The sequence below is a fragment of the Puntigrus tetrazona genome, chromosome 3 (genome assembly GCF_018831695.1).
Source record: "Puntigrus tetrazona isolate hp1 chromosome 3, ASM1883169v1, whole genome shotgun sequence".
NCBI lineage: Eukaryota > Metazoa > Chordata > Actinopteri > Cypriniformes > Cyprinidae > Puntigrus > Puntigrus tetrazona.
In genome coordinates this window covers 25,930,140-25,999,205 of record NC_056701.1, presented here as the reverse complement: position 1 = coordinate 25,999,205, position 69,066 = coordinate 25,930,140, and the positions used below count along the sequence as shown (strand labels likewise).

Sequence of the window (69,066 nt, the reverse complement as noted above, 5' to 3'; positions counted from 1 at the left end):
TTGAGATGACTAGATCATCCTGGATCTTTAAAGGTCAGTTATTTTAAACAGGTTTCTAAGCAGCAGCAACATGGTGATTTAATTCTGTGTGTTTTGTTGTTTGTACCATCTGACACAGTAATTCTGTGGAGGTTTCAGCAGATCACTGAGAGATCAGAGGATGACTGTTCAAGTAAAAATGTTTGCTGACTGCTGTTTTGTGTCTGTCTGTGTACTTGAGCACAACAGATGCTGCTCAAAGTCAAACAGGTGAGGAAAAATCTTATCTGTTACACAGGATGAGGAAGTGCAGAGATTAATACTACTTTTTGAAATTGTTTCTCTGAAGCAGATGAATTTAAAATGTGAACATGTTAGACTGATATTTCGACACCCTGATTTCCAAAAAAGCTGAACTGTTGTCCCTTTGTATAACCACTCCTGGAGGACCAGAGCCCTGCAGATTTTAGATTCAACCCTGCTAAATCCCATACTATGCATGTCTGAAGTGAATTTGATTAGCTGGATCAGGTTTAAATAGGGTTGCATCTTAACTCTGGGTGGCCTGGGCCCTCCAGGAACTGGAGTTTGACAATTCCTGCCTAGTGTCTAGTTGCTGTCTAGTAAAAAGTACTGTCTAAAAGTGACTGAACAGTCATCCTGTTGATGTTCTGAGGACGAAGTGCTGTCATTTTGATTGGTCTTGTGTTTCTAACAGTAAAACCAGGAGCGTATCCACCTGGAGAATCTTGTAGAGGGTTATGTACCAACACTGTTCTGATGATGCCAAGTGTCCGGGAGACTGACAAGTGCTGCAGCAATAGATGTGACGCCACTGCATGCCTTTCATATAGGTATGTTTTATATTGATGGGCTCTGTAGGTCAAATCTGTTAATGCAGAGTGTATATTTCAGGACTGAATGACGGATTAAAGCTGACTATCTCGCCTCTTTACAGTGAAGCAGGTCGTGTCCCAAACCAGGGCTGTTTCACAGAGTGTCCAAGGCTGTCTCAGGATGGTTTGCAGAGCTCCACACTGAAGTGTTGCCCAGCCAGCAGTGTCAAGCTTGTGCCAAATCGCATGAACAAGTGGAGAGGGATAAGACCATACTGACTGAACTGTAACAGCGCCTGATGGTTTCTGTGGTGACCAAATAAATTTGTTCTGTAAATCTCTTCACTCAAAGTTACCCTGCTGACACACAACTGCTGTAACAAAACAAATGTACTGAATATAAATTCAACAATACTTGCTGTCAGCGGGTAAAGTAATTAGTTAGATATGCAGGAGCAAAACCGGTTATTTTAAGGGCAAGTATAGCAAAACATCTTCTAGTCAGGCTTGACTACAGTATTATTAATGCAAAAATGACACTTTAATCATTTCCAGACAACACAAACCCTGACAACTAGTATTTGCAAATGATCAATTTTAACCAAAAGGAATTGTCTAAAGCAAAAAGAAGACCTCAAGCTTTTCTATAGTGGCTGCTCAGGGGACCATTTGATTTATTTTTGCTTCCTTCTGACCAGCTTTTTTGAAGATGCCATTTATTTATTTATTTTTTCCCAGGATCACACCTGCCAAATTGTCTGTGTGCTTGACTGGCCAGAAAACTCTCCAAACTTGAACCTCTTAGAGAATCTATGGGGTATTACCAAGAAGAAAAAGAGAAACAAACTCAATTGAGGCAGTTATTAAAGCAAAAGGAGCCCCCTACCAGGCTTGAGTAGATGTATAGCAATGAACATACTTTCCAGATGGCCAACTCTTTTTTTTTTTTATATAATTAGCCTTTTAGGAAGTACTGTGGCTATGTTGAGATTGGTGGGTTTTTGTTAAATGTGAGCCAAAAATGATCACAATTAAAGAACCAAAGACTCTAAACTGACCCAGTCCATGTGCATTGAATTTATTTAATACAAGTTTCTACAATTTCCAGTATACAGACTAATTCATTGAGAGTGCACCTGTATAAGTAAGGTGAGAAGCTGGATCGGATCTGAAAGTCGCCAAGCATACACACACACCAAAAAAATGAACAAACCTGAATGCCTCGGACTGTACTAATTAAATTAAAGAGAACCCTGGGTATTAGGACTTGCATGGCTTAATATGACATAAATTATGTCCTCATTGAAATATGTAGAAGAAAACCCATAAATAGCTTCTATGTATTGAAAAATTTCACGTTGTTTTGTGACACATTTTGACTGTGGGGGTAATTATTATTCTGATGACATAAATGGTTGCACTTGCAAGCTACCTCGTCAGAATACACAAGTCTAAAAATAAAATACTGATATGACCACAGAAAATGAAAGTTTACATAGGACACAATGGGTATAAGCATAGGCTTAAACCAAAATACTCATACCATTATTACCAGGCCTGGTGTGATCACTGTATTGAGCCTCCATCCAAGCCCAATCAAACACACCTGCAGAAGCTAATCAAGACCTTCATGATTACTAAAAGATACAGTCAGGTGACTTTGATCAGGGTTAGAGATGACTCAGATCATCTCTAGATCTTTTAAAGGCCACAGTTTTAGATACAGGTTTTGCCAGCAGCACCACAAGGTAGATTTAATCCTGTGTTTTGTTGTTTGTAACCATCTGACACAGTAATTCTGTGAGGTTTTCTAGCAGATCACTGAGATCAGAGGAGACGGCTCAAGGTACTGCTTGCTGACTGCTGTTTTGAGGTCTGTCTGTGTACTTGAGCAACAACAGATGCTGCTCAAAGTCAAACAGGTGAGGAAAATCTTATCTTGGTTGGCATTGTGCATGAGGAAGTAGAGATCAATGCCTCGCTATTTCCAATTGTTTCTTTTTAAGAAAGATGAATTTAAAATGAACAAAAGTTGAACTGACATTGCAACACCCCTGATTTCCAAAAGCTGGAACTGTCAGTCCTGTGTCTGGTCGCAATGCCTCCCAGTATATAGTGAAAATGTACTTTATTGAAAGTGGCTGTTCATTTTTGCTTGGTCAAAGACGAGGACAAAATTAATGCAACGGTAATTGGTCTTGCAATTTGTCGTAGGTCAGGATCATGTTAATGCAGAGTGTATATAGGAGGACGCGTTATGGACCAAGATTAAAGCTGACCATCTCATCTCTTACAGTGAAGCCAGGTCAGTGTCCCAAACCAGAGAAGGTTTCACCGTAAGTGTCCAAGGCATGTACTCTATGATGGGCTAGTGTGCTTCCACACTGAAGTGTTGCCCACAGCAGTGCCCAAGCTTGTACTGAACCACATGGGGAAGGGGAAGGGACAAGAAAAAATGACTGGAACTGTTTCAAAGGCCTGATTGCTTCTGTGGTGACAAATTAAAATGGCTCTGTAGAACTCTTGGCTTGTGGTTCATTTCCGAGTCTTAGGCCATGTATTCTAGCAGTTTCATCTTGTGGGCAGTGGTCTTTACTAAGATGCCATGCTTGCCTCTGAACCTGAGTGGGTGCTTGAGCTCAGCATGAGCTGAGCTAAACCACTGTAAAAGCAATTTGTTTCTGGGTTAGCTGACAAGAATGCGATATACTGTAGGATGGGTCTGAGACTGGTCTTGAGTCATATTTCACATTGTGTGCTGTGGAGTTCTTGCGTAAGAGCCCACGATCTTCTACAAAATTGTCAAAGGTGGACATAAATTTTTTTTTTTTTTTTTTTTTTTTTAAAAAGGTCTTGCATTTGTACACCAGCTGTTCCAAAAACTTTGTCCTTAATGCTTTTGATTTCCAAAATGTTAGAACTCTGAGCATTTACTATTGGCTGTTACACCATGTAATCCTGGGACAAAGCCCCACTGAATAATTAAAGGTCATTATACATGCACTTTTGCAAGTTGTTTTTAGTCAGTATAGACATGCATTCTCATTACAAAGATACCAATCCTCCCAGTGTTGATTTGATCTTTAAATGGAGTAATCTGGCTGTGATATCATATGGTTGGAGGCCCCTCCATGATTGTTTGACCATAGTGTTTCAATGCAGACCTGTCTGTATTGAATATTATTCTTTGAAGGGAATATGCCCTGATCAACCTCTTATGTTTTCTAATAGTTAAGCGTGAATCATTTCTCACCACACTGCCTTTATAAACGATTGATGAGTGTAAAGCTGGTCTCTTGCCTGAAAACTTGTTCCTGCTGTTACACATCCTGACCAGACTGTGTCCCTGGTAGGTTTGATCACGCTTTCCTGATTAGAGATGTTCTTGATGTCAAATTTCCAAGGCCTTTGCATTGTAAAAAGTTCTGTACAGTGATGTTTAAAGTATTCTCAAGGTGAACACTGGTTATGTGCCCTTTGGGGCTGGTAGAGTTAGTAGGCAGCGGCGTTTTCACTTTCTGGTATGCTCGATCATAGAGCACTAGTGGCAGCAAATGAGAATGAAACTTCACTGTATCTCTCTTACCAATTGTAATGAGAATTTTTATCAGCGATTCTAAAAGATATAGTAGTTAAGGATCAATAGGCAAGATGATGCACAGGTTTTCCCTCCAATTGCGTGGAAAATGTAAAGTTTTATTAATTGAAATAAAAGGGTAGTACTAATGACAGGAAGACTTCCTGCTGGTTTTACGCTGGGGAAAGAAAAACGTTAAATATCTGGGGGGTCTTTTAGGTGCAAGACAATAGTACAGAATAATTGGGAAGGTTTATTTGAAAAGTTAAAGGACGTCTAGAAAAGTTGAAGTTTTTGTCTCCAGAACTGGATGCATTTTGACTGTTAACAGTTTGGTGGCGCCATCCTTACAGCACAAGTTTGCCAGCCTGTAGACCTTTCTCATGACTGAGTGCTTTTTCATTTTCGTTTTATTGCCTTTTGCTTTAAGGCAACTGAAATTGATGGAGTACTTTGTAGGTTGCGTGTGTTTCTAATCCCCAAAGGCTCTTTTCCTTGTTTTTGTCTAAAAATGCTAAATTACATTGAAATTGTGGCATCTATGGTTTTTTCATATGATGGTAAACATTTGTACAGGTTTTATGTTTTTGCTTATAGCAAAAATGTTTTAAATGGAAAAGTTGATCCTTCCTGGTGATTTTTTTTTTTCCCAACTGGATAAAAGCACAAAACATGAGTGGAGGTTCTTATATTAATCACCATTAACTAAGAGAACAGGGGCCTGGTAATGTGAAAATTCCTTATTGTGTCGTCACAAACTTTTCAGTTTTATAACCAGAGGTTGATTTTACATGTCCTTCTGGCCTAATAGAAGCCACCTTTCATGAACTGGTAGATTGCAACCTCTTTATTTAACCTAAATTGTGGTTTAAGAACTGTACTGAGAGTTTCTTTTGAAAAACAATAGTTATAGGTCAAGCAAAACTTACAGTAAGGCAGATTTTTGCCATTTTCAATACCATTTACAAAGGTTGCAATTTGCACTCAACAGCGTGGTACTAAGAAATGATAAGCTGATCAACAGCATTGGCTGTAGTAGACTCTGTAGGCTCTGGAGACTTGCTCAATCTGGGCAGCTGTGCCTACCAGACCGATCAGCCTGGGGAAAACTCTGCATTTGAGATAGAATATAAATGATGAGGAATCATATTACAGCATTCGATGAGTGTAGAGTCATAACAATGATTCCTGCCCAGCTTGACATAGACTCTAAGGTGTACAGAATGTAAAATGTACATTGGTCAGCAAGTATCAGAAAAAGAGAAAGAAAACGACAATAATAAAAAAAGAAGAAAAGAGAGGAATGAGAGGTGAACTAAACGTGTGAATTATTGTGTGTTTATGCCACATCGTGAATTACTTAGACCAAGTTGGTAAAAAGCATTCACGCTCCCTTCGTCAGAGCTTACAAAGGTTTTTTTTTTTTTTTGAGTTTACAAAAAATAATTCAGGAATTTATGTATTGAATGTACTGGTGTAAAGTTGTGATGTGATATGGTACTCAACGCAATTCATTCATACAGCGTATTTGAAAATCAGAGCATAATTTATTAAAGTTGAAATATCAATGCTATCCATCGAAACTAAAAAACAAGGGTCTAGAAATGTTGGACTGAAAAGAAATGGGGAATGCTGCAAAAGTTCCTTTGATTTCTTAAATTAGAATTGCATTTTTAACGGAGAAATGATGATGGTATTCTGAGACAGAAATAAGCGCCTAATGTTGTGAAACAAAAGCCTTGTCACTCATTTGCCATACTTGTACTGAATATAAATTCAACAATACTGGGTTATTGTAGCGGTGGTAAAGACTGTTAGATATGCAGGAGCTAAACTGCTATTTTATGTGGGCAAGTATAGCAAAACATCTTCTGGTCAGGTTTGACTACAGTATTATTAATGCAAAAATGACACTATAATAATTTCAGACAACACAAACCCTGACAACTAGTATTTGCAAATGATCAATTTTAACCTAAAGGAATTGCTCCAAACGTGAATGAGAGAACTCGAAAGCTTTTCTATAGTGGCTGTCTAGGGACCATTTTATTTATTTTTGCTTCCTTCTGACCAGCTTTTTGAAAGATGCTGATGATTTTTTTTTTTTTTTTTTTCCCAGCAGGATTTTGCCATCTGCCAAATTATCTGTGTGCTTGACTGGCCAGAAAACTCTCTCCAAACTTGAACCTTAGAGAATCTATGGGGCATTGTCAAGAAGAAAAGAGAAACAGACTCAATTGAGGCAGTTATTAAAGCAAAAGGAGCCCTACCAGGTTGAGTAGATGTACAGTAAATGAACATACTTTCCAGATGGCCAACTTTTTTTTTTTTTTTTTTATAATTAGCCTTAGGAAGTACTGTAATATGTTGAGATTGGTGGGTTTTGTTAAATGTGAGCCAAAATGATCACAATTAAAAGAACCAAAGACTTAAACTAATTCAGTCCATGTGCATTGAATTTATTTAATACAAGTTTCACAATTTCAGTATGCTAGACTAATTCATTGAGATGCACCTGTATGTAAGGTGGAGAAGCTGGATCGGGTCTGAAAGTCGCTAAAGTACAGTAGGCACACACCCCAAAAACAAATAAACTGAATCTTGGACTGGGTACTTAAATTAAATTAAAGAGAACCCTGGTATTAGGGACTTGCATGGCTTAATATAACGTGAAATTATGTTCCCTTACTGAAATATGTAGAAGAAAACCCATAAATAGTTTATGCATTAAAAATTCACATTGTTTTACACATTTTGGACTGTGGGGGGTACCTATTATTCTGATGACATAAATGGTTGCACTTGGTAAGCTACTTCTGGAAGTCAGAATACACAAGTCTGAAAATAAAATACTGATATGACTACAGAAAATGAAAGTTTTTTACAGGGATACAATGGGTATAAGCATAGGCTTAAACCAAAATACCATACCATTATTACTTGTAACCTGTGTGATCACTGCATTGAGTTCCATCTGTGCTTCTCCAATCAAACACACCTGCAGAAGCTAATCAAGACCTTCATGATTACTAAAAAGATAGTCAGGTGACTTTGATCAGGGTTAGAGATGACTAGGATCATCCTAGATCTTAAAGGCCACAGTTCTCAAACAGGTTTCTACAGCAGCACCAAGGTAGATTTAACTCTGTGTGTTTTGTTGTTTGTACCATCTGACACAGTAATTCTGTGAGGTTTCTAGCAGATCACTGAGAGATCAGAGGATGACGGTTCAAGTGTACTGCTTGCTGACTGGTTGTTTTGTGTCTGTCTGTGTATTTGAGCACAAATAGATGCTGCTCTCAAAGTCAAACAGGTGAGGAAAATCTTATCTTGGTTATACAGGATGAGGAAGTGCAGAGATTAATGCCTCGGGCTATTTCCAATTGTTTTCTTTTTAAGCAGATGAATTTAAATGAGCAAAAGTTGAACTGATATTGCAACACCCTCGATTTCCAAAAAGCTGAACTGTCATGGTCCCTGGTGTCTCACTCTCGCAATGCTCTAGTGTTCTAGTAAAAAAGTACTGTTTGAAAGTGACTGTTCAGTCTTCCTGTTGATGTTCTGGAGGACACAAGTGCTGTCATTTTGATTGGTCTTTGTGTTTCTAATAGTAAAACCAGGAGCGCTGTCCACCTGGAGAATCTTGTAGGAGGGTTATGTACCAAGACCTGTGCTGTTGATGCTAAGTGTCCTGGCACTGACAAGCACAGCTGCAGCAATGGATGGACGCCACTGTATGCCTCTCATATAGGTATATGTTTTATTGATGGGCTCTGCTTTGCTTGGTCAAAGACTTGATGGTAAAATTAATAAAACGGTAATTGGATTTACAGTTTGCTCTTGCAGGTCAAATGTTGTGACTGCAGCGTGTATACTCAGACTGAATGGACAAATTAAAACTGACTATCTTGTCTCTTACAGTGAAGCCAGGTCGGTGTCCCAAACCAGAGAAGGTTTCACCAAGTGTCCAAGGCTTGTATTTGCTGATGGTCAGTGTGCTTCCACACTGAAGTGTTGCCCAGCCAGCAGTGCCCAAGCATGTGCCGAACCGCATGGGACATGGGAAGGAAGGGGGACAAAATGACTGAACTGTTTCAAAGGCCTGATTGCTTCTGTGGTGACAAAATAAATGGCTCTGGTAGAACTCTCTCTGTTGTGGTTGATTTGCGCTTAGGCCATGTATTCAGCAGTTTTATCCAGTGGGTAGGCTCTTTCTCCTAAGTGCCTTGTTTAACTGAACCTGAGTAGCTTGAGCCCAGCATAAGAGCTGGAGCTAAACTACCATATAAAAGCAATTTGTGTCTGCTTAGTTGCAAGAATGACATACTGTAGGATGGGTCTGAGACTGGTCTTGAATCCTATTTCACACTGTGTGCTGTGGAGTTCTTGCGCTGCAGAGCCTAATGCATTCACAAAATTATCAAAGGTGGACTTTTTTGAACTTGAGCGTTTACTGTTGGATGTTACACTGTGTAACTTGGACAAAGCCCACTGAATCATTAGCAGGGCATTATACATGCACTTTTGCAAGTTGTTTTAGCCAGTATAGTCACATCGCTTCATTGTAAAGATACCAATCCACCCAGTGGTTGTTTTTATCTCTTTAAATGGAGTAATCTGGCTGTGGAATCATCATGGTTGGAGGCCCTCCTATGATTGTTTGACTGGTTAGTGGTTTTGCCTGAAAACTTGTTTCCCCCCTGCTGTTATACATCCTGACCAGACTGTGTCCCTGGTAGGTTTGATCACGCTTTTCCTGATTAGAGATGTTCTTGATGTCAAATTTCAAGGCCTTTGGTATTGTTAAAAGTTCTGTACAGTGATGTTTAAAGTATTCTCAAGGTGAACACTGGTTATGTGCCCTTTTGGGCTGGTGGAGAGTTAGTAGGCAGCATGCTCACTTCTCTGGTATGCTCTATCATAGAGCAATTAGTGGCAGCAAATGAGAAATGAAACTTACGTGTATCTCTTTACCGTAATTGTAATGAGAATTTTTACCAGCGATTCTGATGATATAGTAGTTACGATCAATAGGCAAGATGATGCACAGGTTTTCTCCCAATTGCGTGAAAATGTCAAGTTTTATTAATTGAAATAAAAAGGGGTAGCACTAATGACAGTAAGACTTCCTGCTGGTTTACGCTGGGGAAAGAAAAAACGTTAAATATCTGGGGGTCTTTTAAAGCAAGACAATAGTACAGTAATAATTGGGAAGGTTTATTTGAAAAAGAAGGACGTCTAGAAAAGTTGAAGTTTTTGTCTCCAGAACTGGATGCATTTTGACTGTTAACAGTTTGGTGTGACGCTATCCTTACAGCACAAGTTTGCTCTGTGTAGACCCTCTCATGACTGAGTCTGCTTTTTCATTTTCGCTTTCATTGCCTTTTGCTTTTAAGGCAAACTGAAATTGATGGAGTACTTTGTAGGTTGCGTGTTTCTAATCCTGCAAAGGCTCTTTTCCTTGTTTTTGTCTAAAATGCTAAATTACATTGAAATTGTGGCATCTATGTATATTTTTTCATATGATGGTAAACATTTGTAACAGGTTTTATGTTTTGGTTTATAGCAGAAATGTTTTAAATGGAAAAGTTGATCCTTCCTGGTGATTTTTTCCCAACTGGATAAAAAAGCACAAAACATGAGTGGAGGTTCTTATATTAATCACCATTAACTAAGAGAACAGGGGCTTGCAATGGAAAATTTTTTATTAGGGTGTCGCTACAAACTTTTCAGTTTTATAACCAGAGGTTGATTTTATATGTCCTTTCTCTGGCCTATTAATAGAAGCCACCTTTTCATGAACTGGTAGATTGCAACCTTATTTAACCTAAATCAGGTTTAAGAACTGTACTGAGAGTTTTTTGAAAAAACAATAGTTATAGGTCAACAAAAACTTACAGTAAGGCAGATTTTTTTGCCATTTCCTAATACCATTTTTACAAAGGTTGCAATTTGCACCAACAGCGGTACTAAGAAATGACAAGCTGATCAACAGCATTGGCTGTAGACTTCTGTAGGCTCTGGAGGATTCTGCTCAATCTGGGCAGCTGTGCCCACAGACTGATCAGCCTGGGGGAAAACTCTGCATTTGAGATAATAGAATATAAAATGATGAGGAATCATATTACAGCATCTGGCGAGTGTAGAGTCATAACAATGATTCCTGCCCTAGCTTTGACATAGACTCTGGGTTGGTACAGAATGTAGCAAATGTACATTGGGTCAGCACGGCTCAGAAAAAAGAGAAAGAAACGACAACAATAAAAAAAAAGAAGAAAAGACGAAGAGATAGTGAACCAAACGTAATTATTGTGTGTTTATGCCACATCGTAATTACGAGACCAAGTTGTAAAAAGCATTCACGCCTCCTTTCAGAGCTTACAAAGTTTTTTTTTTTTTTTGAGTTTACAAAAATAATTCAGGAATTTATGTATTGAATGTACTGGTGTAAAGTTGTGATGTGATATGGTACCATGCAATTCATTCACAAAGCGTGATTTGAAAATCAGAGCATAATTTATTAAAGTTGAACATCAATGCTATCCATCTAAACTAAAAACAAGGGTCGTAGAAATGTTGGACTGAAAAGAAATGGGGAATGCTGCAAAAGTCTTGATTTCTTAAATTAGAATTGCACTTTAACGAGAAATGATGGTATTCTGAGACAGAAATAAGCGCGCTCTAATGTTGTGAAACAAAGCCTGTCACCATTTGCCATACTTGTACTTCCTCATGTGGGCAGCGTATGGATGATTTCCAGATCTCAGAGGATTTCTTGTTCTGTCTTAAAATATTCAAGAGAAACTGGCCATCAGGGTCCCACCAGATACATTATGATGGTGTGACTAACCTGCAGTTACGGGAACAAATATACGATACTGATTATTAGGGAATTATTTAATTAAACCGACAGCTCAGTCACAATTCTGTCCTCATTCACCCTCCATCAAGCGCTTTTTTCTGATGAACACAAAGAATATATTTTAAAGACAGTAGACATTCCAAGGTATTTTTTTTTTTTTATCCTCAACGAGGAAGTAAATGGCAAAGTCATTCATCTTCTTTGGGGTAAATGCGACAGAAGTTTCTGCTTTGGGTGAAAAAACATATGTTCTCTCACATTTGGATGTACGATGCTAAACTACATTACTGTACATTACACACTAAACGCTCACAATGTAGCCGTTTGTCCTCATCTTTGGGCCCTGGCTGGTAGTAGACTTGTAGGCTCTGGAGACCTGCTCAATCTGGGCAGCGTGCCTGTCAGACCGATCAGCTTGGGGAAAATTCTGCGCTTGAGACATTGAATAATAGAAATGATCAGGAATCACATTAGCTGCTCAGTGGCTATAGACCAGAGTGATTCCCGCCACCTTTGACATAGGCTGCCAGTGCTTCTCTGGTGTGTCTCTGTCAGATCGATGCTGATCAGAAGTGGTGTTATGTCTGGAATCGCTTTAATTTCATCTGTGACAGAAAAATAACACACTTTAATTGAAAACAGTTCTTTGCACAATTTATAAAAATAAATGCCACTTTATTTTTTTTCTGATTTAATAGTAATTATAATACAGAATATAAGTACATAAAGAATATATAACAAAGAATCATCTATGTATTGTAATTTTATCTAATTACATGTTTTAAATAAGATAATAATAATATCTTTAATATCATAAGATATATGATATATTTTTAAATCAAGGTTTAATCTTATATATATATATATATATATATATATATATACACACACACTATTTTGTATTTAAGAACATCCAGTTAACTCTTAATATAATGACAGTTTCTGTCTATAAAAAGGTTATAAGTAGCTTTATCATAATTACATACTGCTGGATATATTATAATTTATACAAGAAGTTTCAAATATAGTGATGAACAATGGAGGTCTTTAAATCAAAAGGGCTGAGAATCGCTGCTTTTACTTAGATGCCACATTTCCATAGACCAAGGACACTTTAGTATGACTTCTATCTACTATTTTTAAATGTAATAGTAGTTTAAATGTACAATATTTTAAGATCACTGCATAAAATACAAATCGCCTTACAGACGCTTATGGGCTTTAAAAAGAGACGCTTTTCTGCTATCGATCTCATCGACAGCCTCAATCATTTTCTCCAGTTCATCAGGACAGATGTCCGACAGTGTGTGAAACCGAATAGATCAGCAGCCACCGGCCGAGGAAATTCTTTCGCCTTGTGGGTTTATGGTTGTGGTCGACGAGTGAGAAAGGACCTCCGAGCGCCGCTTTTCCCATCGACTTTGTTCGTTTCTCTCTCAATCACTACGGCACCAAAACACAAACAACAGCGCTCAATACGACGAAGCAGCACTAGCAGGAAATGGGAAACTCCAAAGCAGCGCGTGTAGGTTTATCACCATGCCGCTCAGACGATAAATCCATGCGCCCTACTTTGCTCTTTTTTTCTCTTGAAGTATTTCATCCCTAGAAGAAGACCCGCTTCCTCAACGCAAACGTGACAGCAAGAGACTTCCATGTAACTGGCTGTGGGGGAAAGACATGAGCGCATTCAGATGTCTGACTTGAAGTAGACTTAATTAAGCGTAATGATGTTGAAACTTAAACTGAGAAGGCTAGTAAAATGCTGTGTAGGGCTGTGGAACTGCTTACGCCCGCCTCTTCTTGTTGCTGGATTTGTCTCTTTAGACGAGGGTGGCGGGTAAGAGAGGACAGAGGCCGTATACTCAGAAAAGACACACATGGTGCTGCTCTGCACGTCCTGAACTGCTGAAGGAGAAGAAGAAGAAGAATGAATAAAAGGCAGGATTATCTGCACCTTAGTCGATTATAAAACAGTGTGCAATGATAACATATTGAGTGTAAATTACGATTTTAGTTCAAAGCGCTATGTGGATGCCAGCTACTGGGACAATATAAGTCTACACCTAGCCTGATTGATACTTCGCTTGGCGCTTTCAATTACTTCCTTTTTTTTTGTGTGATATGAAAACATTTATTTGAAAGAAAAAGGCAGATCTCGCCAAAAAGACTTTAAAAAGGCCTGTTCTGGCCAACATTCGAAAATAGGTAAAACTGCAAAAAGTTTATTAAGAGCTATAATAGTAATTAACACTGCAAGATTTTTAACAATTCCTGAATTACAGACACACACACTCACTTTGATAACTTTGACTGTTATGTTCAACGCGGTAGTTTTGACAGAAAGAAACGAGATGCATTTCTAGTTTCAACGTTATTTGCCTCTTCAGTCTTTCCTCATTAAAAGAAAAGTGTCATATTTTTTCCAAAGCGACACGCATTTGGTTTCTGTCCACTGAAATGCACACAACCTAATAAATTAGGTTACTCAGTAAATGTTTTAATGTTTTGCTTAATGTTTAATCTCTCTTCACGACAGATTTGAGCCGGGGACCCGGGAGGTTTGTTGTAATTATAGCTTAACACACTAATGGGAATATTACACATTTTATTAGGGGTCATTCAAAATCGTAAGGTCGTCAAAAATGTCGCGAGCCACTGCTTTAAACGATAAAAAGTATACATAGCGGTTAACACATGTGTTATTCAAACTAAGCAGGCAACACTTCGGCCAGACTAGTTACTTCACGGACATGTGTGTCAGTATTCGTGAACGGCTGAATGAATGAATCGCCCGAGCGGTGACCTACCGGTGAGCTGGTGTGTGACAGCGCTGAACCGGACACACCGCAGGGCCGTTGGACATGATGACACGTACTGACATATCGACCTGACTGCCCCACACCTGAAACTCTTTTAAACCGAGGAGTCCTGTTAAACTAAGGGCCCTAAGCTAAGAGCGGCCGTCATGATTCCTCGACGCCGTCGGTTCACGCAAGCTGACGCTGAGGTACAAGAGTCGCATACAAATGACTGACCCCGAATCAGCTGTTCAGACTTTAACAAGCGAACGGAGCGGAGGACAAACCGACACCAACTGATCCGAGGTCTGATTAAAGACAGGAAGTAGACGTCGGATATGACGTAACGTTACCGCGCTTCTTCGCTTCGTATTTTTCGTAAGAGGACGGATGACATCTAGCGCTTAAAACATGAAACAGTAAACGGTTCATTTAAAACAAAAAAACAACTTGAACTGAAACAGTGTAGTTGTTTTAAATAATTCTTTCGCGCGAACTTACAAAAATATTTGTGACCAGCATTTTCACTTTTACAAAATAGTGTAACATTATTAATTAATAGTTTACAGAACAACAACAACAATAATAATAATAATAATAATAATAATTATTATTATTATTCACCTGGGATGAAAAAATATTCATCTAGGATATTTTAGTTTGTCTTTCGTTTGTTTGCCACTAGAGGGTTACGAGAGCTTGGGTTTTAGTAAAGACGTCATATTTGTGCGACACTCGCAGGAACACATGCACCATGCGTTGAAATACAGAGGTGTATGAAGAAACATTTATGCTTTTAATAATAAGTATATTGTTCGCGAGAAGTTGAAAACGTCGTGGGTTGTCATGGCTGGACGCGCGCTGTCGTTTAAATCAAAGTGAGTGTAGTCTTCTTTGATTCTGACTCTTCTTAGTAAGAAAGATGCTTTGAAATGTGCTGAACTTACAGTGACTAGTTGATATGACTGTTCGCTACCTTGACAACTTTATCCTTTCTTTTAGTTACGCAGTCTCCAGCAAAATAGAACCATTCTATAAAGGAGGTAAAGTGCAGGTAAGTTCATAAGTGAGTACTTCACGTAAATAATATTAGCAGGTCCGTGAGTCACAGTGATTACTTGACTCGTTTTGTTTCTCCATCCAGATAAGTCACGACGAGCAGTACATCTTGTGCACATGTGGTCCACGAGTCAACATTTTACAGATCAATACAGGAAAAATCATCCATAGTATCGAGCAGGTCGGTGTCTTACAGTTTTGTTTTATAGGTGTGTTTATACTATGGACAAATTTTTTATTTAGTTTGTTCAAAAACAGTAAACACACAAATCCAAGTAGAAATTTCCCTTTTTTTAAATAAATAAAATTGCAACGTGAATATTTAAATTATTCATCACAGTTTTCTATTTTCGCCAGTTTTTCTTCCATAAAATGTCTTTTCTTTTTAGACTAGTGGAAAGAAAACATCCGAAATACAAAATTAGGAGGTTTATTTCATTACAATTAAAATGTTTGCAAAGGCCGTGGAAATAAAAGGCCATGTACTTTTTAATGCCTGTTACTTAAAGCTAGTAGAATGTCTAAAGCTGACTTAACACGTAATGATAAAACAATGCAATTAGAATTGAAGACATAACAATAAAGTATTTTTTAATGGCTGATTTAAAAAGTGATCAAATCCCAAAATGTTAACAAAGTGAAGCAAAAACTTTAAAGCCTATCAGACATTCAGATTTCTGTTCTGGAAAATGTATGCAAATAAGTGAATTAAGTAGAAATAGACTTGCTTTGGTTTGTATGAAACGGTACAAATGTATTGTGATTAATCAGCTGGAAAGTTAAACATTTTACTGCTTACCTTTTAGTTGCTTGCATTTAAAAAAAGCAATATTTTTTATCATGTATCTCGCCTGGGTCTTAGATAAAAGTAAATCATTAAAATACATAAAAATCTTTTTTTTTTTTTTTAAATAGCGTGTGGTTAAGTGTTGATATTGAGCTTTATTTGTGAGTATTGCGCGATGAAGAGAAAAAGTTTGTCACCGTTGCTTCTCTTGAGCAGGATGATCAGGAGGACATCACCTCGTTCTCTCTGAGTCCCGACGATGAGGTGAGATGAGCTTCCTTTGCCCGTCTGCTGTTTCAGCGTTGATCCACACTGAGGCTGTTTCTGCTGTTGTTCTGCAGGTGCTGGTGACGGCCAGCAGGGCTCTGCTCCTGAAGCAGTGGGACTGGAAGCAGGAGAAGTGCACTCGCTCCTGGAGGGCCATCCACAATGTGCCCGTGTCCAGCATGACCTTGACTCCACCTCCACCCTGCTGGCTACAGGTCAGACACACCACGTCTCTGATGAGGAACTCTAAACAGCTTTGGTGTCACATACATCTTAACAAGGCGAAATATTACACTTCTCTATATATTGATTACTTGATTATTATTGGAATAGTTTATTTATAATATACACACACACATACATATATGTATATGTGTGTGTGTGTGTGTGTGTGTGTATGTATATGTGTATATCTATATGTGTGTGATAGATAGATAGAGAGAGAGATATATATATATATATATATATATATATATATATGTATGTATGTATGTATGTGTGTGTGTGTATATATATATGTATATAAAATATGTATGCATGCTTTAGTATGTTATTCAGTATAAGTGTACTACTTCAATGCATGGCAAAAGCTTATTAAAACATAATGATATAAAAAGTGCATTAAAGTCAAACTTTCAATTAAAAATGATTACAAAGTGCATTTAAAGGATATTAAGAAACGTGGAATTACTATTGTATTTTATAAACATTGTACTGTCTAAAAGAACATTAGTTAAAGTGCTCTTCAGATCAGTGCACGTTCAGCGGGATCAAGCATGATGATTTGTTTGTAGGTGGCTGCGACGGCACCATCAAGCTGTGGGATGTTTTGAAGCAGTACTGCACACACAACCTGAAAGGATCGTCTGGGGTTGTACAGTAAGCACCAAGAAACGTCCACGATTGAATCTCGCTTCTCGTGGTGCCATCTGTAAGAGATGTAACTCCCTCTCTTCCAGTTTGGTTGAGTTTCATCCGACATCAGCAGGCTGCAGCTCTTCTCCTCCTCCGTGGACTGTGGGATCAGGATCTGGGGACCTGCAGAGCAGCAAGTGTATCTGTGTTTGGAGAGCCACTTTAGTGCCGTCACATCCCTGGCCTTCTCCCCGATTTATGAAAACTCTAATTAGGTAAACGGCAGAAACAAAAAAAATTTTTTTACTTGTAATGGTCTAACTACTTACCAGAGTCGCGCTTGTCTTCATTTTCAGTTCGGGCCGAGACAAAAATCTGTTCAGTTTGGGACCTGAAGAAGAAGACCGTCAAGAAGACTGTCCTCGCCTATGAGGTCAGGTTTATCAACTATTATCTGTTTATCATTACCTTTAAAAGACGGATTACTCTGCAGTGTTATTTCACTTGGAGACCTCTTATTTGTCACTGTGCAGGCTGTGGAAGGTGTTGTTCTTCTCCCTGAGAAGGGCGATTACTCTCAGATGGGTGTGAAGGGTGAAGGGTTGCACTTTGTCACAGCTGGCAGTAAAGGTAAATGCTGTAGTTCGAATCAGAATCCAGGTTAATATAAAATCCTTTAATGTAAATTCTAAAAGCAGGACCACTTAGGGGCGGAATTGCCCGTTGTTGCGACAGTAACATTGTTATTTTATTATTATTTATTAAATGTTAATGTAATGCTAATATTAATGTTTATTATGCACTTTGTTATATTTTAGATAAGCAACACCTTTGTATTTTTTTTTGTATTCATGTAATATTTATATTTACATTTGTAAAAATTGATAAAACTTTTATTTCACAGATTTTCTTTAAGTTTAAGATTCAATAACTACTAGAAGGTATGCAACATATTTGTTTTGGACAAATCACAAATGGACTAAAAAATATTAGCACCATATTGGTGTTTGATCAGTATTTTTTTCTACGTATTTTAGTCATTTATATTGTTTGTGTGTATTTATGCACACGAAAAATATTTGTTTTTATGCACATAATTTCTAATTTAGGCATCTGCCGACATTTTGCATTTGAAAGCTTTTTTGGTATTTTGTTTTAAAAACAAAACATAAAATATTTTGCTTATCGATTCAGCCAGTGGTTTTGAGCGTTTAATGACAGGAAACACTGAGACGATGTGTACCTTTTTAGTAATAAATAAAAAAACTATTTCGTCCAAATAAATAATACAGCGCTATAATCAAATTCTTTCAATAATGGAAAAAAAGAGCATTTATTTAAAACCGATCACCGATTAGATATGTGTGCGCTTTACTTTTTTACTCATTGATTGAAAATAATGATTTTGGTGCTGTATGTTGCCTCTGTGCTCTGCGCGGTGTTGAACCTGGCCCTCACTATTCGATGTTTCTGCTGTCTTATGCAGGTATTCTTCGAGTGTGGGACTCCCTGTCCGCTTCGCTGCGTGTTCATCCAATCGCTGCCCGATGCTCCGGCTCTCAACACAGACGAGGGTCATTTAGACCCGCGCAGCCTGATGCACCTCCTGCCCATGCCGCAGTCCAACAGACTGGTCAGCCGCCACCGCAGAGCACAACATCCTCATCTACCAGATGCCCGCTCGCTGTACAGCAGCAGGTGAGCCCCACGGTCCACCTTCTGCCCGGCCTGTTTTTACTTTCAGCGCTTCTGAGCTTGGCTTACGATCAGGATCTGTTTCTCTCCGCTTGAAGTTTGTCGGCCAGCAATGACGATGTCCTGGATGTGAAGTTCCTGGGGCAGGGATGACACGCACATAGTTGTGGCCACCAACAGCTCTCAGCTGAAGGTGTTTGAGCTGGCCACTAACAGCTGTCAGATTCTGTATGGACACACAGGTGAGCGAGCCACTAGAGGGCAGCAACTGGATACTTTGAGCCAAAACGCAGAGACCTATATCTGTAACTCAAGTTTGGCGCAGAAAACACGTTTGACAAGTCACCTATATTTATATATAGGTGCTTTTAACGATACAGAATACGCATCAAAGCAGCATTACAGCGTGAAATAGGAAGAATGGTGAGTGATAATGCAAAAAGCAACAGTAAACGCTCAAGGAAAAAAGTAGCAAAATTTACAAATAACAAAAACAAGTGCTAAAACATAAAATAAAATAAAAATTATATTAATAAAAAGTGCTTTCTAAAATAGCACTTAAAAAGAAAAAAAAGCTGAGTATTATAGAGTGTCGAGTGTGTGTGTGTGTGTGTGTGTGTGTGTCTCTGTTAATGCACTTTTTTTCCACAGTGTGTGTTATCTGTAAATGAAATGCATGCCTCGGTTTCAACGACAGTGGAAGTGAAAAGATTCGACTAAAATATTCATTTTGATCAAATATTTATTCGGTGAGATTTAAAAAGGATTAGTGTTGTTGTTGTTGTTGTTATTATTAATTCAAACAATAAAACTCAATTTCCTGCAGTTGAAACAAAGCCGAAATGAAACAAAATATAAATATTTGATGGGAAAAAAAAGTAAATCTAAAAAAAAAAAAAAAAAGATCTTATCTAAATAAAATGTAAAATAATATTAATTAATGCTAACTCTAAAACAGAAATACAACTAATTAAATGTATATTTAGAAAAAAAATACATAACATGAGAAAATTAAATAAAAAAATTAAAACTAAACTATTCTATAAATATGATGATAATCATGTTAAAAATACAGCAAAGTAAATTGCTTTGTTCATTTGCTCTCTTTTTTCCTGTAGAAGCGTACGTAACACTAACGTAACGTAACACCCAATTGTCTTTAAATCTCGACAATCTTCTGCTCGTTTTTCTGCAGATACCATCTTATCTATCGGATGTCCTCCGCAAAGGTTCCATGTTTGCCAGCTGCGCAAAGGTGACTCTTTCCACAAAAAGCATAGTACGCCATTCAAAACATCAGACCGTGAAATGTAACGGCCGCTTCTACATTCGGAGAGATGACGTTTGTGTGATGTTCTGCACAGGACAAGTCCCTGCGGCTGTGGAAGATGGATCTGACGTAGCGCCCGGCAGGGTGCACTGCGTGGCTCAGGGCAGCGGACACTCCAACGCCGTGGGGCTCTATCGCCTGCTCCAGGTCTGGTCTCTGTTAGAAATACCACTCAGATAAAGCAGCATGAGTTAAGACACGAGCAGAAACGGCTGCTGTCCTTTGAAAATCCATTGTTTCCTGACTGAGTGACACTTTTTACTAAGCTGATAACACAGCAGATCAATAATTGCGACATTCTTGATCACAATAAACTATTCTAATACAGTTCACAAACTTTTTGAGGCCAGCAACACCTTTGATTCAATTAACGCTTTTGTGAAGTTTCTACCCTTTAGTATAATATAAACTTAAAAACATTTCCCTTTCCCTTTATATATATATATATATATATATATATATATATATATATATATATATATATATATATATATATATTTTTTTTTTATTGTATGTATATATGTATATGTGTGTGTATACATACATACACACACACACACACAATAAAAAATATATATATATATACATACACACACACATATATAAATATATATATATATATATATACATATGTATGTGTATATATGTGTACATGTATATGTGTATGTATATATGTATATAATTTTTTTCTTTTTTCTTTTAGCATTTGTTTTAGTTGTTGTTGTTTTTTACATGTCTATACTTATTAATTGTATTAATTTATTGCAGTTTGTTAGTTCATCTGTCAGAGTTGCACTGTCAGAAAGCTGAAATTAAGCTTCACATTTTTTAAAGCTTCAGTTTGACTTTGTTTTTTTTACTAAGTTGTGTTTAAACCTGTTAACCAATAACGAAATGACCCTGTTGCTGTACGCAGGTTAAAGAAGGTCTTCCTGGTGTCGGGCAGTCAGGACTGTACTGTTAAGGTCTGGGACCTGCCTGACTCTTTTCCTGAAGTGGGATGTGAACCGGTGTTGATGACGGCACGGCTCGTGAGAGAAAGCTCATGACAAGGTGGGTCGTTGCCCCTGTCACGATACTAAGCTTTCAACAAAACACGATGAAAACATGTTTATCTGGTTGCACAAATAGTTTTGGCCGCAGAACCGTGCTCTGTTGCTTTAGTTTGTCAAGTCTTCCATGTCTGTATTGTCTGACTTTTTTTTTTTTTTTTTTTTTTTTTGTGCACCTGTTTGCGTCAAGACTGTGTAACCATAAATCATCTTCAGCTGACAGCAGAACTCTCTTTTGTCCAGTGTTGTGAAAGATGTTACTGTAGAGTTGAGCTTTTAAACACACGTGTGTGGGGCTGATTTTACACTGGCTGAGTGCCAACAAGAAAATGGCAAACTTGTAATTAACTGCAGCATTAATCTCATTAGTGCTTTCAAATGATTAATGGCATGAAAATAAGAGTTTTGTTTAGATAATAAATGTGTGTATTGTGTATATGTATTTATAAATGCACATACATATGTATATATTTCAGAAAAAAATTGTAATCTGAAAAGTGTGTGTGTATATGTATATATGTGTATATAATGATTTATTTTATTTATTTATTTATTTTGAACAACAAAACTGTATACTACCCTCCAAAGTTTGGAGTTGGTAAGATTTGTTAAATGCTTATGTTAATGTCTTGCGCTCAGAAAAGCTGCAATATTTGATCAAATATACAGTGAAACAGTAATATTGTAAAAAAAAACAAACAAAAAAACAATTCAAAATAAAAAAATTGTTTTAATATATTTTAGAATTTAATTTATTTCTGTGATGCAAAGCTGAAATTTAAGCATCATTAATGTAGTCTTCATTGTCACATGATTTTTTAGAAATCTGTCTAATATGGATTAATTTAACAATGTATTTTTTCTATGAACGCTATAAAGTCAACTTACATTATACATGAACAATATAATTTCGTACATAAAATAAATAAAATTATATATAATGGAAAAAATGTCCCTACTAAAATGAATCAGACTTCATGACAGCAAGACAACATCGCTGTAATATTTTGTAGTGAAACAAAAACGAAGTTTCTGTATTTGCTGTCAATGACGTTATTACTACAGTTTTCTTCAAACGTCGTTTTATTCTTCATTCGTGCAGGATGTGAACAGCGTGACCGTCTCTCCCAATGACAAGCTGCTGGGCCACGGGCTCTCAGGACCGTACTGGCTAAGCTCTGGTTGCTGGCTGACATGAGTCTGCTGGGCGCCTTCAGAGGTCACAGTCGCAGGTATTTGGTGCGTTCAGTTCTCTCCGTGGACCAGGTCTCGCCTCGGCCTCAGCGGACGGCTCCATCAAAATCTGGTCCCTTCAAGACTTCAGCTGCTCAAGGTGAGTTACGCCTTACATCTTTAAAGAGCTGTTTAGGTAACCGTTTAGATGAGTTCTACGGGTTTTTGGTCATAATTCATTTTGAGGTTCAATTCTTGCCATTAACAAACCGTTAACCTCAAACTCTGATTTGCTGCTTACGCCACCTGAACACGTGTAAGACAGGGATTACATTTGAAGTTTTAAACGCGTGTTATTCTTACGCAAACACATCGGTTCACTCCAGAAGGCCTTTATTTACTCCTCAGATCAGTGTGGAGCTATTTTTTTTTATTTGATGGATGGATGCACTTTTACGCCACTATGAAGCTTTGAAGGTCCAGGACATATTTTAAAAGTAACTCTGATTGTATTTGAAAGAAATAGGTTATATGTAACTAGGATGGCTTGAGGGTGAGCAAATCATTATAGGGTTATTGTAGTGTTTGAGTGAACTGTCGCTAACATTGATATTCTGTTTAAAGCATTAAATAATAACTTCTGTGTTTTGTTTCTGCAGACGTTTGAGGGACATGACGCCTCTGTGTTAAAGGTCATATTTGTCAGTCGAGGAACTCAGCTAGTGTCGAGGTCGGTTATCTATTTCCTTACATCTTCTGGCCGCAGTTCAATCGGTTCACATGGACTGCGTTCAGCTGACTTTCACTTTCAAATTTGTGTGACGTTTGTCTGCAAGCTTTGGGTTCATAGATCACAGCCTCTATCTCTCTGTCGTTCTACAGTGGTTCTGATGGACTTGTGAAGTTGTGGACCATAAAACAAACGAAAGTGCATAAAAACATTTGACGCCCACCAGACAAAGTGTGGGCTCTGCAACGGCAGCAGCAAAGATGACCTGATAGTGACGGGATCAGCCGACTCCACCATCACGCCTGTGGAAGGTCAGTCCACCTTGACGCGTCTAAAATTTAAGAAAGTTTTCCAAAGCCACGAAAATAATTTCGGTTTGGAGAATCTAGCGACCTTAAGCCGCATGCAGAGAAAAAGTGCGTCGCGCTGCGCTAAAGTGCTAATGAACTGAGAACTGCACAAAAAAAAAAAAGAGACTTTGATGATCATTCACGTAAACAGTCGTTTGTGTAAACGGTAGGAGAGCGTATCAGAACACTGCTTTTAAAGGGATAGGAGGGGATTTACATATTGTCCAAGTCACCGATGATAATCAAACAACAAAAGACAGAATCACTAAATCACTTAGTATCTAAGATTAATCTAAACCTTTTTTTTATAGAAATATGTCTGCTTGAGAGAATGAGTAGTATGGTAAACAAGTAGTTATAATGCATAACCATTGGTATTTCATTTAAAATAAGAGCATGTTCTTTATGAGAATTCGATTTCTTTCATTTTAACTTTTATTTCAAACCTATATAACGAATTTGGGAAGTTTACACTGTAACCAAACCGACTAAATTTAGTCAACTAAAGCTATAAGCAATTCGAACGACTAATATACTGAAACTAAATGGTATTTTAATCAAAAGACTATAACTGAAACTAAATTTGCTGTCGTTAACACTGGAGCTAAAACGCGCTTGTCAAATGAAACCAAGCCAACCGTGTTTTGTGTTGTGTGATGTTTCCTTTACCGAGACAAAAGGGACTTTATTTACCCTGCCGGACTGCTTCATTGGAATTGATGCATTTCACTTCCTTATTCTTATGCAGTCCTCTTCCAAGCAACATGAAGATGAAGAAGCAGATACAATACTTTTGTAAAGAAATGAATACTTCTGTTCAGGAAGGATGCACTCCAATAGAGCAAAAGGAAAAGGAAAGACATTTATAACGCTACAAAGATTCCTGCTTCAAATAAGAGTTCTTTTAAGATAAGTTTGTATTCAAATAAAAGTAAGAAATGTTTCTTGAGCGTCCTGTTAGAACGAGTTCCGAAAGGTCATGTGACGTTGAAGACGGGATTAACGGCACAGAGTTAAAGTTATTTGAAATTTAAAATAGCATTTTAAAAATATAGATTTTTTTTTTTTTAATCAAATAAATGCAGTTTTTCAATTAGACATAAAATGTCATTTATATTATTGGCCACATTAGCAGAATTTTTATATAATTAGTTTTTTCTTTTTGTGTACAGTACAGCCAACAATAAACACAAATATTGGCCATTTTTATGATTATGAGCAGGTTAATAAGGGACGTTTTACTGCCAGCACATTTCAGCATGAATCTGCTGTTGTGATATTTCCATGCTGAATACAACGCCAACGCTAAACGCTATCTTTAGCCATTAATTCTAGTTCTCATTACGTTGACAGGTGAGAATGAGCACTGGAGGAACATTTCATACGATTCAAAGTGTGTGTACACCTTCTTCTAATTAACAGTTAATAATTTCTGCTGCACCCATTACTGTGTAAAGCCGGTGCTGATTTATTTGTGTCACGCTCCCAGAATGAAACCAATGGCTCTTTGGTGCACAAATAATAGTTTCCATTCCAGAAAAAGCATTACGGTTGTGGTCGCTTGAGCATACGTTTCTATTGCTCGTGATTGTTTTAGTGCATTTGTTTCTGTTTCTCATTGTCTTCTCTTTGGTTAGGACGTGACTAAAGTGGAGCTGGCAGAGGAGCAGGCCAAACAGGAAGACCCGAGTCCTTAAGTAAGACGCTGCCCGCATTATATTATGTAACAAACAAACGATCCAGCCGCGTGAGATACGTGATTGTAGGCCGTCAAGGCTAAATGTTAAACATTTTAGCAAACTAAGCAAGGCTCCTTTTTGTCTTTTTAAAGCTTTAATCTCTTGAAAACTGAATCCGGATGTTGCAACAATACTGTTTTTAGACGCTTAAAAGCAATTTAGCTTCACCTGATTCCATCTATGCTGATCTCGACACGCGTCATAGCTTGTACACAAACATGATATCTGATCGAATTCTGGGCTCGTTAGGTCATATTAATTATTAGTTAAAAATGTTAAAGGCATAGTTCGCCCAAAAATGAAACGTCTGTCATCATTTACTCAGCAGTCATTCAGTTCCAAAGCCACGAGGCTTTCTTTCATCTTCGATACACAACTAAAGAAATGCTTGATGAAACATTTCTGATCCATCAAAACTCAATGACGCCACCGGTCAGGCCCCAAAATGGTCAAATCCACCTTTTGACACTCTTTGTTATGTCCTAATTAATAAACAAACCTATTCAGAGCGTTTGTAAAAGACATCATAAAAGAAGTCCTTTTGAATGGAGGAGTTAGTTTTATTACAAAATAGTTTTTTTTTGTGTATTGGAAGCTGAAAGTTTTTTACATTTTTTTTAATTCTTCCGAAACAAAATGTCACCAACACCTAGTTTGAGTGTTTTTGCGTCTTCACAGGCAGCAGGAGCTGTCAAATTTACTTCATGAGAAGAAGTACCTGAAGGCTCTGGGAATCGCCATCTCCCTGGATCATCCTCACACTGCATTACGAGTCATCCGAGGTACTTTTTCTTTCATTTCTGTGCGTAAATGAGTCAGCGTGCTTGCTTCGATTTCTAACCGCAATTTGATTGCTAGATGCAAAATCAGGTAGAGCCACATTTTTACACTCCATGATGTGGATTCAGCCGAAATGGGAGAATCTCCTACACGTTTATTTTTAGAGACAATAAGTTTAATGAGCTTTAGGTCTGGGACATCCTAACCCAAACTCTGGCTCGTTTCCAATGGTGGCTCAATAAGATGATGTTTGGTGAATAATTTCTCATTGTCTTGTATTTGAGTTAGATTTTTTTTTTTTACCACACTCTTTGTAAACACAATTGACAGGCGTATTCAATAGCACTTGGCCCAGTAGAAATTCCAGCATTGCTCTTTCAGCTGAACTGGTCAAGCCTCAAAAGCCCAATCCATTGTCACCATTTGTCATGAGGTGATGCAATCCTAATGAATGGACCTATTCAAAGTGTCAAAAAAGCTTTGCTCTGAATACGTTCGTATATCATATTTTCCAAATATAATCATCGTAGTAATTATTTTACAAAAATAAGAGGGATCATGATGTACAATGCGTGTCTTTTATGTAAGTTGTGTCCTTAAGATGTTTAAAGACTCAAGCATGTGTAAATATTCGAACAGGCTCTATTTTGTGGACTGTATGTAAACTTGTTTTGTAAAATATCATATTCAGGACATTACTAAATAAAATAAAGCACTTTGCAATATTATTTTACAATAACCCATCTCATTTTTGGTTAAATGGTTATTCGGCAAGGGGTGTGTAAACTTTTGACCACAGCTGTATACAAAGTAAAGTGATAGAAATAATACATTATGAATGATTTACATACGAATCCTCCTATAATTCATTGTACATTTCGTGTTCATTGATGATAATTACATATATTTAACTTATTTTCTTAGTTATTTTATTCATTAAGATAATGCATACTATAAACTCACGCATTTATTTTAGAATTGCAACCTATTTTTTCAATTTGTTTGAAATTGCTTTTATAACCTTTTAAATTACAATTCTTGCAATGTTCAGAAATAGGGAGTAAAATGTCAGTATTCCCTTTATTAAATTTATTTCTACACAAATGTTTGTGTATACCTTAAAAAAAAAAAAAAAAGCTTAATTCAGACTTCTTCCACAAACAAGAACATATTTCATGTCATAAAAACACCTTCTTGTAAAGTAAAACAAAATGGTTATCATAAAACCATGTGATGTGACATTTTGAACACATTGTGGTTAAAGTCCTTTTTTTCCAGATCTGTTTTTTTATTGTTATAAGAATAAATGTTTTACTATAAATAACAATAAATGACTGTCGGTTGAAAATGTAAATTTTTTTTATAATTAAAAAATAAATAAAATAGCAAAAAAGTTAATCAAGATGATATTCTTTCATTCTCAACAGAGATACGCCAGCAGGAGGATGGCGTGCAGGAGCTAGAAAGACCCTCCTGAAGCTCCGCCAGGATCAGAAAGGTACACGCCACGTCTTCGTGAGCAGGTTCCTCTTGTTTTGCGTTGGCCGAGTGTGTGACCGTGATGTGTTTGGGGTTCAGAGTCGGTGTTGCGATACTCCGTGGTGTGAACACTAATTCCCGCAGCTGTCTGGACGCCCAGGCTGTCCTGCAGGTGCTGCTCACACACCTGAGCCCAGAAGAGATCCTGCAGTATCAGGGCGCTCGCACCCATCTCGAGGGCCTGCGTGCCGTACACAGGTGCCGTGTTATGTCTACTTGAATCGCTTCACGCATAATAAACGCAATAAACTGCTCTTTTAAAGGTGAACATCTGCATAAATGAATATTTAGAGGAAAAAAATAGCAATATAAATATAATTCTTTTTCTTATTTGCAGAGAGACACATGCAGCGGATTGGCTGCGTCTCCTGCAGTCCTCGATGTTTCTGGACTACATGTGGCAGAAAATGCGTATAACGGGGTAAAAGGTAAAACAGAAAAAAAAAAACAAGTTCCCAATACTTGTGTGCATTAAAATAGTTTTTGCTAAGGAATGGTTAATGATCTGAACAAAAACGTCTTAAACTTCGATGTCAGAGAGAGAAAATGAATACATTTTTTTAGTTAGTTTTAAATGTTTTTAAGCAAACCGTATCACATAAAAAATGAAATTATTTGAAAAGTTGTTTATTTCCTTGGTGACTCACCTGTAGTTCTGTAGAATTATGAGTCACCGCTTAATTACGCTTTCAGGAAGTGGGTTTAAATAAATACAGTGCACCCTTTTAACAAATGTTAAACATTTCTTTCAGCGTTTAAAGATTTACTCAATAAATATCTTATTCACTTTCACTTAGTAAACTTCAGGATTGCTTCACTTTGGAGCATGTAAGATAATAATAAGCTGTGGTTGCAGTTTAGAAAATGAAGAATGCCCAAAGTGTCCGTCTAGCACACAGCTATTCTAGTCGCCATTGCATTTAACATGTATTAAAAATCTCAGCATGTAAACGATACGATTTATGTTTACATATCATCATCTGCTCACGTCTGGCGTCACTCATTGTCAGTTGACACGCACCGTTAATATTAATAAAAATCAACCCTTGAGACATGAATGTACTCAAACATCCAGGCATTGTGAAAGACTGAGTTTTATGACAGAACAAATACGGTGGGTGTTCTCTGGACTTTAAATGTAGGGCTGGGCGATAATTCGATAACGATAATTTTCACGATATAAATTTTCTCGATAACACGATAATGACAGTTCGATAAGCGCTCGATAATGTTTACGCACTATACGTAACGCTGCGCACGCATTTTGCAGCCTGCGCTTCTGGATGCCACACGCAGTGTTAGTACTATACAGCCATACAGTGTCAGTTGCACGTGTTGGAGGAGTAAGAAAAATGAGCGACAGTGAAGAAAATGCACCGTCCACGACTAGCTCGCAGGTCACAGACTTAGTTGACAAGAAAGGTCACTCAACTTCAGTAGTCTGGAGCTATTTTGGTTTTTTGCAATCCGACACAAAACAGAGCGACGTGCACTGCAAACTGTGCAGACGACTCTCGTGCCATCAAAACAGGCAACACCACAAATCTCTTTCATCATTTAAAACAACGTCCACCCTTCAGAATACGAAGATGCAAAGAAATTACAGACCCAAACAAGTGTTGGTAAACGTCGTGGACCATCTACAAGCATCAGCGCAACTACCCAGCAGAGTCTCATGTCGCCATTTTGAAAGCCGTGCCTTTATGAGAAAAAAAAAACAAAAGACATGGAGACATCACAAAAAGCAGTTGCATATTGCATTGCAAAAGACATGCTTCCCATTAGTCTTGTCGAAAATGAAGGATTTAAGAATCTTATCCACGTTCTGACCCCAGATACGAACTACCGGGCCGAAAACATTTCTCGCTGACAGCGCTTCCACGGCTATATACTGAGTGTAGGGAGACGGTAGAGCGGCATCTGCAAAATGTACAATTCTTCGCTACTACTTCGGATATATGGTCCAGTCGCACATCGGAGCCTTATCTGAGCCTTACAGTTCATTTTATAGACGAAGACTGGAATCTTCAGAGCAAATGCCTTCAAACAGCTTATTGTCCTGAAGATCATACAGGTGAAGTTATTGCCCAAGGAATGACTGGAAGCACTCACCTCCTGGGGGCTGAGTGAAACCAGACAAGTATGTATCACAACTGATAGTGGTGCAAACATGGTAAAAGCTGCATCGCTCAATAAATGGACACGACTTAGTGTTTTGGACATCGACTACACTTGGCTATTGGTAAGCATTAGTCTCCGTATTCCATCTAATAACAAAAAGTTATAGAAATAATAATAATGATGATGAATTTTAAATCAATATTGTATTTAGGCTGCAACAACGAATCGATTAAATCGATTAAAATTGATTACTAAAAGTAGTAACTTTTTTGGGAGTAACGTTAACTTATGAATTTACGTGCTGAATCTTGCGTTGTGTGTTAAAATTTTGAATTAAAACGAAAAATAAAATAAAAGGGATACATCTGTCATACAGCGTTATTGTGGCTGCGTGTGTCACGTGACAAACATGACGCCGTAGCCATGGAAACATTAAAGGTGAACGTTCTAAAATTACGGTCGCCTAAAAAATTCACTCCTACACTGCAAAAAGCTTTTTACTTAGTAATTTTGTCTCGCTTTCCAGTCCAAATATATTAAAAAAATCTTAAATCAAGATTACTAGACAAGAAAAAATGGCATGAGAAAATTAAGAGATGCTTAAAACTTCTGTTTGAGATGCTTTAAATTCTTTTTTTGGAGTGCACTTTCTAAAGATTTTAGTTCTGTTTGAATAAAAAATTAATGCTTTAATTGTTTTTTTGTTTTTATCCAATTGATCGATTAACTAAAAATAATCGACTGACTAATCGATTATTAGAATAATTGTTAGTTGCAGCCCCAGTTGTATTATTGATGTGTTCTTAAATGTTAATGATTACAAGAAAGAAGCCATATTTAAAACTGAAATGCATAATTTAGCCTAAATATTTAATGTGGAGTAGTAGTAGTAATGATGCTGATATAAAAAGCTAATTTATATAGTGCTGATGGCCTTGTGCTGCTCAATTGTTGCTACAGTATATTATATATATTTTTCTTTACATATTGTGGATACATTTGAAAAAATATTGTGTTGAAAAAAGACAAAGTAAGTATCTATTTCCATTCCTTCCTCAGAGAAAGCGGGGAAGGACAAGAGGGTGGAACGAGCTGTCGGGCTGTGTAAAAAAGTAGTGGCTGCCTTCTCTTTCTCTTGGAAAAAGAAAGAGACCTTGTGACTGCTCAGGAAGAACTTAAACTGCCCAGACACAAGATGGTGACAGAATCACCTACCAGGTGGGGCTCACGTCAAAAGATGGTGGCCAGGGTGATTGAACAGCACAAGGCTATCAGTCAGGTACTCACTGCTGACAAGAAAACCAGACACTTGGTGCCTACCTGGCAGGACATTGACGTTTTGGAGTCAATAAATGAGGGCTTGAAACCACTTCTTGAGTTCACAGATTCACTGTCTGGTGAATCTTATGTGAGTGTGTCCTACCTTAAGCCTGTGCTGCACCTCTTCAAAACAGAGGTCCTGAAACATTCTGATGATGACACACAGCTCACAAAGGACATAAAGACAGTAGTCATAGACTATCTCAGTGAGAAGTATGATGAGGAGATAACAGATGAACTGCTTGATATGGCATCCTTGGTTGATCCGCGCTTCAAGACTCAATATATCAGGCCAGAGAAAATTGAGGGAATCAAACAAAGAGCAGTTTCTGAGATTCTGAATATGGAAGGAGACCAAGGTCCATCCACTTCACAGGCTTCATACAGAACAGAAGAAATGGAGGCAGAGGGGAGCTGCTGCAGCTGTTCCTGCCAAGAAGCAGAGGAAGTCACTTGGCAGTTTTTAAGAGGCCATCCCCAGCAACACAGGACTCACTGACATGCAGGTAGTGGAGATGGAGCTGGAGCACTACCTCATGGCTCCAGATGCAGACAGTGAAACAGAACCCTGGATTGGTGGAAGATGTATGACAAAAAATTTCCAAAAGTAAGCCAACTAGCAAGGCGTTACTTGTGTATCCCTGCTACCAGCTCCCCCTTCCAGAGGCTTTTTTTAGTACTGGAGGAAACATTGTGACCTGTCATAGAGCAGCTTTAAAACCTGAGACTGTAGACAGACTTGTCTTTCTTGCACGTAACTTGTAGGGAAATGTCTTTGGCTGTTGAAAACTTGAGCAGTAAATGCTGAAAAAATGGTTAAGATTGTTCTTTTGTTTATTATTTTTTTATTTATATTGTCAGACAGCTCAAACATTTTACAAAATGTGTTAAATCAGCTGCACAAAGGGATTGGCATGCTGAAAAGATTTGTCTATTCTCATTTTTGTTGGAAGATAAATATACTTAATCACTTTAACTCTACATTTACAGTCAGAGCCATGTTACAAATGTTGTATAATTTTACAGTTCTTATTTTTTTATAAAAACGTTTTATATATTCTATTAATATTAATAATATTATTCTATTGATGTTGATGTAACTAGTAATATTCAAATCTGTATCTACCTCAATTGATCATTGTTTGAAAATTATTTGTCATGTTCTGACAATAAACTATAAATAATAATTAATTGTCTGGTTTTTCTTTTATTCAGGAGAAAAAAACCTGCCTTTAAAATCGCTAGATATAAAGATTTGACATTTATCGTGATAATTATCGATATCGACTGATAAGGAAAAAATTATCGTGATAATTTTTTTTGCCATATCGCCCAGCCCTATTTAAATGTGCACACTACCTTTCATGTGTTTGGGGTTAATCTAGGGGTTTTGTTTTTTTTTTTTTTTAAAGAAATGTATAATTTTATTTGGTAAGGATTCATTAAATTGCTCAAACCAAACCATAAAAGACATATATAATGTTAGAAAAGTTAGTTTCAATAAATGCTGATCTTTTGAACTTTGTATTAATCAAATGATCAAGAAAAACATTATACCACTATTTCCACAAAAATATGAAATATGCTGGTCTGTTGTTTTTCCCCAGTGTGAACTTGGATGATGATGAAGATGAGATGGACACCAGCCCTCAAACCTTCTTCATCATAGACAAGCAGCAGATGGACAAGGCAGACATTCAGGGATCTCTGCAGCAACAAGATGAAGAAGATGAAGAGGAGGATCTGGAGGATTCAGATAAAAGAGAGGAGCTTCTTGAAGATGAAAGTGTCAGCACATCTAAAAGCGCTCGCGTGAACGGCGTGAAACCGAGCGGCGTGAACGCTGTCACAGATGGAGGTCAGGCGTCCAGTGAGGAGAGTGAAGATGAGGATGATGCCATAGAAATTAACGAGTCTCTTCCCACCGAATCTATGGGTTCAGAGCCCTCCAAAACTGCAGATATAAGGTGATTGGCTGCTGTAGCTGTCAGTTATGATTTTTATTATTTTTTTATTCAGTACTGATTGTTGAATTGATGGACTATTTGAGATCTTTCAGAATTTTCTGTGATGCATCAACACAGCGTCTCTTTCACTTAAACGGGTTTCCTGTTTGTACCACGAACATAAGTTTATCATGTAGTTGTTTTGTCATTCTTCAAAATAAATGTTCATATCTATTGGAGAAGAAAAATGCATTTTATTATGTTCAGCTTGGAGGAATATCCCCAGTTAAAGATGTTTGAAAAAGCAATGTTTATAGTAATGCTTTTGCAGTTATCTGGACAACAACAACATTTAAAAATGGGAGTATTAAGATTAAACCATTAAAAGAATGATTTAGGCATTTCTCAACGTCTAACACTGTTCAAACAACATTTCCAAAAACAAATGCCCTAACTATAAAAGTCCTTACTTTTAATGATACGGTGGCTTTTGAGCTGTTTTGCTTTTCCTGAAATGTTCGGTATCTTACGTAAGCCGTGAGTCATGTCTGCTTTAGACATTATTGAATGTTGAACATCTGAGATTGCTGTTAATGTTAGACACACTGAGCACATCTGTGAGGCACAACTTGAGATGAAAGAATGCAAGGTGAATGCAAAACCTACTTTTTTAACCGATAACCACCTAAACCTGTTCGTTCTTGAGTTAATCTTGATGTTTGCATAACACCATGTTTTTAACCCCAACCGTGTTTAGAAAGACAATTAATTTGTCTGTCAGCTGACATTACAAAATCACAGTGAACAGAACGCACTGCATCTGGTCATGCAAGATTATAGACAATGAGATTCGTTGTGATACCAGAAACCAAGAGGCACATCCCATGCACTAATGTCTTTAAAGAAAGAAGTGGTGGGTGAAATGCAAATTCAAAAACTTAAACCAGCTCGTTAGAATATGTCAGAGGACACACCTGGCCAATATTTCTCCAACAGTTCAATACATTTAGATTTAAGCATTTGCCAAGATGTTTTAATCCAAAGTGACTTCATTTATGCATGTGAATCAAACCCATGACCTTGGTGTTGCTAATGGCAAACTCTACTCTTTTGAGATATAAGGAATAATTAGCTGTTTAAGGTGGGATTGATTGAGTTGGAGGTAAGGATTGGAGACCTCTGACTTGGATGTTGGTCCTCAAACAACAAATTTGGTCCTAACCTGTATGTTGGAAATTTTTGGCATACGTTGTGCTTAAAGGCTTCCTCCAGCCCAAAATGAAACATTTGCCATTAATACCTGTTTTTTGCTAAGTCAGAATCGAGGTCCTGGGATTTGGGAAGCAGGAACTGGATGAGCTCTGAGCTCTGGCAGATACGAGGATCGCTCTTCAGCAGTTCACCGCAGTATTCTTCCAGAGCCTTCAGTCTGAGCACAGACTTACTGGGACTCCCCTTCTGCCTGTTCTTCTGCACTCTTGCAGCTAAATTTTTTTTTTTTAAAAATATATATTACTTCATGACACAGGCTTGAATTTGCACATTGTTTGATATACAAATTGCAAAGTATTTACCTTTAAATTTGGGAACAATCCTTCCTGACCTTCTAATGGGGTTGGAAGGGGGCAACTTCTTCTTGAGTTGTCTCTACAGAAATAAGCAAATAGATGTTTTCTACTTGACTATATATATATATATATATATAACATTATTATTATTAAATGAAGAAAGCAACTTACATGCAGCGCCTTAGGAAGTCTTCAAGCGATCTGTACACTGTAATCTCATTTTGATCTGACCAGAGTACAGTGGTCATGTACAACTGGGAAAAGACGAATATAGGCTATTAGACACATTTTAATACTTCTTCTTAATTACTTGTTCACGTTAAGGGGGGCTATGTTCAAAGTAGTGTTAATGTGCATAAAAGAAGCACAGCTTGAGTTGAAAGAATGCAGGGTGAATGCAAAACCTTCTTTTTAACCGATAACCACCTAAACCTGTTCTTTCTTGAGGTAATCTTGATGTTTGCATAACACCATGTTTTTAACTCCCAACCGTGTTTAGACAATTAATTTGTCTGTTAGCTGACGTTACAAAATCACAGTGAACAGAACGCACTGCACCGTCATGCAAGATTATAGACAATGAGATTCGCTATGATACCAGAAACCAAGAGGCACATCCCATGCACTAATGTCTCTAAAGAAAGAAGTGGTGGGTGAAATGCAAATTCAAAAACTTAAACCAGCTCTTTAGAATATGTCAGAGTTGCCTGATCCTGGCCCAGCGTCGTAGGATGGGGACACACCTGATTTGAGCCAGTTAGCACAGGAATTTCCTGGAGAGCTTATTTCACTTCCAATATTTCTCCAACAGTTTTAGATTTAAGCATTTGACAGGATGCTTTAATTCAAAGTGACTTCATTTATGCATGTGAATCAAAACCCATGACCTTGGTGTCGCTAATGGTAAACTCTACTCTTTTAAGATACAAGGAATAATTAGCTGTTTAAGGTGGGATTGATTAAGACTGGAGGTAAGGATTGAGACCTCTGACTTGGATGTTGGTTCTTAAAGAACAAATTTGGTCCTAACCTGTATGTTGGAAATTTTTGGCATACATTGTGCTTAAAGGCTTCCTCTAGCCCAAAATGAAACAATTGTCATTAATCATTTACCTCATGTTGTTCCAAACTGCGAAGACTTTTCGTTCATCTGTCCCATTGACTGCCAAGTAAATAATACTGTCAAAGTCCAGAAAAGGCAGATGGAGTATATAGACGATGTCTTTCATACTTTTCTGGACCTTGACAGTGTTTGTTACTGGCAGTCAATGGGACACTCACAAGACTCCTGGTTTTAATCCAGAACATATTAAATTGTGCTCTGAAGACAAACAAAGCATTTATGGCTTCTGAGCGACATATGGGTAAGTGATTAATGACCTAATTTTTATTTTGGGGTGGAGTAACCCTTTAATATGATATGACTCTAACAATCCATTTGCAGGAAAGAACATTCCAGTGAAGCCAGAGTTTTGGGGTTAAATATTTTATTTTATGTTTACAGGCAATCCACATGAGGAAAAATATACAAGTTGTAAACTCTGAAAAGTATACAGTATTCATGTGTAATATATGTCTGGATATACAATGCATATAAGGCACAAGTGATATTTTCCACTATGGAAAAGAGAAAACTAAGAAAGATACAGATCTTGAAAATACTTTGCAAACATTCTCTAGAAGAGTGTAAATGATTTCTAGACAGTGTCTTCAATAAGAGAGAATCTACATTTATCAGATTTGAAGAGCAGCTTCTCTAGAAACTTGTAGACCTATGATTTTGTAACATACATAATTCTGTTCCAAGAGTGAGAGCTAAACATAGTTCTAGAAGTATTAATTTGTAGCAAGAATCTCTGCATAATTTGTCCATCAGATAATCACATTAGCATCAAGCTAGAGTTGCGGCAATGGACATTAACCTGAACTCTAGGATACTCTCATCAAACATGTAACCTGAAGTGCTTAAGACTTCTGCCTAACTGGTTCTCTGTAGGTTTTTGCGTGTGACAGTGGTGCAACGTTTGAGTATCTCCTGTGCTTGTGGTCTGGGTGGTATCTTGGGGGTGGAGGGCATCTTGTTGAGACTGGGGTCTGATCTGCTGCTGATCATCTTGCCTTGTCCTGCGCTCTCAGGGCTCAGGCTGCCAGAGGATTCGGGCATAGGAGTGAGACTCCGACGCAAGTGCTCGTCCGTGTAAGAGCGGTTTAGCGAATCGCTGCCAGAGAAGCTGCTATCATCGCTGAACTCTTCACTGTTGTCGCTCAGACTGCTTTGCTGGCCGTTCTTGACAAACTCCACTCGTACTGATGGTGGAGTCAGCCGTGCTGTGTGAGCATCCGGCAGTCTACTTGAAGATCGCGACAACTGCTTATCTTTAGGGCCCCAGGTGTTTCCTGGAAGTCTCAGGTTGTCCTGGGATCTGCTAAGCTTACTTACGTCTGAAGACCTGCAGGAAACCTTCTCCGGTACTATGAAACTGTGCCAAGTCAAGAGTGGAACTAGTTAACTCCCTCTTAGGAGGCATCAGGTGCATTCTTGGGTTATTGTATGGTTGCAGGTACATAGATGGCACGAACCCCGCCTTTCGATTGTACCTGAGGCATAGATAAAGACAGCTGTCAATTGTTGATCTAGAAGTAGCATTAGAACCCAAACTCAATTCCTGGAGAGCCACAGCTCTGCCGAGTTTAGCTTCAAATCACACCTGCTTGAACGTTTCTAGTAATCCTGCAGAACTTGATGATCTGGATCAGGTGTGTTTGCAGACCTGTGGCCCTCCAGGCATTAAGTTTGAGACCAATGCATTGGAACTTGTATAAATCAATGGGTTTCATCTCTTTGCAAGTAAAAGAAAGAAGTGTCATCTGCACAAACTGCCAAAACTAGTTCATAAAAATGAGGATGTCAAGCACGTGCCAAGTTTGTTTCAGACACTACTGCATGTCGAATGAGCAGATAAAGGTTTCCAGCCCGTTAGATAACGGTATATATTTCGTCTGCTCATTTTCTTAGGTAAACTATATGGGATTTACCTCACTATCCACCAGCCGTTGTCAGACTTCTGTAAGACCTCCACCACAGACCCGATCTCCACTGAAAGTTCATCACTGTTCATGGCTTTGTAACTTTTGGCGGCAACACAGAAAACACCTGACGAATGGAAATACAAGATCCAGTTAAGAAAAACTTGGTAAACAAATCCTGTTCCTGGAAGGCAACTTTAATCCTAATAAAACAAATGAGGAAAAAACATTCCGGTCTTCTGGATTACTAGAAACATCCAGACACGTGTGTTGGGATTGCAGAAGCAGTATTAGACACTCATATTCAAGGGTTTTTATTTCGTAAACTGCAACATTTGATTTCTGCGTTCACAGTGATTTGCAACAACAAAGTGGAATAAGCATAGTACAGTCATATTAATGGACCTAGAATGCATTAGAAACCACTAAACTGGTACTTACTTCCACCATGCATCTCATCAGGACCATCGTCATCCATATCAACTCTCTGCAGATACTGAGCGGGAAACCAAGCAAGATGTTTGGCTTCATTTTCCACCAACCACCATCCTGATAAGACAAAGTACAACAAGGTGAGCAAACACTGAAGAGATAATCTGTGCTTCTGTGTAGTTTGACAAACAAGCCAGAGGCCAAATGAGGTCTCACCTTTTTGGTCTTTAATGAGCACATCCACAATCTCATCCATCTCGACCTTGAAGGACTGATTCTTGGTGTCCTTGGTCTCATAAGTAGCTATGCATCGGTATGTTTCAGTAACAAAGGGTTGAGTAACATTGTTCATTCCAACAGTACCGCTGCTCAGAGAGGTTTCTGATGGCATGATCACGATACTGTGGAACAAAAAAAAACAAGCTTAGTTCTGTTTCAGGGACTTTCAGGAGTTCTTTTCTGCTCTGCTTATCTTGGCAGCATCTGCTTACCTGTTTTTGCTAAGTCAGAATCGAGGTCCTGGGATTTGGGAAGCAGGAACTGGATGAGCTCTGAGCTCTGGCAGATACGAGGATCGCTCTTCAGCAGTTCACGCAGTATTCTTCCAGAGCCTTCAGTCTGAGCACAGACTTACTGGGACTCCACTTCTGCCTGTTCTTCTGCACTCTTGCAGCTGCATTTTCCCCAAAAAATATATATTACTTCATGACACAGGCTTGAATTTGCACATTGTTTGATATACAAATTGTATTTACCTTTAAATTTGGGAACAATCCTTCCTGACCTTCTAATGGGGTTGGAAGGGGGAATTTCTTCTTGAGTTGTCTCTACAGAAATAGGCATATAGATGTTATTCTACTTGATATATATATATATATATATATATATATATATATATATATATATATATATTATTATTATTAAATGAAGAAAGCAACTTACATGCAGCGCCTTGAAGTCTTCAAGCGATCTGTACACTGTAATCTCATTTTGATCTGACCAGAGTACAGTGGTCATGTACAACTGGGAAAAGAGCGAATATAGGCTATTAGACACATTTTAATACTTTTTAATTACTTGTGTTCACGTTAAGTGGCTATGTTCAGAGTAGTGTTAATGAACCACTGTACATAAAAGAATGTTTTCTTATTTCCATCCGTCCTGACCCTTAAAGATCTGTTAAGCTACCAAGTTTAAAAATCTCACGTTAATATTCTGTTAACTTATTTAATTAAAGAATACAGTTAGCTGTAACAACACAAAGGTTATTTGACAAAAACGTTTGTGTTATTTTTAAATTCATTCAGAAGCTGTTTGTAATTTCATATTATGATGTAAATATTACTAGCCTATAGTGTTTAGATATAGCAGCTAATAATAAATCAATACTAATGCTGATAAATTACAATAATTGTAAAAATGATACAGGCTGACACTGATAAACTTTTATTTAAATCAGCGGTAGATGCTATTTATTTTACATTGACCTTGTTACACCTTATGTAGGCTATACTAATATATTAATTTAGGATACATATGTCTATAATTGCATGCAACAAACCTAAATCCTCATCCCAACCCTAACCACACAGCAGCCCAAGTAGTGCATATAGTTTATTACTCAATACTTAAATGTATAACTATGCTGTAACAAGGAACCTCTAGCCTAATATTAAAATAAATGCAAAATGTGAAGAAAAAAAGTCTCTTACTTTAGATACTTCTTTCTGCATCACTCCAACAAGCTGAATATTGACGGGGTGCCTTTGCTCGCCCATGCTGACCAGGTTTTCCTGTAGGAGATGAGTCGTGGTGTCTGATGTTTGACTAATAGCTCTCTCGACGCGCGCTTTTTATTTGTGGCGCCTCCCGTCAGCCAGAGGCGGGCTCCGCGTGGCGTCGCGTGGCGTCGCGTCGCGTCCCAGAAACGCTCCCGTCGTCTTTCACAAACCGGAGTCCGCTCTACGTCACCAAATTTCCTTTTTTAAAAAAAAAAAAAAAAAGCGCGGCTGTCGTGGGAGTGTCGATCAATCAATAGTTAGATGGATAGCCGTTCGTTTTAAACCAATCATTTCTGAGGTATGTCTAAACGACAACAACAAAAAAATTGGTAAGTATAGCCAGCTGTAACCAATTTTGCCATTAGTCAGCCTGTAGCCTACTTAAATAACATAGCCTTTATCAAAATACTATTTTATCGTGCTATAATTAGGTTAGCATCCGGTTGGGTTTATATATTCTGGGATATTTTGATTAGCATAATATTTTGATTAGCATTCCACGGTATTTTCATGTAGCCTAACCTTTATTTAATCATTAAACTTTTCTTATTTTCAATAACAGCCTGTCAGGATAATTAACATCTACTTAAAGACATACAAACACACATTGCAACACACACACACACACACACACACACACACACACACACACACACACAAAGTTAAAACGTTGTAGAAACGTTGATTTCAGTGGTAGTTCATCAAGAATATAGGTAATATTAGTAATAAAACTGGATAGTCATTGGCTGCCGTCAACTCTTTGCTTGCCAAAACTATCATCTTTCATGTTTTTGAACAATTCGAGGGTAAGTAAACGATGACAAAATATCGTTTTTTGGGTAAATTATCCATTTAATACTCTTTATTAATGCAAGTGCGCTTTTTAGAAACTCTTAACAAACAGCAGCAACACCCTGATGTTTTCGTTAAAATCACTGACGGTGATTAAAACGAATGATTTTCCTTAAATCGGTGGTAGTGAAAGGGAAATGATAGCTCTTAAAATCGACTTATCAGCCGTAATGGGAAATGGAAAAATGCTAAACGTTAATGATGTAGTAGTCTAGACTGGAAAAAACGAGTTGATTAGGACACTTGGTATAATAAATGAGTTAGTAGCTGCTATATTAAGGCACTTGTAGCCCTTCGCATCAGTGCGTGTGTGATAAAACTGCGCTGAGAAACGTACGGTCAGGGCGTGATGTGCCGACCAGCACGTAATACAGCCATAAACCCAGACATTCCAGGAAACAGAAGACACACTAAAAGAAAAAAAAAAAAGAAATGATTCCTCTTGGGTTATAAGAAGCTTCAAGGAAATAGACGTAGGCTGGGTTTCCTCTCAACCTACATTTGAAACGGACACCTTTGTTTATTGATGCGTTTTCACGTTCATAAAAACGAGTGACTCACTCAGAAAACCCATCAATAAAATACCAGAGGCAGAGCTTACGTAACATACGCATGCAAGTGCTAATCTCGTTAATTGTGAACATGATTATTAGGAATTTGAGGCATTTTGGTATATTATTGGATCGTATTAGGTGAGCAAAAGCCCTAATCACACACGGCCTGTTATAAAGACATACTGTCATTTACAAAAGCATCGAAATATCATTTTCCTTCTCACTGCATTTTCTTTTAATACAGCCATTTATTGCTATTTAATAATATCAGAACATGTAACTTAATTCATATTAATTTGCACCAGTGTGGTTAACTAATCTTTCTGTAGAGGTTTCTGCGGGTAATATTATTTCCTTCACGGTTACGTTACAAATACTTAGAGATTATAGGCAAATTCTGTGAAAAACTACATAAAGCCTTGAATAATGAAAAAAACTATGAAAAACAACCAAAAAGATGTTTTATTAAAACTGCTGAAATACCAAATAACATAAAACGTTTTTTTATTTCAATGTTGGAATTTTTCTCAATATTTTAAATTACCTTTCGCTTTCGTAGTTTTCTGTCATTTTAGTTTTAACATGCAAGTCCAATTTTTGTGGTTTTGGTTTAATTGATAAGTGACAGCAATAACAACAATAAGAACAAATTCGAGCTCATTTTGTTCTCAGAAATAAAATAATTCATAGTTATTCAGATAAACACACTGGAACCAGATGCAGATAGAGAACCTTTATTTTAAGAGTGTTCCTGTTTCGCTTTCCATCCTCAGTACTCTGCCAGCGTTGGCGATTGTACTCTTTTACCGTATTTCTGAATTTCCTGGAAAGAACCCATGCAAAAGTACATTTAAAGTAAATTCTGTAATGTTTTAGAACCACACTTCAGTCAAAAATGTTGTGCTAATATATCGACTACCCAATACTGCTCTAACTTATCTACAACTACTATATAATATGTATTGTTGTATATCACACTACAGTCTACTGTATAAAACATTATTACCGTTTATCGGTTCACTAGCTAATGCTGTGGCCTTCATCAACGAAGCGTAAATTATTATAGCTATTTATCTAAACTCCCGAGACCAGAAACATTAACCATAAGATAACATTACGCTATATCATCTGGATTTACATTGTGACTCGAATGGTTGAAGCCTTTCCGCTATTGCGTATGAACTGTGAAGTCCGACTGCAATAACATATTCCCAGAGATACTGCATGAACATCAAACACACCTGGACCGTTCGCGCGCATTCGTGATTCCCTTAACTAGGCCTGCGTGAATTCCCACCCAAGCTTTATCTCTCAGCTCTTTGATTCGAGAAGCTTTTGAAACTGTTGCAATCGTTTGAAGCCACATTAATAATGCAACATATTTTATTTTTGACATCGCATTCTTGATATGCGCAATGGTAACGTTATATAACCCATTCGCGATTGTAACTCGATCTCTTCCTTTAAGACCGTCATTAAGAAAGGAGTTGATCCGTCATTTCCTGTTGTGAATCATACGGGTTGCATACACCTTCTAGGGATATCATTATACTGTTATTACTCAAAGGGGTTATTTTGGCACCGAGTTCATTGTGAAATAGGCAATGTGCTGGGAAATAGTTTGTTGGTGGCTACTGATGGTTTACTGTTGGCCACATGACATATTATAGTGATGTGATAGCTTATAAACAATCAGGACAAAAGTCCGAAGTACACGTTTTGAATTGGCGTACGTATTTTCACCGGGGCTCTAAATTCATGCGCTGCATCAAAACGTATGCGTTCAATTTATCGAAAAGTAACAGTGAAGGCTTTTGCATTCGTTGAAATGAATGCTGTCCTTTACCACGTTTTTCGCAAAAATATTAAGCAGCACGACGGTTCGTAACATTAGACGTAAACTTAAATTATTCTTGAGCGGCGGATCAGCGTTTCTGAAGGATCATGTGACTCTGAAGACTGAAGTAATGATGCTAAAAATCCAGCCGCGCATCACAGGGATTAAATAGTCATTTAACTTACTATATTAGATTTTCTGTCGCATTTTTTTTTTAACTCAAATAAATACAGCCTTGGTGCACATACTATATAGGCTGTCAGACCTTACCTAATGTCCTTCTAATTATTTTGCATATGAGTCACAACAGTAAATCTGAGTTAATCAATCATGCTTTATTGCTTTGACACATAATGCATTGCTCACGTAATTCTGGATGACTGGAAATTGAAGTGCACTGCAGACCACAAAGCACATGGTACACTGCATCCCATAATGCATTATGTGTGAGTTTGAGCTCATAGATTGCATTGCACAAGAAACCGTCATGCGGTGGTGGAAAATATCGCTACACAGGCTACCATTTACCACAGTCTACCTCTGCATCGCGACCTACATCTCTGTTATTCGAGGAGAAAGCTATATTAGAGCTTGTCTGAAACAGTCGAAAAGAAAGTGGAAATGTATGCTGTGATCAGATCAGTCCACATTTTCACTTGTTCTTGAGTTGTACCAGTCAAAGCAAGCGTCTTTCATCAGTACAAACGGCATGGGTGACTGGCGTATGCGCCAAGGTACCACTAGAGGTATATATTGGGATATTACAGTGACATATACAGCCATCAAGATGACTTCTTTCACGGGAAGCCCGTGGTTGTTAGGTCAAGACAATACCAGCGTTAGACTGGTCTGCAATTTAAAACTTCTTGTCAATTCGATTTCATGGCAAGTAAAAAAAAAATCGATTTGTTTTTGCCGTTTTGCTTTTGAAGGAACACGCCACTTTAAAAAATCTAAATAAAACAGCAACTCCTTTTAAACGGTTTAGTTTTACCATTTTTGAATCCATTCAGCCGATCTCCGAGCACTTGTAGCTGCAGCTTAGCACAGATCATTGAATCCGATTAGACCGTTGGCAACTCGCTCAAAAGTGACCAAAGAGTTTCAATATCCCTATTAAAAACTCTTTGGTCATTTTTGAGCGAGTTGCTAACGGTCTAATCGGAGTCAATGATCTATGCTAAGCTATAGCTAAAAATGTGCCATGTTACTTTAAGCAACGTGAGAGTGCGTATTAATTGGTCCGCGATGGCCTATGGTGAGAGAAGAATCAGGCTGCACAAGTCTCGTATCAAGCACGGAAAAAGTTGCACGCAAATCTTTAACAATCAGTATTCTCAATCCTGACATTATTATATTGTAATAATCAGGACAGCTGATGTGACGCGCCTCCGTCCCAAATTCTTCGTAGCGTTACAGCCATTAAAATCTCATTTCGTTTATATGAACAAAACACAATTAAGTTTGCGAGTGAAAACCTTTTCTTTGGACTTTTGCCAGTTAAACAAAGAGAACTGAGAATCCAGTTGTTTAAAAAGAGATGATGGCACGCCATCTAGTGCTTGAGAGACTCAACAAAAAACGAACAACAACTGTCGTACAGATCAATAGTCTTTATTTTCTTATCCTTTTGTGCCAATAAAAAGATCACTCATAATTGTAGAGAATGAAATAATTTGTGTACACCACAAACAGCCCTATTATGTACACCCCCTCCTTCTGTACTGTAACAGCATGTGCAGTGGACTTTCATTTGCTTAGCGTTTCTTGAAATAAATCTTGACCTCCAGGCAGCAGATTATTAGGTGCGGCTAACAAACATCCCACATCTCAATAAACACGTCCGGGTTTGAAAGGACAACAAAAGAAGTCAAACAGGAAAACATGTCAAATTTATACACATTCGCAAAACATCTCAATTTATTGGGTGCGTTTTAGGCATTTAGAGTTCATGTGAAGCATTAGCGGGATTTGCCCACGGGATGAGCTAAAATGAAGAATTTTCTACGTACAAAATGTCGTTAGGACGCCTCAGCATAGCTGGGTTGAAACGCGGCGTGAACTTTGTAGTTAAACACTTGCTAGTCTACAATTAAAAAGGAGGTTTGGGCGGATGAGGTACAGCAATCATTCATTTCTAACGCCTTTTTGTAACTCTCACATTCTTATAAGTCTTTCTTTCTGTACAGAGCTTAAAACTAATGTTTAGAAAAGTGGTTTATAGACAAATCTCTGACTTTTAAGGCAAAGGGTTCGACTAAAGCTTAAATGGGTTTTGTATCATAAATTTGTCTCCCAATCTTTCAGCACCTCGTGAGAGGTCCCTTAAAGTCTCAGCCGTTAACATTTTGTGCGTTGTTAGGCTGAGATGTAGATCGCCAGAGCTGCCGTAGCATCAGATCACAGCCGTCAAAAAAAAACAAAACGTCGCGCCTCGAAGCTGATGGGTAGTTTAAAAATAACAGTGTCGTCCACCATCTGGACTGTTCGCTTTGAAAAATCTTCCTGAGCCCTCCAATAAAAACACTCGCGCATTCACCGTGACATCTTCGGCAAGGGCTGCAAGCCTTGCTTTCGGACGTCGCGTCACAATGACGTAATACCCATCAATACTCTCTGAGCTGTCAACATTAAAGTGAACAAGTGAGAAGTGATTCTTCTCAGACCTAAGAGACTCGGAAGGAAGCCCGTTTCCACCTCAAAATGAAAAAAAAAAAAAAAAAAAAAAAAGTTAACTGTGAATTTTTAAACAATAAAAAAAAAAAAAAAAAAATGTCAGAATTATTAGATGTTAATTTAGAATTCCGGGAAAGAAAGAATCACTGCGAGATGAAAATGTAAAAAAAAAAAAAAAAAAAAAAAATAGTCTTCGATATCTTTTGAAATTCAAATTCAAAAGTTGCACGGTACAAACTTGAAATTCCAAGGGGGAGAAAAAAATCTGATTTGCGAGATGTTCATTTTGAATTCTGAGGAAAAATCTAAATTGCATGATATAAGCTTGAAATTCCTGGGAAAATAATTTAAAATTGAGAGATATAAAATTCCAGAATTCAAAAAAAAAAAAAAACAAGTGTCACAATTAATTTTGGGGTAAAAGTCAGAATTGTGAGATACTGACTCCTGGATTTAGGAGATATAAATTATGATTATATATATAAAATTTGAGATTTCAAAGTGGGAAAAAAAAAAATTTAACCGCAAGATCCATGAATTTCTGGTGCAAGATACAGATTTAGAAACGAATACGAAAAATGACTGATCGAGATTATGAGATCGAGATGTACTCATTTGCCAAAAATAAATGAAGAATTGTGTTCATTACATTTACGCTGGCAATCGCTGCGTGGTGAAACAGGCTTCCACATACTCGAGACTCTTAGAAGCTGAGATTTTCAGGTTGCATAGCAAAACAAGGAGCGTAAAACTACCGACAGATATATATATATTTTTTCCCCAAACTCAGAGAGAAATGTTTCATCCAAAGCAGCTTTACAAATAGCTTTACCACCACAGGATAATATATATATATATATATATATATATATATATATATATATATATATATATATATATATATATATATATATATATATATATATATATATACACACACCTCTTTCCAAAACACCTGACTCCATTTCATAATAAAAATATATCACACGTAGAAGCGAAGGACCCAGCTGCTATATACGTCTTTTGATGATACACCTTACGTTAATAAAAAAAAAAAACACCGTCTGAGGGCCAAGCGAGCCACAGACAACAGAGACTCTCCACATCCGTCGTATCTTTGACACGTCTTCAAAAGACGTTCCAGCGTCCCGCTCGGTCTTTTCATACAGAATGATTAAAAATAAATTAAAACCAATTTCAAAACTTCTAGATTGGCCATGCTTTTTTTTTTTTTTTTTTTTATCAAAAAGCGAGAAAAAAAAAAAAAAAAAAAAAAAAACAACGAGAAAAACATCACCATTGGCTCTTCCATCCAGGGCAAAGAAAAACTGATTTCAATCCCCAAACTTTAAGGATATAAATAGTTTTCTGAGATGATCGGAGGACAGAGGCGTTGAAAACATAAAAGGATAAAAACGAAACGCTAACACTGCTGCGTATCCCCGAATCCCGCTCGCTTGATCGGCTTGTGCAGAGAGTCTCCCGAAAGAGTCCCTTCCTCCATCGTCCGTACCTCCGTTTGTTCTTTCGCTGAGGGGAGAGGACAGCCGAGTCCTGGGGGCGTAATCGTTAAGACAGTTCCTCTCATCTCGTGTCCGTTTCCTCTGTAGATTCACCTCCAGGACTTCGGTGTCACCGGAACTCGTAGATGGGTGCGCTGTGTTCGGGGACGTGCGTGAGGTTCAAAGACTGATACCTGACACGGACGAGAGGAAAACAGGGCCACCGAGGTGAGATGCGTTCAAAACACTCATATTTTGAGGATTTTTCGAGCGATATACCATTCGGAGCTTCTGTGGTAGTAGTAGCCCTCTATGGTGGCTGTAGACTTCTGGAAACAGATGTAGTAGAAGCCTGCGAAGGAAGCACCGCTGATGTCTTTGATTGTGTGATCTGGAACTAGGAACTGCTCCTGCGGCAAACCAACGGTTTATCCATTGACAATTTCAATAGAGTTAAACAGAATTGAACTTTTATCAATTTGTAGATATACACTACATATCGGTGAGGTTTCTCTGTTTCTGAAAGGAGGCTTACCAAGCTTGGATTTTGAAAAAAAAAAAAAAAAAAAAATACTGTGAAATATTATTACAATTTAAAATAATCATTTTTATGTAGTTTATAATTAGTGCTTTAAAACAATTAACCATGATTGATTTTTTAATTTTTACAAAATGTGTATGCTGTATATTTATTATGTGCATATAAACACATTGTGTATATTTTACAAACATTTACAGGCATTTACAAATATTTTATCATATATAAAAATATATTTAATATACAAATAACTTTTTCTTAAATATATGCATGTGTGTGTATTTATATATACATAATATACACAGAACAAACATATTTATTATAATTAATCATGTATAATCATAATAACTAACGTTATTTATATATTCCTGCGACACATTACAGTCTTCGGTGTCACATGATCCTACAGAAAGCAGAATAAGAAGTCGATTTTCTGCTCAAAAACATTTTTATAATTATTATTAATGAAACAGTCGAGCTGCTTAATATTGATAACATTTTTTTTGATAAATATACATAAAAAAACAAAACTATGTATTTGATATAGAAATCTTTTGTTGCAAATGCCTTTTGACCGACCCAATGCATCCTCGCTGAATAAAAGTATTAATATCTTTCAAAAATCATACAAACGTTTGAACAGCACTGCATCTGGTTTCGTTCAGAAATGATAACGTACCTTCCACCGCATGAAAACGTAGTCACTGTTCTTTAGCTCCTCATAGTCGAAATCATCCGAATTAAAACTTTTTGCGTACTGATAAAAGGCTTGAAACTTCCCCTGGGGATGAAACAAAAAGAGAGAGAGAGAAAAAAACGTATTTAGCAGATCAGGTTCTACTCGCAATTGAGTCAAGATCCATAAAGATTCATAATCACAGTTTGTGTACAACATTATTCATTACCCAGTGCTTTCGGTCAACGTCCTCATCGGCGTCCCATTTCCTGGTTAAAAAAGGCCGTTTCTTGCTTATGATCTCCCCAGCGAAGAATGTAGTAAGCGTGGGATATTCCTGCAGAGAGCAGCAGAGCGGGATGAGTAATGCTTTGCCTTGATCTGAAATACTGCTCTCATTCAGCCACAATCATTTGAATTAAAAAAAAAAAACAGCACATCATTTTCAGTGCACTTCGTATTTGCCCATTCTTCCTCGTCTCATGAAGTTTTGGCGTTTTAATAGCATTAAAGTTGTTAAGTCCAATTCATTTTCACTAACTGAAAGCTCTGATTTAATGGTTTAATTGCGCCAAATGCGCACTGAAGTGTTTGTTGTATTTTTATATATCGGACTGTTTTAATAAATGTATTCTCTACTGTTCATTTTATTTTATTTATTTTGATTATTTCATGCTTTCAGATAGGGTTTGTTAAATGGATCAAAAGCCACAGTGAAGACATTTATATCGTTCCACGCGTTTCTGTTTCAAATAAATGTCGTTCTTTTCAGCTTTCTGCTCATCAAAAACAAATTTGTATCGAGATTTCAAAAAATAAATACAAATAAAATAGAAACTAAGCAGCACGACATTGATTGTTTTAACATGTAATTTAGTACATTTTTTAAAAAAAAATTCACAATATTACTGAAAACACATGAGAATTATTAAATATCATACTTATCTGACATTTTTAGGAAAACAACAAAAATGTATTATTTTTAACTCATTTTATTCCATTATTATATATATATATATATATATATATATATATATATATATATATATATATATATATATATATATATATATATATATATATATATATATATATACACACACACATACATACTGTATATATACTGTATACACACACACACACACACACACATATATATATATATATATATATATATATATATATATAAATATAGGTACCCTTCAATGTTATTTCAGAAAAATAACCATATCAAAATAAATACCAATTGTAACATCTGGTTTTTAATTCCTTGACACAGATCAATAAAGATTAGTGCACTTGGCTGTATCTTGAAGAAATCACTGACTATCAGAGTGAGGACAGCAGCCCTCTAAAGATCCTCGTCCAAACCCGCTGCGCGCTGGATCACAGACAAACCACAAACTCTCAGGCGAACAAAAGTAGTTTTTGCTCATCTCTCTGATCAGCAGCTACTAAAACAGGATCCCAGCATCAACATCCCAAACACACACGTCCCTCACCTCGGTCAGACCTTTGATCTTGAGGTATCCACACAGGTCTGAGTCCTCCATGGTCACGTGCTGTGGGTCCAAAGCAAAGGGTTTCAGTAAAACCACACAACAACACCCTTCAATAACACTGCTAGAAAGCGCTGACCTGGCCTCAAACGTGAAGCTAGGACACTGAAGGGAAGTCCAGAGTCACTGACGCGCAGTATCAGGAACGGAAACACACACACACACACACACACACACACACACACACGTGAAGCGGTGGGCAAAATGATTACAACACTAGTATTTCCGTTATGCAAGTCATTTCTATCTTTTGCTGAAGAACTTACATTTTCAAGCTTTCATGTGATAATCGAGTGAGATTTCTGTGCTTCACAGAGATCTGATCTGATCAGTCTGTCTGAATGACGTAAAGAAACTGAGACAGACCCCGATCCTGAAGAACTGTGTCAGTGTCTCCAAGACGCTTCAAGAAACCTCCCTGAAAAACTAGGACAGAAGCGGCTTTAAAAGCAAACAAGTTAATTAACAGGAAAAATACGTGTTCATGGCATTGTTTTGGAGAGCGTCTTGGAGACATAGTATTTTGATGATGATGATCAGATCAGTGTGAACCAAATAAAATCTCTCTGGATTATTACAATCAAGGCCAAAATGAACGTTTGCAAACACAAACTGACATGTCCTACCCCGTTTCCTACTGACACTACGGCAAGAGATAGAAATGACTGACTTAAACCCATTTTAGCTGCTAATAATAAACGTCCTAATAATTATTTTGCCCGCCGCTGTACGTAAACTACCTAGACAGCGTTTCTAGGCTCGAAAACTACCTAGTAGCATCCGCTCACGAGCAAGCAAATAACGTTTTAGGACTTCCACTCGCAGTGAGCTCCTACCTAGACAGCAGTTAAGGACAGCGCAGTCGTTTGGATTCGCAGGTGCGCTGAACCCCGGAGTGCCGTCTAGCTAGGGAGCTCGCTCGTCGCTAAGCGTGCGTGTTTACCTGCAGGACCACCTCGACGTCGTACGAGTTTCCTTTGCTCTTCTGGTACCCGCGGAACTGGGAGCCGCTGTAGAGCAGAGAGGTGTTGACGCCGGGCTGCTGGGTATTGATCGGCGGGGGCGGAACGAGAGAGGCCGAGGCCAAGCAGGCCAGCGGCGAGCCCTGACAGCAGTCGGTACGGACCGGCATAATCGATCGCTTTCGCGGGGCTCTCCCCGAGCTCGAGCGGCCGAGCGGCGCTTATCTGACGCGCTGGGACGGGAGAAAACGCGACGCTGACAGCGCGATGCGTAAGTTTAGGAGTTTCTCCCGCAGGACGCGCGGTTACGTCCCTTCACAGCAGAACGAAGGCGCTCAACGGCGAGTCATGTGACCCAGCATGCTGTTAATTGATTGGACGACGGAAGTCGAGTAACGATGACGCCGGGCGCTCATTGGCTGCTTCGAAAAAGCGTTATGGGATTTGTAGTTCTACTCGCTGGAAGCGTTAGTGTAGAAATAACGTAAGGCAGTCGGTAATGTTGTAGATATGACAGCTGTTTCTCAGCAGCGAATTTGCCAGTATAACATGGTAAACTGTCTCTTGTTTGTATACATATATAAGCAGTGACATTCTTGTTAGTATTTTGATATGTTTTAATGTGTGATATTCTGACAAACAAAGTACATTAAACACTTTTTTTTTTTTTTTTTTGCAGAAAATATTGTGTTAGCTATGGGAATTTAAGTACATTTAGATATGTGTAATTGTAATATATATAGCTGCTAACACCCCATTTGAGAAATGTCCTTTTATGTACAGCTCTCTATTACAGTCAACAAATGAAATTGCTGTAACACTGGTGCTTCCCTGTAGATGGCAGGATTGCATAAAATAAAATACACTTAAAAACATTAAAACTAATCCATTTCAGTACTTAAAACTATAAGAATACAGAAGCACACTTGTTTACTGACAACAAAAATAGCAAAATTAGTTTACAGGTTTTTTGTTTTTTTTTTGTTAAGAATCTGACTTGAGAAACATTTTAACGGTGCTCAGGCGACTGCATGTCCTCCAGCTCATCCTTCACGTAACCAGCGTAGTTTAGGATCTCTGCGATACGCTTGCGATTCCTCTTCACTTCTTCATCATGTATCTATAAGCAAAACACAAAGGTTCCAACATTAATAATAAAAAGTCTTGCATGATAGGCTACCCTGTGACAAAACTGTATAATATTAATTGTATATAAAAAATGAAGTTAGGAAGTGTGATCCTAGACAGTTTGCATGGTAGGCTACATGAACAAAATCTAAAAATAAAAGGGCCTACAATATAATATAATGTATGTATAATTATAATTTTGTACTGAATTCAGCAGTGCGCTCATCCAGCTGTTGATCCGTGTCAGGAGCTCGTCCTCCCTGTTATCAATCTTCAGCAGGTGGGTGTCATGGGAAGCACTGACTGCGTTGGTCACTGTGTCTTTATCTACCAACAGCTACATAGAAGCATAAGAAATGAAGATGAAATACGAGTCTGGGACATGAATAGTTACCATGGTCTTCTTTCTTACACAATGTATAAACACAAATATTTTTTTGTTTCCAAGTTATGCAGTCAAGATCGTTTTCCACTGACCATTGCTACATCATCAGATATTTCCTCCTCTAGCTCATTTTTGACCACCTTCTCCAGCGTTGCCAAGGCAATCTCAAGCTGTTGTTCATGGTGCTGGTTTTCCAGATCTCTGCATTGTGCAAATGTGCGCCAAAGTCAAAGAAGTATTTTTTTAAAAATGTGTATGTGTGTGTGTGTGTGTGTGTGGGTGTTTAGGTTTGTTGAATAAAGGATATATCCCTTGCACATATTCAATAAACCCTCCAACCATGTCGGAGATGTTCCTCTCAAAGTCTTTGAAGATGTCCCTTAAAAAGCAAATTTGTGAAACTTCTAAAATTGCAAATATATCCATATATAATGATACATTAAAGGAACATATCTCCTAGAAATGAAACTTTCTATATATATATATATATATATATATATATATATATATATATATATATATATATATATATATATATATATATATATATATATTCACACTTGCTCAGCGATGGATCCTCTGCAGTGAATGGGTGCCGTCAGAATGAGAGTCCAAACAGCTGATAAAAGCCCAACAGTTAAGATGCATGTTTGTCATAAATAAACCAGTCAAGATGGAAATATCAATAATATTGCTTTCTCTGAATTAGGAGAGAAATATGCACAGGCTGTTAGGGAAAACTGGACCGGAGTTACTTGTGGATTATTTCAATGTCTTATTTCCTGACTGTTTGGACTCTCATTCTGGCGGCACCCATTCACTGCAGGTGATCCATCGGCGAGCAAGTGCTACAGAACCTGTTTAAATTAAGATTTTCACTAAGCGTTTACATTTCGGTCTCAACGATTCCTGTAAAAACATACACGCCCGTAGGTTTTTTTGTTCTGACCTCCAGTTGGTCCACCAGCTGCAGTTCCAGACCCATGAGGGTTTCAGAGAGCTGGCTGGCTTGCTCCTGGCAGGAGCGGATGTGGTCTTCGGTAGCTCGACGTCTGCGATCTGTTGCATCTCCGCTATATTCTTCAGCGGAATGGGAATTCATTTGTGAGTATATTGCTTGCATCGTTTTCCCAGCTTGCCTGAGGGGACCGACCTGCCTCCTGGAGCTTTCAAAGTCAGCTGCTATTTGTGCTGCTTTCTGCCGATTGTCAGCCGCTGCCTCACGGAACAGGTAAAAAGGATTCCACCTCAGCCTTTCTCTGAGCATGCTGAGTCAAACCGGAATCAAATATCTGCACACACAGAGCCTCCATCTTGCTCTTAAACGTACATGGTCGTCAAGGTAAATATATATATATACATAGGTTTTGAGGCCTTTTAGTGTTTTAATAGCACAGCTTCTGTTATATTTGGCATTGCTGACAAGGATATGACTCGAGCAGAGCTTCCATTCCAGGAGAAGAGCCAGTTTCTCCCCATCAGGATCTTCATCAAACATGCTGTTGAAGAGCTGAGGTCCATTCAAGAACTCCACGGCGTCCTGTAAAAGAAGGAAGCAGCATTTATTCAGAGCGCGTACCACATAGACTAGCCCTCGAGAAAAAAAAGTAAAAGACCGAAGATGTTAACGGTGGTCACCCTGCGCAGCTGAAGCTCCTCGTCGCTGACCTTCTCAGCCTCCGTTGCCTGCTGCTCCGCATAGCTCGTTTTGTTGCATTCCCTCAACGGCATACTTATACTTTGCATTAGCAGTTTCACGCTTCATATATGTAAAACATATTCATTTTAATCATTAAAAAAAACATTAGGAAAAAATCTGTCCCTTATGAAAAAGAAGTGTGCACTTCACAAGTATAATTACAGATAAAAAAAATTTAAATTGTGTTACATTTTAAGCATAACAAATTACAACTTCATAGCAAATGTGTAACTAAAATATTAATATTCGGTTCACTTTTTTTTTAAAGCATATTTTTGTAGCAAATACTCTTGCAAACGCATGCTTCCTTTTACAAGAGATATCAATACGTCCACAAAATTAAGCCAAACAACCACAGTTATATGCAGGTCTTATGAAGAACTGATAAACGTCTTCCTTACCGTCTGTTCATCCAGCAGTCTGTAGTCCAGATAAACTAAATCCGGAAGATGCGCCGCCACAAACGTCTTGTACCTCTCCTCATCACAAATGGGGTTTCCCGCAAGATTGAGAGTGCGCAGGTTCTTAAACTTTCTTAAGTACAACACAACACCTGGAGGACGGGGGTGTGATTTTTCTTTCAGCTTTACGTTTCAGTGACATACGGACATGCGAATCGCCTAAAACGCAGCTGGCTTACATTTTCGAGTTGAGCGATCGCGTTGTTTCCCAAAGAGAGGACGTGCAGGTTTCGCAGCGTGTCCAGGTTTTCCACGACGGAAATGCGGTTGTTGAATAAACTCAAGTCCCGAAGCTTCGTGAGAGAGTCCAGGCCTTCGATCGCTTCGATGCTGTTGAATGACAGGTCTGAGGAAAACGACAAAGGCGGATTATTAAGCGTCCTTGCTTTGATATCGAGGAGACGAGCTGAACTCACCGAGCCAGACCAAATTAGTGAGCTTTCCTAATCCTTCAATCCTCTCGATGAGGTTATTGTCAGCTGAAGTTTCGTTAAAGAGGTGAAGTGCCACAGGTGGTAAATCTTCAGCACGTCTACAAAAATGTAATATATAAATAATAACAATAATAATTTCTAATGCAGTTCTCGTTAACGTAATAACGTGAATTCATTTTCACTTAATTTATATGAACGTAATTAGTACTAATTAATTCAGTTTAGCTGCGAAAGCGATCAGTGATGCTCGTACTCCTGTAGTCTAGCCTTAGTTGTAGCGCGTCTTCATACTGGATGCCCTCTTTCCTGGCAATGTCTCCAGCCTGCCCCTGAGGTCCCTGTTCCTCAATTGCTTGTTTTAGCATCTCCTCGTCTATTACTTTAGGTTCATCCTGTTGCCAGTTCATTCTCCGCCGATTCTGACGACTGAGGTCTTTTTTTTTTCCTGCAGAAACACATGGCCTGCGGAGGTCAGAAGCGGAATCTAGCTGCATGTAAAGCAATTGCTTATTTTGGAGACCTGTCAGCGTAAAATCAGTCATGCTTTTGTATTGCAAAGGTTATTTTTCTGTATTAAAAGCTCACATTCGGCGATAAATTCTCAGTTGATAACAGACCTGCCGGAACAAGCACACGTCTTCTGGACGCCGACGCCGTTAGCAACAACAGACCAACGCACACAACTTCCGGAGATTTTAGTAGCTTTGGGGCGGGCTAAAATAATTGAAATATATTTTCGTTACGTGTGATATTTTTTAAACCTTGAAATTTAAATAATTTGATATGACAGCAGCAACGCTCTGTGGCATCAGTGTATCGCTTGTTTTGTTTAATTATTTATTTACGAACCATACAGCGATATTTTTCGAATAAGATTTTATTTATACCTGTTGGATAATTTATGACATTAAAGCAAATTCAGGCATTTATTACATACATTTTACAATAATATTTGACGTGTACCAGTCATACAATATACAACAAATGCTGTTTAAATAACATAATTGCCTAAAGCATTCATGTCCATAAATTAAGTTGAACTGGAATTAATGTTTTATCAGGTAACGTCAATTTACACAGGTTTTCGCAAATCGGGAGCCTTTTTAAGTGGAACCTGATTCCCGTGATTGACACGAGTATTGATCAATCAATTAAAAGTTTCGCTTGTTTAGGCCAATCACAGAGCGCTCTGGGCGGGGCTTACGCGCGCCGTCCGCCAGCCTCTCCGTGTCGGCGGATTGTTGTTGTCATCAAGATGGAGTTCTTGTTGGGGAATCCGTACAGCACTCCCGTTGGCCAGTGCATCGGTGAGTTGGCGGCTTTTAATAGCTTCTTCTTTAATAGAATTGTGCTTTTATAATAGCTAATGGTCGATAGCCATCCACCGCTCGCGTTGAAATGCTTTAAAGTCGTGTATTAACTGGCAGCATCATACAGTCAGCACTGTTAGCTAAATTAGATGTTGTGCTAGCCTGCATCTTCATCCGGTGCAAACACACAGATGTTACTAGAAAACTCTATTAATTAGTTTTTTCATTATTGGGAAATTCATAACTAGAGAGTGAGAGCGTTTCGCCAGCAGGACTTGGGGTAAAAGAGAAACTGAAGCCTCTGTCTGCTCTCAATGAGACCACCTTTTCTCTAACATTGAACATTTTAGGACATTTATAACCTTTTATTTCATATTTCATGCTACTGACTTAGATTACACGGTTATCTCTGTCTGTATAACTCCTTTGATTTGACTCAAAAGTTTCATACTTTGTTGTAATGCATCGGTTTGACAGTTAGTCATTGCGGTATTTTCATAATCATTACGTTTATTCAAATATATTATTTTTACATGTAGAATACCAACAAAGCCAGAAGTGAGTTTACAACATTTGGACAATGATTAGACATATGACGAACAATAGAATCAACCAAGAATAAAATATTAACTGATTCATTTACTGCTACTATTATATATATATATATATATATATATATATATATATATATATATATATATATATATATATATATATATGTGATTAAATAATAATACATTTTAATCTCAATAATGATTAGTAAACATGAGAAAGCATTATTTATGTCAATAAATGCCTCTTAAATTAGTCTAATCTTTAATTTTTGTGTGAAATATACACAGTATGTATACAGCAGCTATCAAAAATATTCACTCCAATATTTTGTACACTTTTAAAAATGATCATATTATTAATTAATAATATATTTTAATAACATATTTTATTATTAATATATTTTAACACAGTGTGACCGTTTTTTTCACTTATTGACAACTGGTATTCCAGTTATAATAGCTTTCACTGATGAGTCGGCGTGTGATTTATTGATGAATCTGGAAACCGGTTTGCGTTGACATGTCTGGTCCTGAATTTGGTTACAAAGCGCCATAAAGCAGGAGGCGATCCAGTCATGTGACTTTTGATTCGTTGAGAGCGCGGGGTGTGAAAACCCGGTGCTCTTGTAGCGTCTTTAACCCGCTGCAGGACTTGGCTCTCCTTTTTTTTTTTTTTTTCTCTTTTTTTTTAATACGCGGGCGGTCACGCGGAAGGCAATCTCGTTCTTGCAGTTGCTTTGCATTTGGAGCGTGTTTGCGGTGTGCGCATTTGACTGGAGTTCTAGGTAGCGTTGAAATCTGTGAGACCAGAATAAAGTAGCATAACTTGCCTGCATCCTAAACAATGGTGTTCTGTATCGTATGCTGCACTTTGGCACCATGTTTTTCGCGCACGTTTGCTTGATAGAATAGTTTCTGCTTGGTTTTACAACTTGCTTGTAAATCGGCTGGAAGCGATACGTCGCGCGATATACCATAATTCAAGCCCAGATATGCACACGAAGTCTCTCTCAGCTGTCGCAGCATCGCATCAAGTGCGTAAGAGAGTGGATTGTATTATGGACACTGATTTGATTTCGGTAACAATTTGTGAACAGCGCCTTGCTTTTTCTCCTGCCCCCCGGGGCCTGGAGCTCATAAGTTGATCCTGCAGGTTCAGGATGTGCTGACCGCAGGACAACATCCTAAACGAATGAGCATTTCGTTATGGAGTCAGGTATTGTTTTCCCCATCGCTCAGCGCTTGTACAGAAGAAGGGCCTTCAGTTAGCTGAGGAGACAAAGTGGCAGCGGTGTTGTCGAATGGGCGACTTGCGATTGCCGAAATTTTTATAAATGGCTTATTTCGCTTTTGAGCGCGTTCAGCGGCTTCTTAAGCTTACCGCTGATTGGCCAGTTGTTCAGCGGATATGACTGCGATTGGCTACAGTGTCGGCAGATGCATAATATATCTGCACGTGGGGTGGAGGTTTCTTTACCGGCGCAAGTTTGTGAAGTATTATTATTAACTGTTTGAATAAATGTAAAAAAAAACATTCCTGTGGCGCGAAGTTGTATTCTCCAGCATCATTTCTCCAGTCTTTAGTCTCACGTCATCCTTCAAGGATCACTCTGATGTATCGAATGAAACATTTTGGAAACCTTGAGCACAATTTTATGATATCTTGTTCAATAAAACAGAGATAAATCAGTTTAATGAATTCTTGCCAAATAAATGCAGTAATTTACATAAAAAAAGATGTCTTCAGAAGCATCATCTCTGAAATAGATAAGGCTGTCAAAATAATAAAGTCAATGATGCAAAGAAAATAAAATGGAGATCCTTGGACCTTCTACCAGACTGAACCAGTATCACCGTACCGTAGTGTTTTAATATATTAGATTTATTACCGATTATTACTTGACTTGAAATGTCTTCCTCAAACATGTCTTGCTGTCATTTTGAGCTGTTTGTTAAAGTAAGCGGCGACAAGATTATGTTTTGTCCTGAGAGAGATCGAAGGTGGCGATGGAAGTAAAAGTGTCGGGTCCCTCCTTTCAGACTCGGGTCTGAACCTGTCCCACCGAGGCATGAACATTTAAGGAAGGAAAACACGGGCCGAGGGCTTAATGAGGCTTCACATAAGTAGCTTTGGAATCTGAAGTGTTTGTTAAAGGGCCGGTAAAACGCACTTTCACACGTTCAGAGGCGTTTACGCTGTTAAAAAGTTGGATTCTCAGAGAGTATTTAGTGCATAGTTTTTTGATCGTTGGTCTCGGCTATAAAAGATCCTGCTCACGAATAATTGCACTTAAAAAAGAACATAATATCACGAGTGGCGTATTGTGTATTTGTTTTATTTTACAAACACGTGCATGTAAGAAAAATATGTTTTTATTTTATTATATACATTTATATTAAAAAAAGATACATTCATATATCATGTAAACAAATGCTTTTTATTTCATCTGATGCTTGGCCGTACTCGTTTTTCAAGTATCTCGTCACTGATTTTAAACCTGCGTGATCTTAACATCGTTATTGTTGCTGAGCTAAACAGAAACTATTAAAAATGGCATTACAAATACACCTGGAAAAAATATTCATCAAAATATTCATCAAATAAAGTTAAAGTACTAAAATTACGCGAGAATTAAAACTGACGGCTATAAAAACAAACAAATGCAAATTAAAAGCACAGCAAAATTGCTAAATCTTGATTAAAAAATAAATAAAAAATGTAAATAAAACATAACTGAAATATGAATAGATATTGGCATTCGATGAATAGTGCATTGCTTTCAGTTCATTCAGGGATGGATTCGATTAGAACATTAGAAGCATGACATTTTGACCGGTTCATCAAGAAAGTGAATGAATCTGATGAACATCAGGAAAGCTGCTGCTGTGTACAGGTCTGGCTGTATCACGGCCGTGCGGTGTTTGGCTGAGGTTGGTGCGGCCGGTTGCGTGACCCAGCTGTCCCGAGCACTTTCGCTGTCCCGCCGCAGGGCTGCACTGGGCGTGTGTCCGCCGCGCTTTCTCTACCTGTCCAGCAGCGCCATAGTGTCCGTTTCTAGCTCCTTGTTCATTTGCTCATTGCCTTCCAGTCTTCCACTCCATACAAATCTTCTTGAGAGATTACTGGAGGATTTCCCGTGAGAAGTTGCTCGGTTTGCTTTTGGAATACTCTAGGCTTGGTTCAAGTGAAGCCAAGTCGACAGCATTTGTGGGATAAGGCCGATTACAGCAGGCGCATATTTTCATCCTCTCTTTTTCCTAATGAAAAAGCGAAAATGTAGATTACGTGGAAGTCGATGAGGATTTCAAAGCAGAAATGTGAATTCTAATATTATTGAGGCACTTGCATTAATTGTTCTGTTAAAATGAGTGTCAATTGAAGTTGTTTTATTTATTTATCTATTTTTATTATGTTATAGTATTTTCGAAAAGTTTGGGATTTAAAAAGAAATCTCTTATTCTTACCAAATTTATTTATTTGATCAAATATATATTGAAATTAGTAATGTTGTGAGATATTAAAGTAACTATAGTTTATATTTTAACATATTTTAAAATTAACATATAATAAAATACACCATAATGTAAATGTATATAATATAATTGTATAAAATAATAATTATATAAAAAAATTAAATAACTTTTTTTTTCAGAAAAACTGGTTTGATTCTCATTTCTTACATTTCCTATTATTATCAGTATAATAAAATACTCCATTCATAGGCATTATTTTCGTTAAAATATTTTCTTTTGGTTTTGAACATGAGCAGTCTTGGGGTTGGGCCGAAATTGCCCTTTTGTTCTTCTTCTTCTTTTAAGCTAATCATCTCCAGCCACCTATCGAGAGATCAATATGGTGTACAATATGGTCATCCAGTTTTGCTTCAGTTGTGGCGAAGCGCTCTCCTTCCTCTTTCCGCCGCGCAACTCTCACGGTGAGTCTGCGGCTTTTCGGACGACGTCTCCTCGACAACTCGACCCCCAGGCCGAAGCCGGCGTGCGCGGGACAGGAGAGGAAGGCAGAGCGCTGTGAACCCTGCTCTGCGTGTCCGGTGGCGAGAAGACAGAAGCAGCAGTCTTCTCTCCGCCTCGTCACATCTGTCAGTTTGACAGAAGAGCAGCTCAGGGGTATGAATAAGGCATGGAAGTATTTCCTGCGGCTCCGCAGAACTACAGGAAGAGGCCTCACCCGGCCGTGAAAGCCGCGTCATGCTCCGGACGCTTCCCAGTTTGCAGAGTGAAAGTTCACTGGTGCTGCCGAGCTGATGTCAGAGCTTTGCTCGATTTTACAAGACACTTGGTGCGGTTTGTGCATTTGAAGAAACCGCCCAAAAGCGTTTGCTGAAAGCCTCGGGCCATCCGTGAGTTTGTTTCTTGGTTAGAAGCGATCGCGCAGTTATCGTCGTAGACTTGAAATTGAACCGTTGCATGTTCTATATTTGGTTTGGTTTCGCATATCTGTGGTCAAGCCACCCTGTAGTGACTCAGATATAGTCAAACTTGGAAAGCGTGGAGTGAAGCAGCGGACTCGCTGTTTCCATCCAAAGTTCTGAATCGGTTTTGAAAGCCTGCTGTTTGAGACCTGCGATTTGGATCAGTCCATTGGTTTGTCCAGTTTTGCTGTCTCATATCACATGTCTTTTTGATACATATTATAGGAACTTATTTGGTAAAATATAAGAAATTTATCCCATTTAGTTGAGTGCATCTTCTTTTTTTAACGTGCATATGTACGATTCATGCGCATCTTGGCATTTCCATCCTGCATTAAAAAAAAACATTTTGAAAAATTCCCAACCCCATTGCCAGCTATTTTTTCAAAAGGACCTCCAGATCTGCAGAAAACTCTTTGGTTTACCCGCTATCTCATATCTACTCTTTTCCATTTGTAACACATTACTGAGCTCGTAAGCCACGTCTCAAATTTAGTTGCAAAATTTTGGTCCACATCAACAAAATTGTCTTCATCTCGTATTGATCTGCCTCTATTTGGTTGAAACCTAATATCGCAACAAAGAGTGTCAGGAGGAAATCAATATCAGCATGTTAAATCCCAATATTGCTCATAAAAATAGGTGGATGGAAATATAGCTAGTGTGTATTTCCATTGTTTATACGGCTGTTCATTGGCTCTTTGTTACTCATGTACACAATAAAAAGACTAAAAATAGAGCCCAAAGTATTGCCATAATGAAAGAATTTCCATGTTAAGGTTTCACAGATGTTTTACCTACAGTTTGGACTTTGCATTGCGTGTGTTTTGCTTTAGGAGTTAATTGAAGCGTCTGCAAACTTTTACCACGTTTTCCCAGTGAGGGCTTTTCTTGATATTTTGGTTTCAGCGGTCTTGGTGCACTTAGCGAGAATTTTGTCAGGGCTTCAAATAGACACACTGGTTCAGATATATAGGCCTAGTTCACATATATATGCTCATTTTATTTTGACCGCTAATATGCATTTTAGGGTAAATCTAAATTAACTAACTAACAAACAGACGCATGCATCCAGTATGAATGAATGAATGAATGAACGATATGAGTAAGTTTTTGAGACCCCCTTCTTGAGTCAGACATGTGTTTTAACGCAGCCTTGCTGAGCAGAATTCCTACAAAACATTATAAAATATTACAGATCCCAACTGGAACGATATGTATGAGTTGTGTAATTATTATTATCGTCTTTTCTTATTTTCGTTTAAAAAATGCCTGAAAATGTCACGGAGCAGCCGGCTAGTAACAATGATTTGACCTTTGAACCCTGGCTAACAAACAGACAGAGCCGTGTGAGTGGGCTGCATGCAACTCGTATTAGAAAACATAACCCGTCTGCATTTATTTACTAATCATTTACTAATTCAGTCATAAGACAGTAACCAGCCACCCTTCCTCTTCTCATCTGATCACGTTAGTCATTGTTGGCATAATTCATTCGGTCTTTTCAGTTATTATAGCTGTTTTTGCTGTTTTTGGTTTGCGAACATTCGATCCATCCCTAATGCTGAATCTTTGCTCGTTTTTCATATTTCATTTCATTTCGGACTTTTTATTTCGCCCGTGTTCTCGGAAACAGGCTGCAGCATAGAAAGCACATTTTTGCAGCTGCAAGCTGTAATGAGAAATCACACCCATGTTACTTCACGGCTAATTACAAAAGACCGGGTTTCATCACTCTCCTCTAAAGGAGACCGTGATACTGAACCGGTGCTGGTCGGTTCTGCGTCCGGAAAAGTACTTCGCTGTCCTATTAGCGCCTTTTCTAACTAAAAAACACAATGGAGTTTGACTTGAAGCCTAGCAGCGAGGAAAATGACATCTGACAATGAAATAATCACCCAGGGCCGGTCAGTTCAGGTCAAGCCTCAGTAAAGCTCTTCTGCTAGGCGCTGATCTTGTCCTATAGCGTCTCAGAAAGAAGTGTTGCATCTCTCATTTTTGTGACCGCGTTCCTTAAGTATCAGTGAGAGTTGCATGCGCAGCTTACATTTTCATTTTACGATTTTATAATTTTTCTAACTTTTGTTGTATCTTATCATTTTATATATTTTTTTATATATTTATATTTTATTTATTTTATTTATTTTTTTATTTTTTTAGTTATTTTAGAAAAGCCGGAACTAAAATTAAATCGAGAAAACAAATAATCCAGATTTTTAAAACTATCTTGTTTTTATTATGTTAGTTTTTATTACGTTTTAATTTGGGTTTTTGCAATTTTGTACCTAATCAAAATATCTAGAGGCTCAGTTTGATCGAGGTGAATTGGAAATGAAATGCCACGATGAAAAAAAAAAAAAAACATGATTTTGAAAACTGAAAAATCTGTTTTTGCTAATAAACCAAATCATATATTTGTTAGACTGACCGTAGGAGTGAACCGATTTTGTCTAATCCTCACTTTTTAGTTTGATTGTGCGTGAGATGAGTCGGGGAGCAGTGAGATCGGGGTCATGTGACCGGCCGTGTGTTGCTGAGCCGCGGGGATTAAGTGTTTTGTCTTGCGTGTGTTTGTTTGTGTCAGCGATTGGGGCGACCTGCTGATCTGTGTGTGTGGTATGTTTCTCCCAGAGAAAGCCACAGATGGCTCCTGCAGAATGAAGACTGGACGCTCAACATGGAGATCTGTGACATCATCAATGAGACCGAGGAAGGGTGAGAGACACACACTCACACACACACACACACACACACACACACACACACACACAGCGCCTGCTGATGACTCTCACTGACTCTTCTCACAGTCTCACACATTTGACATATATATATATATATATATATATATATATATATATATATATATATATATATATATATCTCTATATATATATTTTATTATTATTATTATTTTTTTTCTCCCTGCTTCATCGAAGAAATGGTGTTAATGGTTTCTGTATATACAACCTTAGTAGACAACAACAATGTTTTTTTCTCACCAAGGCCGCGTGTATTATTTGATCAAAAATACAATGAAACATATTGCGAAATATTACAATCCTAAAACAAATATTATTCAAGCGTTTTATTCGATTAATAAAATGTAATTTATTCTTGCAATGACACAGCTTTTTTCCCCATCAGTACTCCGGTCTTCACTATGATATGCTGATTTGCTAAAGAAAAACTATTATGATTATAAATATATAGAAATTTATTTGCGCGCAAGTGTGTATTTACATACTAAATATACAAGCGCGATACGCATGTATTATATAAACAAAAACATTTATTTTGGATGCAATTAATCGATTAATTGTTTGACAGCAATTATAGTTTTAAGGTTTCCTTTATGAATAGGAAAAGCATTTTTTTAATATTACAAATGCATTGAGTGTGTCATATTTTGGTCGATTTAATAACAGCTTTTATAAATAAAACTATTAAATAATAATAAAAAAATCTTATTGACCCCAAAACTTTATAAAGGTGCTGTATGTAGTCAGGTAACAGTCACAAGCAGTCACAGTACAGTTTTATTTGGTAACTGTATCTCGGTTGATCGTTTGTGACTGGTTCACCTGAATTAATGTTCATACCAGGTATGCAGAGCCTTTTCAGAGTGCTGTTTATACTCCATATGATTCTTCACTCTGTCTGTTTCTCTCTATCTCTCTCTCACACACACACACACACACACACACACACACACACTCTGTGGTCAGACTGGCACTACAGGCTAGTCTCTGTTCTGTGTGAGGGGAAAACAGTGCTCTCCTCTGTTTAGGCTGGGGTTTTTTTTTATTGTTGCATTCAAAATTGTAGGTGTTTTCAAAAATGTAAACAATCTTCCTTGCTTTTTACTTGATTCCTTTATCATTTGTGTAGATGCCTCTTGACGGATTATGCCAGATTAAGTGCACATTTGGACTAGAACAGTGTAGACTTACCGTATTGATGAAAGCGTATTACTCAAATTGCCGGTCCGTTCTGTGTCATGCAGTTTGGATTTTCACTTCTGCTATTGGGTAATTCCCATAATGCAAGATAGTATTGCTGTAGTTCCTTCTCTGTGATCGACGTTTCTGCACGTGATGACTAACTTCCTTAGTATCAGTAGGTGAAAAACAGTATGTAAAAATGTAGCTATTCATTAAAAAACCGAACCGGACTGATTCCAGTTTTAGAGGATTTGTGAACAATGACCGCATAGCAAATTTTATTCATCTATATATTTTATTGGTTGCAAGGTACTTATTCAAAAGTAGTACTTAGCGAGTAGTATGCTATTTAAATCTGAGCAAATTTCCTTTTTAAGACAAGTCAGGCGGCGGACATCCTCATGGCATTATCATAAATGCTAATTGCTTCTTTTAAATATGGTGAGATATTGAGCATAATTTCCCCTATAATTCATTTTAACAATTAAATCGTCTCTACGTTGAGTTCAGTTTTCAGTTGCCAATGTTGTTGTTCTTACTTATAAAGGCTCGGAGATATGGGAGCTTTGATCCCACCATGGGGGGAAAAAACAACAAAGCTGGAAGTTGATGAACTTCCTGGCAATTAATTACAGTGTGTTTGTAAGAGGGCTTTCAGTAGTGGTGCTTTGGTGCTGTCTGGTCGGATTGAGTCTTTTTAATTCCTATCTTGAGCTCACAGAGTGCTCTGCTTAATTGCATGTTATGATCCTAAATACTGATTGGTGGGTCCCTCATGCTGAAATGCACAACTAAGAAAAACACGAAACAATTTTGAACTGTAGCTACTTCTCGGCCATTGTTCAAATCCCAACGTCTGAGCAATACAACTGGAAATGGTCAATATGTTATACAGCTGCTTCTACAGAGTGTGTTCATATATGTAGCTCTAAGTCTGTCTAAGTCTCATGTCGATTTCCAAACCCCGTAAGACATTTGTTCATCTTTAGAACACAAATTAAGATATTCTAGATGGAATCTGAGCTTGCTGACCCATCGTGAGCCATAAGACAATTGAAAGCAGTTGAGACCTAGAAATGTAAGAGACATCGGTAAAATAGTCCATGTGAGATCAGAGGTTCATTTATTACATTATAAAACTACGAGAATGTCTTTTGTGCTCCAAAAAAAAAAACCAAAATAAAGATTTGTAATTTCTTCTCCTCTGTGTCAATGGACCCTATATATATATATATATATATATATATAAGAAAAAATAAAAATAATAATATTATTACACACAGATATATATATATATATATATATATATATATATATATATATATATATATATATATATATATATATATATATATATATCTATCTGTGTGTAATGTGTGTGTGTAATATGTGTATTATTATTATTATTATTTTTTATTTTTCTTAAAAATACAATAAAAGAGAACAGTGGAGTCATTTAGAAAGTAGAGTATTTTTTTTCCAACCAATGAATGCTGAAAACATTGACAGCCAATCAAAATTCAAAGTGTGTCCTGTAATGTTGACAGAACACAACTAAAACCTAAGCTTTAAATAAATATATTGTTAATTTCTGCTGTGCATGTGTTAGCGTTATAATTATTCTTGGTGGGAAGAAGCCTTTAAGCTGTTGATAAATCATCTAAACTGTGTGCTCTCACAGGCCTAAAGATGCCATGCGTCTTTTGGTGAAAAAGAGCTCAGCGGCAGCAGGAACTTCCGTGAAGTGATGCTGGCTCTTACCGTAGTGACACTGTGCTGGACATTCACATAAACCCTTAATGAAGTCATAAAACGTCATAAATGAAGGTGGAGGAGCAAAATCTGGTGTTTAGTCTGCTGCTTTGCGGCGTTAATCGTTAATGACAGCTGAGTACTTTGTAAACCCCCCACCTTCAGGCATGCCTGAGGCTATTTTGAAATTTGAAGAAGGTTTTGTGAGGATTTGGATGCATTAAGTTCCTGTTTTGTGTGGGAGCTTTAGCTTTAGTCTAAATAACCAGTAACGTTAGCTGCTTGTATAATTGTCTTTTCTAGGTTCTGGAGACTTGCGTGAAAAACTGCGGCCACCGTTTTCACGTCCACGTCGCCAATAGAGATTTCATCGAAGGCATCTTGGTGAAGATCATCACTCCGAAGACCAACCCTCCGGCTATAGTACAGGACAAAGTGCTGTCACTGATTCAGGTGAACTGAGTGAAGCGAACTTCCTCCTCCGCTCTTTCTTTGTTTCTGCAGTGAAACCACCCACAGCATTTTCATTCAGAATGGAGTGCGGGCTGGAAACTAGGTCTGATGGACTTGGTCTGTGAGGCTGCGTGGGATTGCATTAATTCTAGTTGACTGGAAGCCATTACTTAATCAGATTGACTCAGTTTAGAGTAGATCGCTGACAGCTTCCTTGATGGTATACAGAGCATATAGCTGCATTTAACTATCTCAAACCAATTGGTTACATTTTTAAAATTGTTACACAGAATCAGTCTTTATTTTATTTTATTTTAGTTTTTGATTTGACAGTATTTCATCTATTTGTTTGCTTGACCCTCTAACTCTCGCACTTTATATTCATTTAGCTATTTTTGTAAAAAAAAATGCCTTCCTGTTGGATAGTTCCACCTGAACCGATGGCCTTTCTCTGTCTTTGTGTTTGGGGCCCAGGCTTGGGCAGATGCCTTCAGGAGCAGCCCGGACCTCACTGGAGTCGTGCACATTTACGAGGAGCTGAAGAGGAAAGGGTGAGTTCCGATGGCAGACCTGGATGCTTTGTCGCCCATCCACACGCCACAGCGGGTCAGAAACCGCACAGCTTCCGCCCACACCAGGCTCTTCGATACGATTTCGTTCATTTGGCTTCATTCTGCTCTCGTTTGTCGTTCTAGGGTGTCCCAGAGGTAGATCAGGCACGCACAAGTACAGAGCGTCTGCTCAGCCAAGCTTGGCGTCTCAGGCGGGCCCTACACCTGCAGCTGCCGCCACAGCTGACTTCAAGCCCGCCCAGATCCCCACCGTATCAGGACCCATCACAGCAAACCCAGAGCAGGTCGCACACACCTCAGGATAGGCTTTGCTGTATTCAGTGTTAAGGCTGTGTTCAAACCCGTTCCAAAACCAATGAGCTGACTTACACTGCATCTTAAGATACCAAGATACCGCAAACAATCAATCTGGATGTCTCACGCAAGCGCTGGAAGCTTTTTTTCGCAACAAAAGCGACATAACATTTCACTTAGCTGTCAGGACTTGGACTAAAACACAGATGAGCGTAGATTTTTCTGAATAATGCTTTACTGTGAATAAAGTTTGGGGCATTAAGCAAGCGTGCACTAAATTGGTCAAAAGTGACCGTAAAAGACATTTATGTTTTAAAAATATTTAGTGTCAAAGCATCACGGTTTCCACAAAAATATTAAGCTGCAACTGTGTATTGAAAAAGCTTCTTAAGCAGCAAATCAGCATTTTAGACTGGTTTCTGAAGGGTCATGTGGCGCTGAAGACTGAAATAATGATGCTATAATATTCAGCTTTGCATCACAGGAATAAATTCGTCTTACAATATATTCGCAGTTTCTTTTAAATTGCGTAAAATATTCGACAATATTGCTGTTTTTGCTGATGTGGAAGCGTTTTGTTTGTGTGTACAGATCGCAAGGCTGAGAAGTGAGCTGGGCGTTGTGCGTCAGGAATATTAAAGTGATGTCGGAGATGCTGACAGAGATGGTGCGGGCCAAGAAAGCGCCTCTGACCTCGAGCTACTCCAGGTCGGAGAGTTCTCCCGAGCGTATAAACAACGCCGTATTTTTACCTAGAGCAGCTGAACACAAATGAAATCCAGCTGATCTGTGGTCTGCATGATTAACTTAGCTTTCTCGGACCTCTGCGGTGCTCATGTTGGCTTTATGGGTTCTAATCCAGCATGCAACTTCCCGTCCTCTTTCTTA

General features: G+C 37.9%; 4 protein-coding genes and 2 pseudogenes across 4 annotated transcripts; 2 read left to right on the top strand and 4 right to left on the bottom strand.

Annotated features, from left to right (window-relative positions):
• Positions 1-11,096: 11,096 nt before the first annotated feature.
• On the bottom strand, positions 11,097-12,928 carry LOC122341386 (protein SCO1 homolog, mitochondrial; the record flags this gene model as incomplete). Its single annotated transcript, XM_043234718.1, is given in 12 exon segments — positions 11,097-11,135; positions 11,137-11,208; positions 11,210-11,242; positions 11,568-11,641; positions 11,644-11,681; positions 11,766-11,855; positions 12,497-12,554; positions 12,557-12,571; positions 12,574-12,682; positions 12,684-12,697; positions 12,827-12,878; positions 12,881-12,928. Coding segments are annotated over 12 exon segments (642 nt in total), but the record flags the coding sequence as incomplete, so codon positions are not given.
• A 1,831-nt stretch (positions 12,929-14,759) lies between these two features.
• tbl3 (transducin beta like 3) lies at positions 14,760-33,032 on the top strand. The gene is given in 45 exon segments (XM_043234717.1): positions 14,760-14,933; positions 15,058-15,109; positions 15,200-15,295; positions 16,118-16,165; positions 16,243-16,351; positions 16,354-16,383; positions 16,963-17,047; positions 17,128-17,144; positions 17,147-17,298; positions 17,391-17,456; positions 17,557-17,653; positions 18,510-18,541; positions 18,543-18,662; positions 18,664-18,701; positions 18,703-18,753; positions 18,829-18,859; positions 18,861-18,960; positions 19,914-19,930; positions 19,932-19,973; positions 20,083-20,112; positions 20,115-20,174; positions 20,176-20,195; positions 20,965-21,066; positions 21,068-21,101; positions 22,203-22,244; positions 22,246-22,269; positions 22,271-22,330; positions 22,332-22,366; positions 22,368-22,437; positions 22,933-23,003; positions 23,156-23,192; positions 23,194-23,307; positions 24,991-25,042; positions 25,752-25,874; positions 27,300-27,332; positions 27,335-27,370; positions 27,451-27,474; positions 27,477-27,595; positions 27,597-27,609; positions 27,749-27,771; positions 27,774-27,832; positions 28,682-28,833; positions 30,678-31,300; positions 31,359-31,437; positions 32,393-33,032. Coding segments are annotated over 45 exon segments (3,681 nt in total). The 5' UTR covers positions 14,760-14,901; the 3' UTR covers positions 32,824-33,032.
• Positions 33,033-35,996: 2,964 nt separating this feature from the next.
• noxo1a (NADPH oxidase organizer 1a) lies at positions 35,997-39,693 on the bottom strand. Its single transcript, XM_043235390.1, is given in 11 exon segments — positions 35,997-36,803; positions 36,805-36,964; positions 37,403-37,520; positions 37,835-37,942; positions 38,042-38,230; positions 38,320-38,418; positions 38,421-38,498; positions 38,581-38,634; positions 38,637-38,652; positions 38,768-38,848; positions 39,538-39,693. Coding segments are annotated over 11 exon segments (1,428 nt in total). The 5' UTR covers positions 39,604-39,693; the 3' UTR covers positions 35,997-36,344.
• A 6,765-nt stretch (positions 39,694-46,458) lies between these two features.
• On the bottom strand, positions 46,459-51,152 carry LOC122341778 (glucose-induced degradation protein 4 homolog). Its single transcript, XM_043235389.1, has 6 exons — positions 50,744-51,152; positions 49,744-49,803; positions 48,471-48,578; positions 48,245-48,346; positions 47,307-47,437; positions 46,459-47,221 (listed from the first exon to the last, which is right to left on the bottom strand). The coding sequence occupies exons 1-6, from the start codon at positions 50,930-50,932 to the stop codon at positions 47,158-47,160; spliced, it is 654 nt and encodes a 217-aa protein (XP_043091324.1). The 5' UTR covers positions 50,933-51,152; the 3' UTR covers positions 46,459-47,157.
• A 54-nt stretch (positions 51,153-51,206) lies between these two features.
• On the bottom strand, positions 51,207-53,718 carry LOC122341776 (annotated as a pseudogene).
• An 809-nt stretch (positions 53,719-54,527) lies between these two features.
• The window catches only part of LOC122341384, a 23,217-nt pseudogene continuing 8,678 nt past the window's right edge, over positions 54,528-69,066 (top strand).

Excerpts from the sequence above, each read along its gene's own strand:
- LOC122341778 (XM_043235389.1), bottom strand. The coding sequence starts at position 50,932 with ATGCCGGTCCGTACCGACTGCTGTCAGGGCTCGCCGCTGGCCTGCTTG. Across the intron at positions 49,804-50,743 it reads ACGTCGAGGTGGTCCTGCAG|CACGTGACCATGGAGGACTC; the intron begins GTAAACACGCAC and ends TTGGACCCACAG. Across the intron at positions 48,347-48,470 it reads ACGTTGACCGAAAGCACTGG|GGGAAGTTTCAAGCCTTTTA; the intron begins GTAATGAATAAT and ends TTTCATCCCCAG.